This window comes from Notamacropus eugenii, chromosome 1 (assembly GCF_028372415.1).
Source record: "Notamacropus eugenii isolate mMacEug1 chromosome 1, mMacEug1.pri_v2, whole genome shotgun sequence".
Taxonomy (NCBI): Eukaryota; Metazoa; Chordata; class Mammalia; order Diprotodontia; family Macropodidae; genus Notamacropus; species Notamacropus eugenii.
Genome location: NC_092872.1, coordinates 255,533,887 through 255,605,650, shown reverse-complemented (window position 1 = coordinate 255,605,650; position 71,764 = coordinate 255,533,887). Strand labels below are relative to the sequence as shown.

Below are 71,764 nucleotides of genomic sequence, written 5' to 3'. Positions count from 1 at the left end.
TTGGAGCCTTGTTTTATGTGGTTATTAATAGTTTACAACTCTTCTTTTGAAAAATGCTTGTTTAAGGGTTATAAAAATGTGCATACCCTTTGACCCAGCAATACCACTTCTAGGGCTGCATCCCAAAGAGATCATAAAAATGGGGAAAGGACCCACATGTACACAAATATAGCAGCTCTTTTTGTGGTGGCCAAGAACTGGAAATTGAGGGGAATCAATTGGGAAATGGCTGAACAAGTTGTGGTATATGCATATAATAGAATACTATTGTGCTATAAGAAATGATGAAGAGGCAGACTTCAGAAAAACCTGGAAAGACTGAAATAAACTGATGCTGAGTGAAGTGAGCAGAACCAGGAGAACATCGTACACAGTAACAGCCACAGCGTTTGATGACTGACTTTGATAGACTTAGCTCTTCTCAGCAATCCCAGGACCTAATATAATTCCAAAAGACTCATGATGGAAAATGCCATCCACATTCAGAAAAGGAAATATGGAGTCTAAATGCAGCTTTTTTTCTTTTTTTTTTGCTTTGTTTTGTTTTATATTTTTCTTTCCTATGGCTATTTCCATTCATTCTAATTCTTCTGTACAACATGACTAATGTGAAAATATGTTAAGTAGGAATCTATGTAAAGCCTATATTGGATTGCATGCTATCTTGGGGAGGGAGAGGGAGAGGGAAAAAATTTAAAACTTATGGAAGTGAATGTTGAAAACTAAAAATAAATAAATTAACTAAAAAAGGAAAACTGCTTATTTATGTCCTGTCTATTGGGGAATGGCTTTCAGTCTTATATATTTCTATTAGCTGTCTATGTGTCTTGGATACCAAGTCCTTTTCAGAGAAATATGACACAAAAATTTTTTTTTCCCATTTGACCTCTTCTTTAATTTTTGAGCAGATAGGTGAATATAATGGAACATAATGTAGATTCCACCATGTTCAGTCATTTCCAACTCTTTGTGACCCCTTTTTGAAGTTTTCTTGGCAGAGATACTGGAGTGGTTTCACATTTCCTTCTCCAGTTCATTTTACAGATGAGGAAACTGAGTCAAACAGGATTAAGTGACTTGCCCAGGATCACACAGCTAGTAAGTGCCTGAGGCTGGATTTGAATTTAGGTCTTCCTGACTCCAGGTCCAGCACTCTCTCCACTGCACCACCTAACTGCACAAATGCACCATAAGGAATAATAAATAGGAAAGATTTAGAGAAGTATGGAACAATTAGTATAAACTGATATATAGAGAAGCAAGCAGAACTATGAAAACAATATATACAATGACTTTAGTAAATTAAAAGAACAATAAAATAGAGACAAGTACAATGTAACTAGATCTCTTAGATTTCTTGAACTGAGTGTCCAGTAGGCATCTTCAGCTCAGTATGTCCAAAAGTGAATTTATTATCTTTCCCCCTAAATTCTTCCCTATTACTATGGAAGGAAACACAATCTTCCTAGTCCCTTAGGTTCACATCCTGGGAGTCATCCTGAACTTTTCTCTATCTTTGACACCCCACACATCCAATACAGTGCCAAATCCTGTTGATTTCACTTTTGCATCATCTCTCGAGTATACCCCCTTCTTTCCTCTGACACTGCCCCTAACCTCCTACAGGTCCTCATAACCTCACCCTTGGATTATTTTAATAGATGCAGGTGGGTCTGCCTGCCTTATGTTTCTCCTCATTCCAATCTATCCTCCATTCAGTCACCCAAGTGGTTTTTCTAAGGGGCAGGTACTACCATGTCACCTCCCTCACTCAGTAAACTCCAGTGGCTCATTATTTCCACTTCACTGTGTCATTGGACCATAGAAGGTATTATAATAAATGCTCATTGAATGGTATGAAATGGAATTGGACTAGACTGTGACATCATTGAGAGCAAGGAGACTTCCTAGTTCCTCTGTACCTCATGTGCCTAGCCTAGTCAGTGCTGAGCGTGAAAGAAATGTGCAATAAACAACTTGCTAATTGATTACCAACTGTTGGGGAGACCTTGTCAGCAATCCATGGAGATGAGCACATTATAAGTGTTTAATTCATTAGTTCAGTTGGCAAGTCAGAAGATCTGAGTTCAAATCCCATCTCCTTTATCTTACTACTTCTGTGACCTTGGACACTTTTGTTTTACATTTAATTTTCATTTAATTTTATTTCTCAATTATATGGAAACAAAAAATTTTAACACTTTAAGAAATTTTTTGAATTCCACACTCTTTCCCTCCCTAAGAACTGCTTTGGATGCATCTCAAGAATGTTGGTAGGGGGGAGGAGCCAAGATGGCGGAGTAGAAAGATACACATATGCTAGTTCTGAACCCACAGCCCATAAAATACCTGTGAAGAAGAACTCCCAAAAAATTCTGGAGCAGCAGAAGCCACAGAACAACAGAGTGGAGGAGATTTCTGTTCCAGAGAGACCTGAAAAACCAATGCAAGGTCCGTCGCGCCTCGGACCTGGAGCCCAGCCCAGCCCTGCCTTGGCTGCGTGGCACCAAGAGGAGCAGATCCGAGCAGGCTTCAGGGACAGAATCTCCAGCTGTCACGCAGGTCCCTCTACCCACAGGTGGCAAAGGTCAGTGAGAGAGTCTTTTTGGCTCGCAGGGAGGGGAGTGGGGTGTCCCCATAACTCAGGCCCCCTCGGGAGGCAGCAGCAGAGGCAGCAGTGGACAGGGGCTCCCAAAGCTTGAACCCGGATGCATTGTTGAGGGTCTCCAGATAAACCCCTTGAGGGAACTGAGCCCTGAGTGGAGACCCTGCCCCCACCTGAGCACCTGAACTTAATCTCACACTGAATAGCAGCCCTGCCCCACCCAAAGCCCTGAGGCTGGGGAGCAGCATTTGAATCTCAGACCCCAATTGCTGGCTGGGCAGAACTGGAGGCAAGGTGGGTGTGGAAAGGAAACTCAGAAGTCAAGTCACTGGCTGGAAAAATGCCCAGAAAAGGGAAAAAAATAAGACCATAGAAGGTTACTTTCTTGGTGAACAGATATCTCCTCCCTTCCTTTCTGATGAGGAAGAACAATGCTTACCATCATAGAAAGACATAAAAGTCAAGGCTTCTGTATCCCAAGCATCCAAAATAAATATTCAATGGGCTCAGGCCATGGAAGAGCTCAAAAAGGATTTTGAAAATCAAGTTAGAGAGGTGGAGGAAGAACTGGGAAGAGAAATGAGAGAGATGCAAAAAAAGTATGAAAAGCAGGTCAACACCTTGCTAAAGGAGACCCAAAAAAATGCTGAAGAAAATAACACCTTTAAAAACAGGCTAACTCAATTGGCAAAAGAGGTTCAAAAAGCCAGTGAGGAGAAGAATGCTTTCAAAAGCAGAATTAGCCAAATGGAAAAGGAGGTTCAAAAGCTCACTGAAGAAAGTAGTTCTTTCAAAATTAGAATGGAACAGATGGAGGCTAATGACTTTATGAGAAACCAAGAAATCACAAAACAAAACCAAAAGAATGAAAAAATGGAAGATAATGTGAAATATCTCATTGGAAAAAGAACTGACCTGGAAAATAGATCCAGGAGAGACAATTTAAAAATTATGGGCCTACCTGAAAGCCATGATCAAAAAAGGAGCCTAGACATCATCTTTCATGAAATTATCAAGGAAAACTGCCCTGAGATTCTAGAACCAGAGGGCAAAATAAGTATTCAAGGAATCCACCAATCACTGCCTGAAAGAGATCCAAAAAGAGAAATTCCTAGGAACATTGTGGCCAAATTCCAGAGTTCCCTGGTCAAGGAGAAAATATTGCAAGCAGCTAGAAAGAAACAATTCAAGTATTGTGGAAATACAATCAGGATAACACAAGATCTAGCAGCTTCTACATTAAGGGATCGAAGGGCGTGGAATAGGATATTCCAGAAATCAAAGGAACTAGGACTAAAACCAAGAATCACATACCCAGCAAAACTGAGTATACTGCTTCAGGGGAAAAAATGGTCTTTCAATGAAATAGAGGACTTTCAAGCATTTTTGATGAAAAGACCAGAGCTGAAAAGAAAATTTGACTTTCAAACACAAGAATGAAGAGAAGCATGAAAAGGTAAAAGCAAAGAGAAGTCATAAGGGACTTACTAAAGTTGAACTGTTTACATTCCTACATGGAAAGACAATATTTTTAACTCTTGAAACTTTTCAGTATCTGGGTAGTAGGTGGGATTACACACACACACACACACACACACACACACACACAGCACAGAGTGAATTGAATAGGATGGGATCATATCTTAAAAAATGAAATTAAGGGGTGAGAGAGAAATATATTGGGAGGAGAAAGGGAGAAATGGAATGGGGCAAATTATCTCTCATAAAAGAGGCAAGCAAAAGACTTTTTAGTGGAGGGAAAAAGAGGGAAGGTGAGAGAAAAATATGAAGTTTACTCATCACATTAGACTAAAGGAAGGAATAAAATGCACCCTCATTTTGGTATGAAAACCTATCTTACAATACGGGAAAGTGGGGGAGACGGGGATAAGCAGGGTGGGGGGGGATGATGGAAGGGAGAGCAATGGGAGGAGGGAGCAATTTGAAGTCAGCACTCTTGGGGAGGGACAGCATCAAAAGAGAGAATAGAAGCAATGGGGGGCAGGATAGATGGAGGGAAATATAGTTAGTCTTACACAACATGACTATTATGGAAATCATTTGCAAAACTACACAGATATGGCCTATATTGAATTGCTTGCCTTCCCAAAGGGAATGGGTGTGGAGAGAGGGATGAAGAGAAGTTGGATCTCAAAGTTTTAGGAACAACAGTTGAATACTGTTCTTGCTACTAGGAAATAAGAAATACAGGTAATGGAGTATAGAAAGTAATCTGGCCCTATAGGACAAAAGAAAAGATGGGGACAAGGGAAGGGAGGGATGTTAGAAGAGAGGGCAGATTAGTAATAGGGGCTCTGCATTTTGGGGTGTGGGAGGGGACAAATGGGGAGAAAATTTGGAACCCAAAATTTTGTGAAAATGAATGTTAAAAGTTAAATAAATAAATTAAAAAAAAAAAGAATGTTGATATACAGATAACCTCATTGCTGTCATTCTCTTTAAGGAAATTATTTACTATTTCTGTGATTTCTTCTTTGACTCAGTAATTCTTTAGGATTATATTATTTGTTTTCTAATTAATTTTTAATCAACACTCCCACTGCCCTTTCTTGTATATAATTTTTATTGCATCATAGTCTAAAAAGGATACATCTAATATTTCTGCTATTCTGCATTTGGTTGTAAGGTTTTTATACCCTAATACATGATCAATTTTTGTGAAAGTGCCATGTACAGCTGAGAAAAATGTATGTTTCTTTCTGTTCTCGTTTAATTTTCTCTAGAGGTCAACCTTGGATAAACTGATTAACTTCTGTGTGTCCCAGGTTAAACAAGATGACTTCCAAGGTTCTTGATTTTTTTTTCCTTTTTTTGTGTGAATTTGGCAAACTTTAACAAATGGAACATTTTAATATAGAAAGAGCAAAAAAAAGGTAATGATATACAAAACAGAGAACTTCTGTTAGGGATGGTTTATTTCTAAGGCCCTTCTCACCTCTAAATCTATGATCTTAGGACCCTCTAAGCTTTTATAAAACACTCAATTAAGCAATGCCTGATGCTAGATACTGGAGATAGAAAGACAAAACAACATAGCCCCTGCTTCTCAAGGGAGCATATATTCCATTAGAATGTAGCTAAACAATAATAATAACTGACATTTATTTACATAGCACTTTATAGACAGTATCTCCTTCGGTCTTCAGAATAACCTTTCAAAATAGGTAAAGTAAATATTATCAAATTCATTTTATAGATGAAAAAGCTAGGGCTCAGAGGACTTATTTAGGATCATGTGACTGAACTCGAATCCAAGATCTAAGTCCAAATGCAGTGTTCTTTCTACTCCTAGACCTCCTCCCTGTCTCCTCCCAACCCATTATTCCATGCTGACAGTTTGTGTTCCCCAAGACATGGTTAGTTCCTGCAACAGTGTAGTCCCCCAGGGCAGTATTTGTGAGACCTGACGTTGCACGGAAGATAGAACTCCATGCTCCCCCTACTACTGTCTGGGAGCTGCTGGTGCCCCAGTGAATGTCTTCCCTGAACAATGACCCTGGGACTGACACACCCTTGACACAGGCCACCGTCTGAGCATGGAGAAGGGCCAGGCTGACCTGGGATGTATCCTCTCTCTGCCTGCCACCAGCACAGGGCAGAGAGAACAACCTCTGTACTGAGGGAGAACTCTCCATGAAAGAACTTTGCTCTGGCTAGTTGGGGGATACTAAGTCATACCGCCCCTATTTTACAGGCAGGAAAGAAGACTCAAAGGGGTCGCTCTCTCCCCACCTTGTCCTGCTTTTCCATCTGGCTACCTGATACCAATGCCTGGCTATCCCATTAATCTCTCAGATTCAACAGGCCCCAAACTGAATTTAACATCTTTCCTTTCAAGCCAATGCCTTTTCCCAAATCTACCATTTCTTTTTTTTAACTGTTTTTAACTTTGAATTTAAGTCAAAAAAGAGCATTCTATATACATAGCAGAACACAAAAAAAAATATGCACAAAACCGTGAATTTCCATTTCATACTACCTGTTTTTTTTTTAAAAAGTATACGGAGTATTCCCAACAACTTTTGAATGGTTTTAGGTCATTAAAGCTATATATACTCTATATTATAAACTTCACACACAATCTTCAAAACTACCTTTCTTTATTTGTTTTAACGTCCTTTGATTTTCTTCCTTTTTGCTACATGGCTGATATGGAAATATGCTTGCATGACTTCACCTATGTAATGAATATAATATTGCTTGCCTTCTCAATGAGCAGGAGAGGGGACAGAGGGAGGAAGAAAGTTGGGAACTGAAAATATTTTAAATGAATGTTAAAAATATATAATTATCTAAAAATTGTCTTGATTGATTTTTAATTTTTGTTGACTTTTTGGTTTTTACATCATCTACCTTTCCCACTGTATTGCTGCCCCCATAACCTTCCAAAGAGCTATTTCTTATGATGAAGGAGAAAAAAAGAGGAAGAAAAAGTTCAACAAAACTAACCAATATTTTGAAAGAGACTGCTGTGATATGCAGCATTTCATACCCATGGTCACCCACCTCTGCCTTAAAACAGAGTAGGTGTTTTCTCCTATCTTTTCTTTGGATCCAAGCTTAGTTATTATAACTGTACAATATTCAGCTTTGATGGCTATGTTGCTGGCCTTCTTTCCATTTACACTGTTGCACTTATTGCATATTTTATTGTTGTTTATAACAATTTACATTGTACTTATTGCATATTTTGTTTTCCTGGCTCTGCTTAACTTCCATTTGCATCAATTTATATAAGTCTTCTGATTTTTCTTTGAATTTATCATCTTCATTGTTCCTTAAAGAACAGCTCTTTAAAACTTTTCATTACATTTACGTATACAGTTGGTTTAGCCATTCCCCAATTAATGAATTGCCCAGTTTCTGAAGATGGCACCACCTTCCTCTAAGTCTCCCAGACTTGAAACCTTAGCAACATCTTGAAACTTCCCTCTCCTTCATTCTCTACATCCAATCATTTGCCGAGTCCCCTCAATTCTACTTCTTACATTTGTCCCTTTCCCTCCTTTCACATTGCTAGGCTCTCATTGCCTTTCATCTGGGCTATTGAGGCTAATTGGCCTCCCCACCCCTACATATTCCCTTCTACCATCCATCCTTCATAGAGAATGATAAGGTGGTCCTAGAATTGTATGCCTACAGCTAAAAGGGATCCAAATTCCACCTGCCCCAGCCCCCCAGCAATACTATTTCTCTGCTCAAAAAAAAATTAGCATTTGCTGATTGTGCAAAGCATCAACTAAAAATCCCCTAAACTTGACATTCAAGACCCAACATAATCTGAACCTAGCCTCCCTTTCCTCTCTTCAGTCTAACTAACTTTACTCACTGTTCCCTCTCTTTCTATCCTCTCTTTTATTCTTGCCTTTGTGTAGGATAGTCTCCCATGGCTGGATCAGTCTCTTCCACATCCCTACTAACTGAAATCTTTCCCTTCCTCCAAGGCTCAGCTCAGGTAATTCAATAAATCAATCAATTACTCAACCAACAAGCCTACTGTGTGCCAGATATTGGAAATATAAAGGAAAAAAAGTTCCTGCCCTTGAGAAGCCTATGTTTTACCAGGAGAGAACATGTATAAGTTTTATGATATAATAAAAACAAACATCAGATAAATACATATTTGGGGGGCACTAGCAGCTGGGAAGATCAGCAAAGGCTTTCACATGAGAAGGAGTTGCTTGAGCATAATTTTGAAGAAAAACCAAAGATTGGGGGCGGAGCCAAGATGGCGGAGTAGAAAGACGCACATACACATAGCTCCGAACCCACAACCCACAGAACGGCTAGAGGGGACCAACCCACGGTGAATTCTGCACCCAGAGGCCACGGAATATTGGAGCAAGGGAGATTTCTGTTCCGGAGAGACCTGCAAACCTCTCGCGGGGGGTCCTTCGCGCTGTGGACTGGGCGCCAGGACTGGGAGCTGAGTGCAGCCCTGCAGCGGCCACGACACCGTGAGGAAAAGATCCGAACGGGCTACAGGGACGAGATATCCTGTGGCCACGAGGGTCCCTCCACCCACAGAGGGACCTGCAAACCTCTCGTGGAGGGTCCGTCGCGCTGCAGACGCAGAGCCCAGCCCAGACCTGCGGCGGCCGCGGCTCCGAGAGGTACAGATCCGAGCAGGCTTTAGGGATGGGATTTCCAGCGGCGGCACAAGCCCCTCCACCCACAGGTGAGGGTCGGTGAGAGAGTCTCTTTGGCGGGTCGAGAGACGAGTGGGGTGCCCCCATGGCTCGTCCCCCCCCCCCGGAGATAGAAGCTGAGAGGCGGCTGCAGACAGGGGCTCCCCAAGGGGGCGGGAGCCTGGATCCATTGTGGAAGGTCTGTGCATAAACCCCCTGAGGGAACTGGGCCTGAGAGGCGGCCCTGCCCCGACCTGACCATCTGAACTTAATTCTCACACTGAATAGCAGCCCTGCCCCCGCCAAAAGCCCTAAGGCGGGAAGCAGCATTTGAATCTCAGTCCCCAAACGCTGGCTGGGAGGACCAGGAGGTGAGGTGGGTGTGAGGAGAATATTCAGAGGTCAAGCCACTGGCTGGGGAGAATGCCCAGAAAAGGGAAAAGAAATAAAACTATTGAAGGGTACTTTCTCGGAGAAAAGACACCTCCTCCCTTCCTTTCTGATGAGGAAGAACAATGCTTACCATCAGGCAAAGACACAGAAATCAAGGATTCTGTGTCCCAGCCCACCCAATGGGCTCAGGCCATGGAAGAACTCAAAAAGAATTTTGAAAATCAAGTTAGAGAGGTGGAGGAAAAACTGGGAAGAGAAATGAGAGGGATGAAAGAGAAGCATGAAAAGCAGATCAGCTCCCTACTAAAGGAGAACCAAAAAAATGCTGAAGAAATTAACACCTTGAAAACTAGCTTAACTCAATTGGCAAAAGAGGTTCAAAAGGCCAAATGAGGAGAAGAATGCTTTCAAAAGCAGAATTAGCCAAATGGAAAAGCAGATTCAAAAACTCACTGAAGAAAATAGATCTTTCAAAACTGAAACGGTACAGATGGACGCTAAGGACTTTATGAGAAAGACAGATATCACAGAACATAGCGTGCAGATTCGAAAAATGGAAGATAATGAGAAATATCTTATTGGAAAAACAACTGACCTGGAAAATAGAATCAGGAGAGACAATGTAAAAATTCTGGGACTACCTGAAAACCATGATCAAAAGAAGAGCCTAGACATCATCTTCCATGAAATTATCAAGGAAAACTGCCCTGACATTCTAGAACCAGAGGGCAAAATAAATATTCAAGGAATCCGCAGAACACTGCATGAAAGAGATCCAAAAAGAGAAACTCCTAGGAACATTGTGGCCAAATTCCAGAACTCCCAGGTGAAAGAGAAAATATTGCAAGCAGCTAGAAAGAAACAATTCAAGTATTATGGAAATACAATCAGGATAACACAAGATCTAGCACCCTCTACATTAAGGGATCGAAGGGAATGGAATAGGATATTCCAGAAGTCAAAGGAACTAGGACTAAAACCAAGAATCACCTACCCAGCAAAACTGAGTATAATACTTCAGGAGAAAAAATGGTCTTTCAATGAAATAGAGGATTTTCAAATTTTCTTGATGAAAAGACCAGAGCTGAAAAGAAAATTTGACTTTCTAACACAAGAATGAAGAGGACCATGAAAAGGTGAACAGCAAAGAGAAGTCATAAGGGACTTACTAAAGTTGAACTGTTTACATTCCTACATGGAAAGACAAAATTTGTAACTCTTGAAACATTTCAGTATCTGGGTACTGGGTGGGAGTACACACACACACACATGCACACACGCACACATACATAGAGACAGAGTGCACAGAGTGAATTGAAGAGGATGGGATCATATCTTAAAAAAAAAAAAGAAATCAAGCAGTGAGAGAGAAATATTGGGAGGAGAAAGGGTGAAATTGAATGGGGCAAATTATCTCTCATAAAAGAGGCAAGCAAAAGACTTATTAGTGGAGGGATAAAGAGGGGAGGCGAGAGAAAAACATGAGGTCTACTCTCATCACATTCCACTAAAGGAAAGAAAAAAATGCACACTCATTTTGATAGGAAAACCTATCTCATAATACAGGAGAGTGGGGGACAGGGGCACAAGCAGGGTGAGGGGGAGGATGGAGGGGAGGGCATGGGGAGGAGAATGCAATCCGAGGTCGACACTCATGGGGAGGGAAAGGATCATAAGAGAATAGAAGTAATAGGGGACAGGATAGGATGGAGGGAAATATAGTTAGTCCTATACAACACAACTAGTATGGAAATCATTTGCAAAACTACACAGATTTGGCCTGTATTGAATTGCTTGTCTTCCAAAGGGAAGGGGTGGGGAGGGAGGGAGCTAAAGAAGTTGGAACTCAAAGTGTTAGGATCAAAAGTAATGTTCTTACCACTGGGAAATAAGAAATACAGGGTAAGGGGTTAAGAAAGCTATCTGGCCCTACAGGACAAAAGAGAAGACGGAGACAAGGGCAGGGAGGAAGGATAGAGGAGAGAGCAGATTGGTCACAGGGGCAATTAGAATGCTTGGGTTCGGGGGGGGGGGAGGGGAGAAAAGGGGAGAAAAATTTGTAACCCAAAATTTTGTGAAAATAAATGTTAAAAGTTAAACTAAAAAAAAAAAAGAAAAGAAAAACCAAAGATTGTAAGAAACAGAAATGAGGAGTGGGTAATTCCAGGCATGAGAAATGGTGAGGCAAAGACATCTCATGGGAGATGGAGTGTGATGCATGAAAGATAGTAGTAACAGCTCCTCTGTGAATCCATCCTCATCACATATCTCTGCATCCATCTTCCCAGCACAATTATTGATACTTATACTTTCATATTTAGTGGAGTTATTCCTTCTCTTCTCAAAGGTCATCACAATTCATCCATGCCTCCTGCTCCTGTGTGATTCTTGTCCACATTCTCCCAAAGATTCTCCAAAGAAGGCTTTACCTGATGTGCCAGAGGTCTTCCTCTAAATTGCTTGACCTTTTGAAAGTCCTAGGGCAACAACTGGACTGTCCACGTATTATTTTTAAAAACAGCTGGCATTTATGCAGCACTTCAGGGTTTGCAAAACATTCTACAAACATTATTTCATTTGATCTTCACAACAACCCTGGGAGGTAGGTGCTATTATCCCCATTTTACAGAAGAAGAAGCTGAGAAAGATAGAGAATAGGTGACTCCTCTAGGGTCACACAGCTAGTAAATGTCTGAACCTCGATGTGAACTTAGTTCTTCTTGACTCCAGGGGCAGAACTGTATCTAATGGCCACCAATGTTGCCTCATTTTTAGGTAAGGTTGGCTCACCTCCTTTTCCAGACATCCATGTCCTGGCATGTGCCCTCCTCTCTCCCTTTCCCCTCTCCTCCTCCTCCTCCTCTTTCTTCTTCTCCTTCTTCTTCTCCTTTTCTTTCTTCTTCTTCCTCTCTTTCTGTCTCTGTCTCTCCGTCTCCCTTCTTCCCTCCCCGCATCTCTCTCTGTCTCTGTCTCACTGTCTCTCTCTGTCTCTTTCTCTCTCTGCTTATAGGTCATTGCTGGCAATACACTGCAGTCTTACATCTACAACTTTGGTTGCCAAGAAGGTAGTGGGTACTTAACAAGCCTTTCCTAAGTTGAACTGAATTTATTACTGCTTAAAGGCTTCCTTATCTGACCTCCTGTCATTCCAGTGGTTACTGGGAAGGGAGAACCAGCCTTCCCTTCCCAGGGTTACTCACACTTTGGACCCCTGGAGTCTCACTGGACAAAGAAAGTGCATGATGGTATGTTAAGAGATCCAGGCATAAAGTCAGGAGAGATCTGGGTTCAGCTCTGACACTTGCCAGCTATGTGAGCCCTCTCAGAACCTCGGTTTCTTCATTTGTAAAATGGGTATAGTAATACCTTCAATACCTATCTCTTGGGACTGTATGCACACAAAGCAAGATGATGTTTGTAAAGTGCTTTTTCCACCTTAAAGTGATACACAAATTTCAAGAGCTGTGCTAGAGACTTTACTTCTCTGGGGAAAGAATTTCTAGCATTGGGGGAAGTGTAGTATGGTGGGAAAGTCCTGGATTTGGACTTGAATTCTGCTCTTCTCTCATGTTTTGGGTGACCCTGAACAACGTGCTTAATTTCTCTGGGCCTTGGTTTCCCCATCTATAAAATGAGGCGTTTGAACCAAATGATCTCTAAGGTCCCTTCTAGCTCTGAGTCCCAGGTTTTGATAATGCTGTGGGGCAAGGGGAGGGGAGCCCAGAGTGACTGAATAGGTTCATCCTCCCATGGGAGATCCATGAGGGAGCTGCCTTGTCCTGGGGGGACAAAGTCCTTCTAACCAATCAGCACAATCTAGTGCAAAGAGGGAAGAACAAAAAAAAATCTGAGTTTGGAGACAGGGCCTGAGTCCCAGCTTTGCCACTAATTAACCATAAGACCTTGAGCAAATCATTTTAACTGAGACTCAGTTTCCCCAAGTAGAAAGTGAGTCTTGACCAAAGATTTCTAAGACCCCCAAGATCTTCTGATTCTTTCTCCTCATCCTTGAGCCACAACAGACCAGGACAACTGTCCATTCTTCCTAGTGGAAAGAACACTGGATTTGGTATCAGAGGACCTGGGTTGGAAACTCACCTCTGCTGCTGGGTCATCCGGTGAGCATAGGCAAGTCTCTAGCTTCTCAGTGCTTTCTCTTTTCAGTTGAAAGGATTGGTTCTCAAATATCCCTTCCCAGGTCTAAATTCTTTAGGTAAGGTCAGTTTTGCCCACTGGGTCAGCCACCTGCCCCATTACTCAGTTGGGGCTGGGGGAGAGTTCTAAGATGGGCATCTGGGATCCTTGGGGCCTAAGAGCTTGGGGCCTGCTGAGCCCAGTGGGCCAGGAAGGCATCAGCTCAGGCTCAGAGCCCCTAATGGCTAGGGTCTCATTCACTCTTCATCCTTGCCCCCTCTGGCCTCTTCCCCGTATCCCTACCAGTGTTGGACAAGCCCCTGGGAGACCTTTAATGGAATGAATCATCCTTGTGCCCATCCTACCCCGTGCCTCTCCTCCATACTGTCTTTCTGCTTCATTTCACACATGCTTGAGGCTCCCCTGGGCAGCTGAACATCTCCTCCGCCCCATCTTTCTAAAAGAGGGAGGGGTCAGAGCTCTCCTGCCAGCTGGGCTCTCTGCTGGCCGGCCCACTCAGCTGTGTCCTACCGCCCGCCGGCTTTGGGGGAACTGCTGATCTTATCCCTCCGAGGCTCAGGGAGAGTGTGTACCCCGTGCTTGGGTAGCCACCCCAGCTCCAGCAGCCTGTTCCAGGGAGCAGCCTCTCCTCCCCTGCTCCCCCTGCCATGAGGAAGGCACCCACGCTCTTCCTCCTCCTCACTGTGGTTTCCCTCTTCTGCAACGGTGAGTCACTTTTGGGGGAACTGGTCCCACCTGAGGGAAGGGGAACCTTAGGAAGTGGGGTACTAACTTCCAGACTCCAGGTGCCAGCTCCCTCTGGGAGCCAGGCTGAGCTGGAGTCAAGGTGAATGGCAGCTGGACAGTTTCCAGTATTCATTGGGACAGTTATCCAGAACCTAAAAGGGAGGAGGGTGGGGAGCGGGGGAGGGAGAGGAGCGGAAGGTGGGGAGGACAGTAGGTGGGGAGGAAGAGACGCTGAGTGTCCAGGAGTGCATCACCCATGAGAAGCCATGCCCACTAGACCCAGCTAGACAGAGCTTGGAAGAAAGACCAGCTCCAGAGAGCTGGGGGCACAGGCTGTCTCCAAAGGGCTCTTTCAGTCTTGAATAATAATAATAGTGAAATAACATTAATAATAACTATAATAATATAATAGTGTACAATATAATAATAGAATAAATAATAATAGCTCACATTGACATAGCACTTTACAAACATGATCTTGTTTGATATTCCCAGCCGTCCTGGGAGATAGAAGCTGTTACCATTCCCACTTTATAGATGAGGAAACTGAGGCTGAGACAGGTGGAGCAATTTGCTTAGAGTTCACACGGTTACTAAGTGCCTGAGGCAGGATTAGAATCCAGGTTTTCCTGATTTCAGGCTCAGCACTTTCTCCACTACTATGTCGCCTGATGTTGTGGGTGAGGATAACAGTAACTCACAATCTCATACCCTGATATTTATAAGTCACTTTTTTTTACACTGGCCCCATGAGATCATTTCCTTATGGGGCTGGGGTGGGGAAAAGAGAGAGAAGAAGAAAAGGGGAGAGAGAAAGGGAAGGAGAGAAGGAGTAAGAAAGGAAGGAGAGAGCAGAGGGGAGAGACAGGAGAGAAGGGAAAGAGAGAGAGGAAAGAAAGAGGGAGGGAGGAAGAGACAGGGAGAAAGAAAGAGAAAATCTGATTTATTGGTTGCTTGCTGTGCTAGATATTGTGAAACTCAGAGGTGAGAGGACTTGCCCAGGGTCACACAGCTAGTAAATCTTAGAGCTGGGCTTTGCAATTTAATAACTTCTATTTCTAAAGCATTTCAAGGTTTACAACACACAAAGTACTTCCTTCACAACTCTGTGAGGTCAATAGAAATTGTTATTTTCTCTGTAGGGCAGAAGAGGAAATGCAGGTGAATTGACTCAATCACAGTCCTTCAGTTAATAAATGTAAGATCCAGGAATGGAGCCCAGGCTTCATGGTATCCAGGACTCTCTCCTCCTTGTCCCACTGCCTCTTTGGAGGCTACAGTGGGGAGCTGAGATTCTCCCTCCCCCCCACCCCATGAGTGAGAGTGTTTTAGATATGGGGGTGGGGTGACCTTGCCAAACCTTTCTGGTCAGAGCTTGATTAGCTTAGTTTTTCTTTTTCGAGTCCTGGGTCAAGCACAGACAGCATTCTGAAGTAGGCATTGGTGAAAGGAAAGAAAAGAAAAGAAATGGAGTTGTAAAGCTCTGGTTTCCATGAACTGTCTGTCCCTAGGCGAGAAGACAAAATCACCTACTGAAAAACCTTTGGGGAAAGCACCTCCATTCCAACACTGAATCTTGGAAGTCCTCGGGTCCTCAGAACAGAGAATGTCAGAGTTGGGGGGGGGGGGGGGAGTTGTCTTCAGACAGGAGAGCTTCTCTTCCATCCTCCCCCAGGATCAGCTTAGAAGTCATTGGGAAATCTGCTAAAGTGAGGGTCGTTTGTCTGCATCTGCTTCTGGGACCCTTTGGGAGTGGGGGAATGGAAAGGGGAGGAGTAGAGACAATTCAGAATCCAATCAAGACCCAATCAAAACTTCCACAGCCTTGGTCTGAAAATGTTATTGGCTATGAGGTCACAGCCCTTTGAGTCTGCTTTCTTCTCCATCACACGAGGAGTGCAGACCAGGTAACCTCCAATATCTCTCCAGCTCTGACATTCTGCCCTGTGTTCTAAGGTTACTTCTGTCCATGACATTCTCTCTTTTAGACCGTTTAATGGCCTTCCCCTCTTTGTGGGATCTTGGAAAATTCCCTTCACCTCTCTCCCTGACTCAGTTTCCTTTCCCTGTAAAGGAGGGATTAGCACATCCTACCTCACTCTGTCAGCCTTAAAGTACTGTTATTACCATTCCAGAAGAAGTTGTTACTTTTCTTTGCAGAGAGAAATTTATGCAGAGCTAAAGCCAGGTTCCAGAATGAGACAGGTAAGCCTGGTGGGGGAGTGGGGAGAAGGTTGGTTTGCATTTAAAAATCTCCTCCTGAATGCATAGGTGGAGGAGGAAAGGGCACAGAAGCCACTGGACCTATGGCCTCTGGGACCAGAGAGGATCAAGCAGATCCAGTAAGAAGAGCTGACTTTGGAATGGAAAGGCCTGGGTTCAAATCCTGCCTCTCTGATGACCAGGGAAAAGGCACTTAACCTCCTTGGGCCTCAGTTTTCCCATCTGTAAAATGGGGTAGGGTTGTAGATGGCCTCTCTTCTAGCTCTAAATGCAGGATGGCCCTGGATCCAAGATCTTAACTGAAGAAAGCCTCTGAGGAAGCCTGATTGGCCTTGGGAGGCTATAAGGCCAAGATCATTTTGAGTAGCACAAAATGAAAGGGGAAACCAAGATTAATCAATGATTAACATCAAAGATGCCCTTCCAGGTACTTTAAACCACAACCCCCAAGTTCTTTTTAGTTACTACTGACATCTAGTGGTGTCCTTTGTATGAATCAGACCAGCAAGGGAACAGAATGAATCCTTTTTGGGGTTCAGAGATCCCCTCAACCCTTCTGAGGAGATTCAGTCTGGCTGGTTCTGTGCCAGCCCCCTGAACCTAGCAATGAAATTGTTGTGAGGATCAAAGGTGACAATGTGTGTAAAACCTGAAAGTGTATAAATGTTAGCCATTATAATCACAATAATTAAAACTGTTATTATCCAAGCCCAGAATACCTAGAAAAGAAAAAAAGAAAACCTGGGTTTAGACTCAGAGAACCTGGCTCAGACTCCAGGTCTGTTCCTGTATAGGACCTTGGATAAATCATTTCCTCTCTAAGACTCAGTTTCCTCACCTGAAAAATGAGGGAACTAGGGGTGACAGCCTCTGCCAGCTCAAGTCTCTGAGTGTTTGTTTCTTCACCTCATAAACTTGGGGTGCCACCCAATAGTAATCACTCACTTCAATTCAACAACATTTCAATTCAACATTCTTTAAGCTCCTACTATGTGTCAAGCTCTGCACTAGTGTTATAAGAACCTATGAGCTCTTCCTCCCCTTATTGAGAAGCTCTCATTTTCCAAACTTTCCTCTAGAAAACCTGGGGTGCATAGTGGGGACCTGCCTACCTCCCTTAAACTCTTGTCTCTACAAGGTTCTGCTAAGTTCTTGCAAAGATTGGGAACTGCCATACATGGAAAGATGTCTTCAGATTGGGAATTAGACCCACATGAGCTTGGGGTGTAGATAATAATAATCTCTGGCATTTACATAAAGCTTTGAGGTCTACAAAGTACTTTACGCACATTAATAAGAGCTGGCATTTATACAGAGATTTAATGTTGGCAAAATGCTTTATTATACATTTGAGTTTCGCTACAACCCAGCAAAGGAGGCATTTTATGGTTTTTATTATCTCCATTTTGCAGATGAGGAAACTGAGGCTCCAAGAGGTTAAATGAATCAGTCACAGAGCAGAGCCAGGACTCCAACCTAAGTCTCTCTTGACCCAAAGGACAGCAGTAATGCAAAAGATTTGTCTGCCCAGCCCTCTTTGGGTAATGCCTCTGCTGAGTCTCCTGGTGGGCTCTATCATCTGGGTTAGACTGGCAGAACCAACAGAAGCATTACTCAAGTCACAATGCTCACAAGAGAAATCAGTCAAAAGCTATTGGAGAGGAAAGTCACTCTTCCCTATGAGTGCCATGGAGAGGGCCAATCTATGTTGTTAGGGAGGATCCTTGATAGCAAAGCTACCTGTTCTGGTTAGGTCAGCCCAAGTCAAGTCTGCCATGAGACCTAGGCAAGGGGGGAGCCTGCCTCTGTGTCTGACAGAGAAGAAAATGTGGGACCAGGCAGCTGTGACTGAGCACTGGTCAAAGCAGACAGTCATGAGGCTGCCACGGCACAGGACCCCCGGAAACATCCTTTCACTCTCTACCACTCGACCACAGGATCACAGAATTTTGGAGGTGGAAGGGGCCACAGCAGCTATGCAGTCAAACTCATCACCTTTGGGCTGCTACTTAATAGCTACATACAGGATCCTGTTCAGGGGGCTAGAGGATCCCCGCCCTCTAGGAGTTTATGGCCCCACTCTGTGGTCCTCTCTTCTGAGGTGAGTCCTTGGCTGGGACCAACATTTCATGAAGAACTCTCACCATGCTCACTTGTTCCCTGGCCCCATTCCTCACTCTCTTGGCTTTTCCACCTCCTCCCAGAAGCCTTACTCTCCTATAGGGACCCTTGCCCCCACCTTTCCAATTTCCTTTTAGGTGTTGTCTTCCCCCATTAAAATGTAAGCTCCCTTAAGGGTAGGGTCTTTTTGTGGCTTGTATGTGTATTGCCATCACTTGGCATAGTGCCTGGCACAAAGGGATAACTTAATAAATTATCTATCTATCTATCTATCTATCTATCTATCTATCTATCTATCTATCTATCATCTATCTATCTATCTATCTATCATCTATCTATCTATCTATCATCTATCTATCTATCTATCTATCATCTATCTATCTATCTATCATCTATCTATCTATCTATCTATCTATCTATCTATCTATCTATCTATCTATCTATCTATCTATCTGTCTGTCTGATAAATACAAATGCATCTTAAAGTGCTTATTGTGTGCCCAGCATTTTGATAAGCACTGGGGATACAAGTAGTAAAAACAAGCCTCTCACAGATAATAATGTGGAGGAGGGCCCCATGCAGAGCAAATGGAAAGGCCCAGAGATCTGAGTGATTCAATAGATGGCAAGACCCAGGGGCCACCAAGGTGTTGAGTAGGTCAGAGGCAGTGCCCAAGGATCTGGAGGGCATATCGGTGGAGCTTCAAGGGCAGTGAGGGAGGCCATGGCAAGTCCTCAATCTTACAAGAAGGATTGCAGTTGGGTATGACATTTGAGCAGTGGGAAAAGTGGCCTCCAAGAATCCCAAGAAGGATTTTAGAAGTCCTAGAGCTGAAAAAGCTGTTAAAGATCTTCTAGTCCAAACTCCTGCATTTTATAGATGATAAAGCTGAGTTTCAGAGAGGTAGTGATTTACCCAAGGTCCCACAGGTAGGGCAGGGTAGACTCATGATGGGACAGGTCTTCTCATTCCAAATCCATGGTTCTTCCTACTTGGTATTGTCTGCCCACCCGAGGGCCATGCCACCCCTCCACCCCCCATCCCAAGCCAAACAGAGGCTTGGTCTTCTCAGGGCAAGCTGGGCCTGGTGCTCTGCACACAGTCAACAGAACCTCCAGGCAGTCTGGCTGACTCAAGGACTCCTCTGTTCGGGTCAGTTGATCAGGAATGGAGACATCAAGTGTAAGAAAATACTTGGAAGATTCCTTCAAGAGCTGATAAATATTATATCTGTTCTAAATAGGCAGTGAGTTGGAAAAAAGATGGGAAAGGATGAAAATATCTCCCTGCACCAGCTTGTTTTGGTCACCCCTCCAGATCTACTAATCTAGTGTCCACTTCAAGGGGTGCCCACCAAGGGATAGGGCCATAACTAGTGTAGGCCAACTTGGGGTTTGCCTCAGGGCACTGAAATATTTTAATTAATTAAATTTTAGTTTACAATATTCAGTTCCACAAGGTTTTGAGTTCCAAATTTTCTCCCCTTCTCTTTCCTCCCCCCTCCCCAAGACGGCATACAATCCAATGTCAGCTCTACAAATACATTCACCTTAAACATATTTTCACATTAGTCATGTTGCAAAGAAGAATTACAAACAATTAAATGAACCACAGGGCACTAAAATTTAAAGTGTGCTAATAGTATTGGTACCCCTTGTACTTGTACAAATGAGTTTGATTTGAGGAAACCTGCTTGGCATTTTCCCTGAAGGACAGAATTGTTAGCTAACAGTACTGAAGACAACTCTTGTTCTAAAGACCCCTCTTTGGAGGCTTTAGTATGTAGGAGCTGCCTCAGCCTCTCTACCCAACCAATTACATTGATTCAACTTCTATCGATTGTGAGCACCTCTTGGGGACTGGAGAATACAGTTTAAAAGCAGACTGTGCTTTCCAGAAGCTTACTGGGTATAGGGGAAATCCTGGACTTAACAGAAAAGGAGTTACAGCTCTACCATCGACTAGGACTCTCTGAGCCTCCATTTCCTCTTCTATAAAATGGAAATTACAACAGCACCTACCTCACAGGAACACTATGAGGATGAGATGAGAGTACAAATTTTGCAATCTTTAAAGTCCCTTGATCGCAGGCCCAATCGACATTGCCTTTGGTCATGGGATATAATTATGTACCATTTTCCAGGGAACTGCAAAATGGCTAATGCGGAAGAGAAGTTAATGGACTTTCTTCTGAACAAGACTAGGTACAATAACTTAATTCGCCCAGCCGCCAACTTTTCCCAGCTCGTGTCTATCAAGCTGCAAGTCATCCTGGCCCAGCTCATAAGTGTGGTAAGTCTCTGAAGGTTACTCAGGCCATTGTGTCTCTTGTTTGCATTTAAGGATGGCAGGCTTTTAGCAGCCAGGAGTGGAGGTGGGCAGAGGAAGGTTTTGTTAGCCCTCTACAACAGGTCATGAATCCAACCGAAGGAGGGTCTTCTTAGGAATTTTCCTAGAGCTACTAGGCCTGGGAAATGTTGAGTAGGGAGCACATACTGGGGAACCTAGTCCAAGATCTGGTACTAATTAGCTGTGTGACCTTGGGAAAATTATTCCACCTGTCTGGGCTTTGGTTTCCTTTTTATCTGCAAAATGAGAAATGACAAGATTTCCAGAGCAGTCACTGGGCACACCCTGGAGTTAAAGTAATGATCTTAGAAATGTTAACTTAGGCATGCAGCAAATTGAACCTGGGGTTCTAGTCTCTCAAAGACCAGTCTTCTGTCCTGGGACTCTTGGCAACTCTCCCATCTAGAGAAGGCATCACAAGATATCCAGGGGGCACACACAAGGCATGACTTACTAGTTACTCTGTCTAGAGGAAGGTTTTTTCAACTACTCAAAAGGGAAGGTCCCTGAGGATACAGACACCACCTTATGCATCAAATGACCTTGAGTTGCTTTATCTCACATGTACATTCTTATTCTCTGCTCAGCGCTTAGAATAGTACCTGGCACATAGTAGGTACTTCATAAATGCTCGTTGACTGTCTAGCTGACAATGAGGTTATGGTTGGTCTAATAATAACACTCATTCGTATAGTTCTTTCCCCCTTTTTAAAAATTTTCAACAGATTTTCTTGATCTCTTATGTTTTTACATTGCCTACCCATCCTCCTCCCAGAGAGCCATCTCTTGTAACTAAATTTTTGTTTAAAAAGAGAAAGAAGGAAAAATAAATTCTGCAAAACCAATCACCCCATAGAAAAAAGCTGGCATTATATACAATGTTCCATACCTCCTGACCCCCTTCCTTCTGCAAAGGAGTGAAGGAGATGTCTTATTAAAAAATTGTTATTATTTTATTTAAGTTTTTTATTTTCAGTTCTAAATTCTTTCCCTCCTTCTACCCCTCCCCTACTACAAGAAATACAATATTCATTATACATATGAAGTCATGGAAAACATTTTCATGTTAGCTGTGTTGCCAAAAAAAAGGCAAGAAAAATAAAGCGAAAAAATATGCTTTGATGGACAGTCAGAGTTCATCACTTCTCTCTCTGGAGGTAGACAGCATTTTTCATCATGAGTCCTTTGGAATTGTCATGGATTGTCATATTGATCAGAGCAGCCAAGTCTTTCACAGCTGATTCTTGTTACAATGTCGCTGTTACTAGTCCAATATTCTCTTAGAGAGGAGTCTTCTCATATCTCTTCATTCAAATCCCATCTGATCTTCATGATTTGGTTACTTTCACTTTTGATTTTGTTTACCTGGTTGTTCTTCCCATTTCCACTGTGTATATTGTTTTCTTGGCTCTGTCTTCTTCACTCTGCATCAGCTGATATAGATTTTTCCATGCTTTTCTGTATCTATCACACATATCATTTCTTACAGCACAGTAATAATACTCCATTACATCCAAGGATCATAATCTGATTAGTCATTCCCCAACTGATGACCACTACTTTGTTCCCAGTTTTTTGCTACCTCAAAAAAGTACCACTATAAATATTTTGATGTCGACGATACCTTCCTGGTCAATAACCTCCTTGGGTATGTGTCTAGTGGTGGAATCTCTGAGTCAAAGAGGATGGACATTTTAATCACTTTCTTTGCATCATCCCAAATTGCTTTCCAGAATAATTGTGCCAATTCACACAGCACCACCAACAGTGCAGCATTATTCCTGCTTTTCCCCAATCCTTTCAACATTGACTTTTCCCATTGTATAGTTCTTTAAGATCTGTTAAATATTCCCTTCATAAAAACCTTGTGAAGAAAGCATGTTATTATTATTCCCATTTACAGATGAGAGAACAGTCTCTGAAAAACTAATAGACTTGCTTTTGACTACAAAGATAATTAAATGTTTGAAGGGGAATTTGAATCTAGGTATCCAGATTTCCAGGTCAGTGTGCTATCCACTATGCTAAAATGCTTCTATCCCAAAGTTCTATCACCTTTCTCATGTCCTGGACCTCTTGGGCAGTCCAGTGCAACCTCTGGACCCTTTCCCAAAATGTGATTTTTAAATGCACAAAATACAATACATAGGATTACAAAAAGAATCCAATTTTATTGCAATAAAGTTGTGGGGTTTTTTTCCATTCAAATTCACAGACACCCCACCCCCCACCCCACCCCCCCCGCCGAAATCCATCCATGGACACCAAGTTAAGGAGCCCCGATCTAACTGGTCAAATAGCAGCAACATTCACTTATGGCTCCCTGTGATCTTAGAAATCTGATCCTAATATGCCAGAGAGAATAGAGAAGAGTGCTCAGGGACGCAGCTGTTACTGACTTGGTGACTCAGTCACCATTGCATAGGCTGGCTTTCATTGCTCTTAAGATCTTGAGCAGCTCCCAACATTTATACACCCTTGTGTGTCAAGGGAATACGTGGATGCAGAGTCACATTTTCCCTTGGAATCCTTTATTATTATATTATAATATAAATTATAAATAATTATAAACATTATAGTCTTATATTGTAATTGTGGAGATGTGTTCCCAAAGGAATCATTTTCACACAAGCAAGGGAGGTAGCCTGGGAGGGTGGAAGAGTTCAGGACCATGAGGCCATGACTTCCCAGGTTCACACACAACACAGGGGAATGATGGGATTACCGGACCCTAAATTTAGATCTGGGAGAGACTTTAGAGAGATCTCTAATCCACTCCCCTGAGAATCCAAACAGAGGTGAAGTGACTTGCCCAAGGTCACACAAGTGGACACAGCAAAGCTAGTCCACCCTCTTTCTTGTGCTATGTAGCTTTCTTTGATTTAGACTCGCTGTCTCCATGGCCCTTCCAACAACCCTGTCTAGTGGAGGTCTTACTCCAGAGGAAGTCTTCCTGGAGCAATGGGTTGCTGGAGCTGCTTTGTTTTTGTTACTGAGATCCCACTTAGCCTTCTCCCTCTGCCTCAGTTTCCCTCTCTATCTTCCCATCATGGAGCTCAGTCCCTTTAGCAGAATGGTCCACCAGTGAAAAACACTATCCCAGACATTGGAGTCTGAGCCAGGAGCCTTGGGTTTGCATCTCAGCTCTGACATCGAGTTCCCCCCCACATACACACACATGATAAGATCAGATGAGTCTTAATGTCTTCCTCTATAAAACTGACATGATAACCTTTTGGTTTCAACTCTGATACTTAGTTATATGATGAGGTGTGACCCTGGGCAAGTCACTTAACGCAAATATGTGTAAAGGGGCCAACTTTGTGCCAGGTACCTGGTAGATACTAGAGATACATAGACTAAAACAAAAGCTGGTTCTTGGCCTTGAGGAAATAGGGAGATCTGGAAGAGCTTCTTCTCTACCTGAAGCAGTTAGGTGGTACATATAATGGATAGGTTGCCCAGAAAAATTCATCAATATTGTACGTCAGTTTCATGATGGCATGTTTGCCCAGGTTCTGGATAATGGACAATGCTCTCATGCCTTCCCAGTCACTAATGGAGTGAAACAGGGCTGTGTGCTTGCTCCCATGCTTTTTAGCATGATGTTTTCAGCCATGTTGTCAAATGCTTTCAATGAGGATGAACATGGCATCAAGGTCAACTACTGTACTAATGGTAAGTTCTTCAATTTGTAAAGGCTACAAGCCAAGAGCAAAGTAAAGAGAGTGTTGGTGCATGATTTTCTGTTTGCAGAAGATTGTGCCCTCGATGCAGACTCTGAAGCTGAGATGCAACAAAGTATGGATCAATTCTCTGCTGCCTGTGCTAATTTTGGCCTAATAATTAATACCAAGAAACACAGGTGCTCCATCAGCCACCACCATACCAACTACATGTGGAACCATCAGTTACAACAAATGGAGAAATTTTGAATGCTGTGGATAAGTTCACCTACCTTGGTAGTGTACTTTTCAGGGATGTACACATTGACAATGAGGTTGATGCACACATTGCCAGAGCTAGCTCAGTGTTTGAGAGACTCTGAAGAAAAGTTTGGAAGAGAAGAGGCATCAGACTGATTACCAGACTAAAGGTCTACAGAGCCATTATGCTGCAAAACATGGACAATCTACCAGCACCATGCCAGGAAACTGAATCACTTCCATTTGAACTATCTTTGGAAGATTCTGAGGATCACCTGGAAGGATAAAGTATCAGACACTGAAGTCCTTGCTCAAGCTGAACTGCCAAGCATTCAAACTATGCTTCAAGGAGCGCAACTCCAATGGGCTGGCCACATTGTTTGAATGCAAAATATACTTGCCAAAAAGACTATTTTATGGAGAACTCACATGGGGCAAGTGATCACATGGTAATCAGGAGAGGTGATTCAAGGACACTCTCAAGGTCTCTCTCAAGAACTTTGGATTTGACTGTGCAACATGGGAGACACTGACACAGGACCACTCAGCATGGCATGCCCACATAAGAAAAGATGCTGTGCCCTATGAGCAAAGCAGAATTGAAACAGCACAAAGTAAACACAGGAGGCACAAATCTGGGATATTCACCCCAAAAATTCATACAGACTATCTGTGCCCAACCTGTGGTAGAGCATTCTGAGTTTGTATTAATCTGATCAGCCACAATCGGATACACTGAAAGTTCACTTTATCATGGTGATGTCATTTTGGTCCTCTTCAAGAAGCAAGGACAAGAATCAACCAACCACCCACAGTGGATAGAATGATGGACATGGAGTCAGGAGGATCTGTTCAAAATGGTACCTCTACCAAATGCAGCTGTGTGGTCTCAGTCTCAGTTTCTTCCTCCGTCAAATGGGAATAAACATAGCCCCTCCATCACAGGATTGTGGTGAAGACCAAATGAGATCATTATGTAAAACGCTTTGCAAAACTTAAAGTCCTGTGCAGAAGGTACTTCTTATTGTTATTGTTGAAGGGACCAAGTGAGATAATAGAGAGAAAAGTACTCTCTGCAAGCCTTAATGTTGTTGTTGTTCAGTCATTTCAATTGCATCTGACTCTTAGTGACCCCATTTGGGGTTTTCTTGGCAGAGATACTAGAGTGGTTTGCCATTTCCTTCTCCAGCTCATTTTACAAATGAGGAAACTGAGGCAAACTGGGATGTGGGGATGTGACTTGTCCAGGGTCACACAGCTACTAAGTATACAAGGCTGGATCTGAATTCAGGACTTCCCAACTCTAGACCCAAGGCTCTGTCCATTTCACCACCAAGCTAGTGTACAAACCTTAAAGGACTTTTAAAATGTTAGACACTGTTACTGAATGCTGATTTTATGCTCCTTTTGTGTTTCCCCATCAGAAAATAAAACGGATGAGCTGGATGAATTCTAAAATCCCCTCCAGCTGTGCTCCTTGCTTCACACAGTTCAGGCAGCCTCCCCCCACAGGGTTTGGAACAGGCTGGCACAGCCTGGGGCCAGCTCTGGGCAATAGCTGGAGCGAAGACTGATGGTGTCTCTGGCTTCTGCCAGTGAGTCCCAGAAAGCTCAGGATGCATCACAGATCACTAAAGGGGCAGTGAATTGAGTGAATCCTGGAGAAAAACAACAGGCAGTTGGCTTCCCTCTCAATCAATACCTAGTTTGCTGAATCAATTAAATCTTATTAGGGATGAGCTGAGGGGTTGACCAGTCAGGGCTGGTGCTTGGGCTCCCTGCATCCCTACTAAAGGCTTCAGCTTAAGGCTTGTTTGACTCGGGGGCAGAAGGCTGCAGATGCTGCCCTGATTGGCCTGATTGGCTTAAGGGAGGCACCCACAGTAGGGCCAAAGCATAGCCCAAGGCCTTTGGCCATCATCTCCAGTGAGCTACAGTCAGCTGGGTTTCTGGAAGAGTTCAAGGGCAGAAAAAGCTGCCTCCAAATTCACTTTCTCTGGCTGGACTTCCTGAATCCTCATGTGTGAAATGAGTACCTGAAGGCTGTCACATTTTCTCTTTGAGTTCTGTTATAACTTTGCAGATGTGTTCCCAAAGAAATCATTTTGATGCAAGGAAAGGAGATAGCATGGAATGGTAGAAGAGTCGAAGAGTCAGAGGACATAAGTTCAAATCCTATCTTACTACTTGGGTGACCACAGACAAGTCACTTATTAGCACTCAGTCTCAGTTTCCTTATCTGGGAAGTGAGGATATCCTACTAGATGGCCTTTAGGATCCTAAGTAATAAAGGTCACACTCAAGAATGGTAATGTTTAGAGTTTGGAGGGAAAGAACCCTGGTCTTGGGACCTTGAATGCTGGCTCTGCCCCTAGCTCTGCCCCTGTCTGTCAGTGTGACCTTGGGCAAGTCACTGATACATTCATATTTATACATCAGTTACTCATAATAGTATGCCTTTTAGACTTTAAACAGGATCATTGATACTGAACAATAAAGCTAAAGAAATAATAGTAATAATTTAAAATGATAGTATAACAAGCACTTATCTATTAAAGCAAATCCACGAATAATAAATACATCATAATTCACACATAAACCTCAGTCAAACTCTTACTGATTCACTCAAAAACTATTTTAAAGGGTAGGCTGGCAGATACACATACTCAGGAAAATTCACAATTTGGTTTCCTTTTCCTTTCTGAGGAACTGTCAATGAAAGTTCTTTAATGATGTAGCTTCTGTGGTAAATTGAGTCTTCCATATCTAACTTGAATTGGTCCAAGCTTTGCTTGACTAATACCTTACTGTGCATGATACCTCAGCCAAACTAATTTATCCCACTGAATATCTCCTTTGATTCCCTGATTCCAATCTGTTCCTCTGCTCTTCTGTATTCGTTAATAGCAACTGTAATGTCTGTCACTTCCAACTTCGAACTTAAATGATTTACTTGTGAAATCTGTCTTTTTCCTCCTTCCTACTTTCTCTCATCTTTCTAGGTTCAGACTTTTGGCCCTCTCTTTAAACGACTCCACCTTAGCTTATGGTCACTAATCAAATTCTTATCTTCTATCTATGCTCAGATAAATTATGTTTGTCTTAAAATTCTGCAATAGTCCTGGTATCCATACCTCACTAGTATATAATAGTCTGTCACATTCAAAATTCAGCAAGAGAAATTGTCTCAGAGAAGTAAAGTGACTTAAATGACAGTACCAGGATTAGAAAAATCCAGCCAGCCCTCTTCTTATTACGCCATATTGAAGGACATCCTACCCTGGTAGTTGGCTTGAAGCTAACTTCCTTTTCCCTAAGCACAAAGAAGGAGGAATCCTTTATATTCCCAAGAAGAATAGGATCATAGAATCAGACTTATAACTAGAAAAAATCTTAAGGAGATGATCTAGGCTAATCCCTACGTTTTACATGTGAAGAAACAAGCTGAAAAAGACCAAGTAATTTATCCAAGGTCACCCAAAGAGAAGCCAAGATTTCACCATAAGTCCTTTGACTCCAACCCCAGAGTTCTTGGTAGTATGCCATGCTAAATCCTAGCCAATGGACCCAATTCAAGTCTATTTAATTCAACAAACATTGATTAAAAGCATTCTATTTGCCAGCCCGTCTTCTGTGCTGGGGCCATAAAGATGGAAAAATGATGGCTTGTGGAGTTTGTGCCCTTAATAGGAAAGACATCACATGTACACAAACTTGGTACAAGGCATAATATAATGGCACAAAGCATAGATCCAGACAAAGTAGCTAAGGCAGTTTGAGCCAAGATGATCCTGACAGCACTTTTCCTTCTTTAGAATGAACGGGAGCAGATCATGACCACCAACATCTGGCTCAAACAGGTACGTGAGCCAGGGCTTTGGCATCCTTGAGCAAGCAGAGGCCATGGCCCATGGGCTGCCAGGAAGACTGTAGTCTAACAAACCCAATTTGTGCCCTCCCCCCAGCTTTGGACCTTTCTGTTCCTGACTCCCTAAGTCCCTAAGTGTCAAAGTCCAGTTTTGAACTTCAATCCAACTTTCTGTTTAGTTCTTTGGACCATGGCCTTTCTCCCTTATCCTGTTGCCTAGGCTTGTTCTCTCTCCCCAAGCCTGTTAATTACTGCTGTCTCTAGAATGACTCCATTTCCACTGTCCTACTTCCTCATGTAGGGAGCAAAGACTGGACAGGTGGGTGTTCTGCAGCTTTCTCTCTTTGAGTCTCAGGTTCCCATCTTGTAATCCAACCAGGACACTGATGGATCATGTTTTCCTCTGAGTCTGTTAAAGTTTGTTCATCTGTAAAAGAGATGAGAATGGGGCTAGCATTGCTTAAGCTGAGGTCCATAAACTTATTTTTCAAAAAGTATTCTAGTAACTGTATTTCACTATAATGGGTTTCCTGTGTCATTCTCAGTATTTTATTTGATGCATTTAAAAACATGATTCTGAGAAGGGGTCCATAGGTTTCCCCCAGAGCACCATGAAACCAAGGAATCCCTAGACTAGATGGGCTCCCTTTAAGCTCTGACATTCTATAATTCTGTGACCCAGTCTAAATATTCATTCCATCTTGCCCTCCTCCCCACACCCATCTCCAGGAGTGGACAGACTATCGCCTGGCTTGGAACTCATCACAGTACGAAGGCGTAAACATCCTCAGGATCCCCTCAAAGCGCATCTGGCTCCCAGACATTGTGCTTTACAACAAGTGAGTGAGAGAGCCAGGGCAGGGCCCCAAAGCAAGACTGGGAAGGGGAGTCACTGCTTGGCCAGAGCCCATGACAGCAGTTCTATGCCAAGGGCCTCATCTGTGCTAGAGCAGACTGGAATCACCACCTCCCAGACTGGCCGAGCCGCTTCTGGCTCAGAGAATTCTCAGTTCTAAGATCCCTCCCATCTCTGACACTCTACAGCCTAAGGTCTCTCTTAGCTGGGACATCTTCTGGCTCCAGTCTTACTTTCAAATTGTTGATATTCCCATTAAATGCATGGTCTTTATAAAGGAGTCTTGGGGATCATTAAATCTAAGTCCCTAATTTGAGAAAATTGAGGCTGGAAGGTGAATGGATTGGAGAGGGAAGAGGCTGGATGCAGGCCATTCCAACAGACCAGGCAAGAGGTGATGAGGGCCTGAATTAGGGTGGCAGCTGGGTGGGTATAAGAACAAGAGAGAATCAAGAAATGTGGTGAAATTGGTAGGACCTGGCAACTGATGTGGATGGTGGGGACTTGAAGCATGGGCACGAGTGGAGGGCTAGCTCATCTTTTATGCATAGCTATGACTTTTTTTTACAAAATCAGATAACCAGAATGGGGGTTACCTAGACAGAAGTGTTGAGATTATTAGTACATTCCTATTTCATCACACAAATAAACATGCTAATTAGTGGCAGAGACAGGACTAGAACCCAGATCTCCTGGTTCCAAATCTCATACTGAAGTTCTCTTTCCTAAAGTTCTCCTTGGTCATTAAACAAATAGCAATCAATCCACTGGCAAGGTATTGACCAGATCAGTGCCATGTATTGTGCTAGGCCCTGGGATGCAAGCATAAAGAAGGGGTGAAGGAGGGGTGGGAAATAGAATGAGTTATGTTTGGGACACGTCAAGTTCCTTGCTCTTGCTCACCCATCTTCCCTTTTCTTTTGCTCCCCTGCATTCTCCTCAGTGCCGATGGTACCTATGAAGTCTCTGTGTACGCCAATGCTGTGGTGTCCTCCAATGGCAGCATTTTCTGGTTGCCCCCAGCCATCTATAAGAGCGCCTGCAAGATTGAAGTGAAGCATTTTCCCTTTGATCAACAAAACTGTACACTCAAATTCCGATCCTGGACCTATGACCACACTGAAATTGACATGGTCCTCAAGACGCCCACTGCCAGCATGGACGACTTCACCCCTAGCGGAGAATGGGACATTATCGAACTCCCAGGACGAAGGACAGTCAACCCCTTGGACCCCAGCTATGTGGATGTGACTTATGATTTTATCATTAAGAGGAAGCCCCTTTTTTATACCATCAATCTCATCATTCCCTGTGTGCTTATCACATCCCTCGCTATTCTGGTGTTTTACCTACCCTCGGACTGTGGTGAGAAGATGACACTGTGCATCTCAGTCCTGCTAGCCCTAACTGTCTTCCTCTTACTGATTTCCAAAATCGTCCCCCCAACCTCCCTGGATGTCCCACTCATTGGCAAGTACCTCATGTTCACTATGGTGTTAGTGACATTCTCCATCGTCACCAGTGTATGTGTCCTCAATGTGCACCACCGCTCCCCCAGCACTCACACAATGGCCCCCTGGGTCAAGCTACTTTTCCTTGAGAGGTTGCCCACTTTTTTGTTCATGAAACGCCCAGAGAATAACCCCAGCAGGCCCCAGTTTGACCAACGCCGGAGGAACAGGTCCGAATCCCCCCACCATGCCAGCACAGGAAACCTCTACAGGAATTCCATGTACTTTGTGAATCCCACCTCGCCCCCAAAGATGGCAGCTGCTGCTGACAGCTCAGGGGGCCAGAAGGATTTCCGCTTCAGGTCCTCCAAGAGGTATCAGCCGGAAGTGCAGGAAGCCATTGACGGTGTGAGCTTCATAGCAGACCACATGAAAAGTGATGACAGCGACCAATGTGTAAGTCAGCTCACTCCCAGAGAAAGAAATGGAGGGTGAGGGGGTCATCACATCTCTTTCCTGGACCTTCCCAAAGTCACTGTTGGACTCAGTTGCTCACACTAGCTTATCTGGCACATAGATCCTAGAGCTAGAAGGGGCCTCAGAGGCCATGGAGTCCAACCCTCTCATTTTACAGATGAGGAAACTGAGGCAGAGAAGAGTGACCTGCACAAGGTCACACAAGTAATAGCAAAGTGGGGATTTGAAGCCAGATCCTTTGACTCTAAACTCAGTATGCTTTTCACTACGGCAGCCTGCCTCCCTAAGTAACTCTAGCTTGTGTCTTTTTCCTTCAATACTGTCCTTCTATCTGTGATCTCTACTGTATATAAATAGTGCACGCGCGCACACATACACACACACACACACACACACACACACACACACACACCACTTTGAATTCAGTGCTGTCAAACAGAAATTCATGAGAACCAAAAATAACTTAGTGTGGAGAAAGATGGGGCAGCCCCACCGAGTCTTCTGAACGGGAACTTGTTCCAGATGTCTGCAATCTAATTGGAAACTTAATTAGCCTGAGCACACACAGCAGGCTCTAATTTGCTGCCTCCTGAAAACAGGTCCATGGCATAGTAGGGTCCATCGTTTTCCACATTATAGATGCTAACCATTGTCTCTGCCAACATTCAGTCAGATCTGTTCACACGATACCATGCAGAGTTGTAAATAGGAATGCTCACACCAGGCCAGATTCAGTTGGCCATAGGGAGGATGGAGGGAGGGATGAAAGGTTAGCACATGAGACCCAGAAGAGTGGTTGGAGCAGCCTGGGGGAAGATCACTTTGGGGAGCAAGCATCTCCTTTGCTCCCTTCACATTTGACATGTTGAATCGAAGCCCCAGTCACTCAGTCCTAGTTACAACTCTGACACTGAGGGTAGTTACTGGCCTGCAGACCTGATGTCGTTTACAGCTTTACAGTCGTTTACAGTCAAGACTAGGAAGCATAAAGAGAAGAGAGGGTAAAAGTTACTAAGACAAACATTTTATTTTGGGGTAAATAAAATAGCAGCAATTGACAGATGGGAACCACGGAATGCCTGTGGAATTTTAAACTCTAGAGCACTGAGCTTGAGAGACAGAAGGTCTAGGTCCTAGTCCCTCTCTGTTACTCAGTTAACCTGTGACAAATCATTTCTAGTCTTGGGACCTCAGTATTCCAATCTATAAAGTGAGGAGATTCATAGGTTCATAATATTTCAAGTTGGATGGGACCTTCTCATGTAGTTCAGTTCTTTTATTTTATTGAGGAAACTGAGGCTCTGACATCCCCTGTTCTAAGAACCCTCCCAGCTCTGACATTCCATGTTCTAAGGCCACTCCCAGTTCTGATGTTTTATGTGGTAACATCTTTTTCAGCTGACTTTCTTTGTTCTCTGTTCTAACTTTTTTCTTACATCTGATATTCTACATTCAAAGTCCCCCTCCCTAGACCCTGACATTGTGTTCTAATGGCCTTTTCAGCCCTTACCTTCTATGTTCTGAGATCTTTCCTAGTTCTAATATTCAGTGATTAGGAAGATGGGGTTACAATGGAAATCAAGGGACCTGGAGTTGAATCCTGACTAACAACCTGGGTGTTTTGGGCAGATGGCTAGAAGTAGCTAAACTAGGCAATACAATGGATCAGGCTCTAAGCCTGAAGTCAGAACAACCCTGCTACTTACTAGCTGTGTGAGCTTCATTAAGTCATAGACCTTCTCATCTGTAAAATGGGGGAAATAATCGCCATCTACTTCCCAGAACTGTTGTGAGGATAAAATGAGATAATATTTGTAAACTTATATAAATACTAAGCCACTGCTATTATTATGAAACCCTGCCAGGCCTCAGTTTCCCTACCTGTGAAATTAGGAGGTTGGGCCATGTGACCTCTGAGGTCTCTTCTAGCTTCTAGATCTATGATTCTGTTATTCTAAGCTAACTTTTCCCCAAAGTATAGGGGGAAAGTGTTCTCAGGGAGTCCAGAGATGTTCATTAATCCCAGGAATATCTCCAAATGGGGAGACATTTAAGAAAATAATTCAGACAGAATAGTATGCATGTGTGCATTTGGGCATGTGTGCACACGTTCATGTGTGCATGCACATGCATATATGTATGTGTTCGTGTGTGCATGCACATGTGTGTATGTTTGTATAAGTATAAGAAATAGCAGCTATTCCTGTTTACAGTGTTGGCCTAGAAAATAAACTGAGCATTATAATTTCTAGGTGCCTTGCAGAAGGAATGCAGGGTTTTATGGTCCCTGTGGATACCTTTAGCTGTTCAGGTCTGAAATCTTCCTTCTGGACTTGGCTAATTCTGAGATTTCAGATGAATGGCAGAGGGAGCCAATACAGAGGGCAAAGGGCCCAAAGAAAGGAGTGCTTTCTGGATACCAGTGTGACTCATTTTTTTTAACTCAGAACATTTTTATTTTACATGGACTGACCTTTCTATCTGATAGTGACATTTTCTATCCACTGATTGATTCCTCCCTTCATTCGATAGAGATTTATTAAGCATTTACTATAATAATAACTCGAGAGGCCTCATATTACACCGTCAGAAAGACCTGCAATATCAGCCATATCCTTGCCGCAGACTGAGAAGAAATTATTGTTATATAGAAATAAGAGATTGTTTGACTCTAGACCTCTCAAACTAGAAGGGACATTGGAGATCATCTAATCTAAACCCCTCATTTTACAGTTGAGGAAACTTAGGCCCAGAGAATGGAAGTAGATTACCCACGGGCATGCAGGTAGGCATAGAAGCAGGATTCAAACCCAGGACCCCAGCTTCTAGAACTATTGCCCCCCTTATTACATTACCTCACTGACTTATCCAAATCTATGCACTAATAAAGGATCAGCGCCAAGACTCAAACCCAGACATCCTGGTTCCAAACTTAGCATTAAGATGCTCTTTCCAAAATCTCCTCATGGTCATTAAATAAATGACAATTGATCAGATGGTAAGTGTTGATTAAGTAAGTGCCTGCTATGTGCCCAGGATTGTGCTAGACACTGGGGGTACAAGTACAATGAATAAAATCATTCCTACCTGCAAGATTACACTCTAAAAGTCAACTCTGGAAAGATTTATGTTGTGGCTACTGCTAATAATTAATCATCATTATCATCATAACTGATAATTCCATACTATTTTACTGTATGCAGAGCATTTTAATATACATTAATTAGTAATATACATTTGAATGTTTTAGTAAGAAAACACTCTGATCACTATCAAATTGTTTAATCCCTCTAACAACCTTTTTTTCTCTCCCTTTCTCCCATCTCATTTCATGCTTCCTTTTCCAGGTCATCGAAGACTGGAAATACGTGGCTATGGTAGTGGACAGGCTCTTTCTCTGGATATTTATATTCGTCTGTGTCCTGGGGACTGCTGGCTTATTCCTGCCCCCTCTCTTTCAAAACTACTCTCCACCCTAGGGTTCTTGACCACCCTGATACCCCACCTCCCCCTACAGACTACATCCACCAGAAGGAGTTCTGTCCAGTAAGGGCTGGGGTCTCTTAGAAGGTGATGTCATTTCTGTCTTTTCAGAGAGTGGAGAGAAAAAGAGAAAGAGATAGAGGAGAGGCAGGGAGAGAGAGAGAGAGAGAGAGAGAGAGAGAGAGAGAGAGAGAGAGAGAGAGAGAGAGAGAGAACCCCTTTCATCTGTTAAAACAAAGTGTGCACCTTACAGAGTGTGCTGAGGGTCTCTGTGTCTGCCACATGCCCAGTGGGTCTGACATTTGCAACTGAATTCAAAAGGACAGGAAGTTGAAGATACCTCCCCCCCTTTCTACTATGTTTTCTAACCTTCCCCTCCCCCTAGATCTGTACCCCTACTGTTTCATAAGAAACAATTACTAAATATATTTCTTCCCTCTGGTTTTTACTCATTTGCTATTCAAAAGTTGCTTTGAATAGTGACAGAAACAAAGGTGTATGAAATACCTGGTCTTAAGCCTTTTTGTTGAGAGTCTTATTAGTGGAAACCAAATAAACATACCAACAGTGAATGTTTCTTTCATCTATTGTTGGATTCAATAAAATCTGGTTGCTTGGGTAGAGGGGATCTTGGGAGTTGGGCTATGGAATTAGGATGGCTGAATTGCAGGGCCAGAATGCCCCAGAGGTCAGTTCGTCCACGTTCCTTCCTACAGTCCAGGGCAACTCCTTTATAGCCTCCCTACTAGGAAGTCATCTCAATTTAGCATGAAAACCTCCCACCATGGGGAGCTCATTACTTCACCAGGCAGCCCTATGCTATTGTCAATCAACTCTTGTTATCAAAAATGTCATTGGACAGAGGCAGGTTTTGCTTCACTATGAGGAAGATCTTCCTAAAAAGAAGAGACATTGAAAACTAAAAGTCCATGCCTTGTGAAGTAGTGAATTTGCCATCATTAAAGGCCTTCCATTAAAGGCTAGGTGATCACTGCTTGGAGATTTTGTCCCAAGGATTCCAGAAGCACGGCAGGCTCAGAAGGCACCAGATGACTCTATCATACTATCTATGACACCTCCTGGGGAAGAAGCCACAGACTAATACCCCACCCCAACACCCATGCACACATGTGCCGCCCAGCAATGAGACTGGTTTCTTGTGTTCTTCGCATGTTCCTTCACTTAATATTTATTAAGCACCCACAAGGCTCAGTATTAATTGTTGGAGAATCAAATAGGTCAAATTGACTGGAACAAAGAATGCACCATGGGAGTAAGAAGAAATAAATCTGGAAAGACAGGCTAGGGGCAGACTGAGGAACTTTAAAGGGAAATAGAGTACAACAAAAGACATATCTATTAAATGTCTACTAAGCCCTGAGGATTCAAATAAAAAAAAGAAACACAGCCCCTGTCCACAAGGAGTTTTTACAATCTAATGGGGCAAAGCAGCACGCAAAAGGACGTCTGAGGAGGGAGGAGTTAGGCGGGGAGGCCACCTGGGCAGGGTGGAGGGAAGCATGATGTTCTGTGACATCCAAACCAAGCAGAGCCGCTGATGGGAAGTGGAGAGGTAGCTGGAAAGCTCTGACCCCAGTTTTCTGCAAAGGAAACCTTGGGCAGGGTTAGAGCTCCAACCTCCAGGCCTCCAATTAGAGGGGAGAGGAGGCTGAGGAGGTTGAGATAGAGTAAAGACTTTGTACTTTATTGGAGAGGCAGTAGGGAGCCATGGAAAATTCTTGGCTAGGAAACTGATGTGGTCAGATCTATACTTCAGGAAGATTACTTTGTCAGCTGTGTAGAGGATTAATCAGGGAGCAGTGAGACTGGAAGATGGGACAATAATTGGGATGCTCCCACAATGGTACTGGGGATCAATTATTCAATAAGCATCTATTAAGTGCCAACCATGTTTCAAGTAGTATAAAACAAAAATCAGGCTTACATTCTAGTGGGAGAAACAAACTTTATCCATACAAACATGCAAAATAAATAAAAATAAGCAGATTGGGGGTTGCAGGAGTGAGAAGCTTTGAAGGAGGATGAAAGAGTCCAGTGATTGGATGCAGAGTGAAGAGTCCAGGATGACTCTGCAGTCACAGACCTGGGGGATTGTCGGCATGGTGGTACCTCAATAGCCACAGGGAAGTCAGAGTCAAGGGAGGGAAGAGAGGCTTAGGAGGTCAAAGGGCAGACTCCTGCCCCTGGCTCTGCCCCTGTTGTTCCCAGCTGTCTCTCCCTTGTGATGCTGAGGCTGATAGTGTCATTTTTTATCTATACCACCCTAAAAACCCAAGGCCAGATTGGAGAAAACCCTGAATGAGAAGCTGCAAACGACAGATAAAGCAAACCAGATGGGCCTCCTCAGAGTCTCCCCCCTTCAGAGGTCCTGGCCATAAATTACCAAGGCCAGAGAAGACTGTGTGTCAGGAGGAAAACATGCTGAAGGCTTTAGAACAGCCTAGAGCTGAAATCCACCTTGTAAACACCAGGAATCTGGACCAGAAACCTGGTACAGGGGAAGAGCCCTGGGCTGGAATAATGATGATGATGGTAATGATAATAATAATAGGCTATTTATAGGGTTACAAAGCACTTTGCAAATATTATTTCATTTCCTCTTCATGATAGCCCCAGGCAATGGGTACTATTATCATATCCATTTCACCAATGAGGAAACTGAGGCTGAAAGAAGTTATAAGACTTGCCCAAGGTCACACGACTATACTGTCTCAGGCTAGATTTGAACTCAGATCTTTCTGAGTCCAAGTCCAGTGCTCCACTGCTTAGTTGCTTCTAAAAGTTAGGAGATGCTGATTGCTTTAGCTTTGGGATCTTTGGTAAGACCTTTCCATTCTTTGGGCTGCAGGGCTATCCTTTGTAAAATGATAGGGGTCAATAATCTGGTCTCTCCCTAAATTCCTTTCTAGCTCAGACATTCCCTGGGTGTCTGGCTCTATTCGCGGGATGGGGGTGGGTGACCGGCCTTTCAGAAGGGCTCTTGGCCATCTTGATTATGGTAACTGTCATTCATGGCCATCTGACAATGGAGTTCTCCCACAATGCTCCTGCTGGGGATTTTCAGATTATGAGCATCCAAGCCCTGAAGCCCTGGGGGGATGGTGTGTCTGGAGTCAGAGGGTAGGGGCTCCAAGCCTCACTCTACCAACAACCCGGTGTAGGACCTTGAGCAAGTTCTTCTCAGTCTCTCAGCTTCAACTTCTCATCTGTAAAAGGTTCTGGCTGGATTAGATGATCTCTAAGGGTCCTTTCAATTCAGATGTGTGAGTCTATGAGAAATAAGGAGAGGATGCTGGGTAATGTCTGGATGTTTCAGAGGGCTTTCTCACAACTGTCCTCAGAGATGAATAAAATAGGCATCATTGTACCCATTTTATACATACATATATATACACACATATTTATGTGTGTATACATATGTGTATGCATGTGTAGTATATGGATATGTATGTGTATACATACACACAAGTATAGTTATCCCTTCCACATCATGGGGATGAAGGATGCAGCACCCTCCATGATCTCTAAATCCCCTCTGGCCCTCCCTACCGGAGAATTAGTCTCAATTTTTTCTCTTTTATGGGTATTTACAGTACCTTATTGTAAAATCTGACTCATAGGATTTGTGTTGTCTGCTGGTCTGCACTTGTCATCTGTAGCTTCAGCAAAACTCCCCCCAAATTCTCATTTAATTTCTTATGCCAACCCACAATATACTGCAACTGCAATGGGGAAAGTCATGATGTTGAAGGGATAACTGTGTGTGTGTTTGTATGTGTGCATATGTATATGTTTATATATACAAGTTTATATATGTACATACATATGTGTTCATGGTGTTTGTGTGTGTGTCTATGTGTATTGTGTCTATACCATATGTTTATGTATATGCCTGTCTGCATTGTGTATGCATATAGGTGTGTATATACACATGTTATATTTTATGTGTGTATGCATGCATAATACATGTGTATATTGTGTTGTATGTGTGTATATATGGATAGACAGATGGACAGACAGATAGATGATAAAGTGTATATGTGTGTGTGTGTGTGTGTGTTTGCACTTGGAGGGAAAGTGAGAGTCATGCAGAATGTGCTGGGCGTGGGGGAAGGCACACCAAGCTGAAGATGAAGTCGGAGGAGCTGTGTTCCAGTGCCACCACAGCTGGTACTAACCAGGTGACTTTACCTCCCCAGCTCCATCTTTCTTTCTGAAGTCTTTTCCAGCTGATGGAAGCCATCATAAATGCCCCCTTAGGTTGACAGAATGGCTTCCCTTCAGCATACTCTGCCAATTATACGCATACTCTCTTTTATCTCCATATTATTGGCACTGTAGAGATTGCTTGGTACTTGTCAGGTACTCAGTGAAACCTAGAAGCCAATGGGTAGGATGACATTACCTCACATCAGTAATGACAGGCATTATTTCTGCCATTTCTCACTGAAAAGCCCGATGCTCTCTAAGGGGTCTTCTTGACCTTGTTCGTGTCCTGGTATATCATCTGGCAGTCTGGTAAAATCCAGGCACCTCTCCTCAGAATGATGTCTATTTCATAATTGAAGAAAGTGTTAAAATTCAGTTAGAGATGAGTGGAATTAAAGATACAATTTCTTTCTCATTCAAGCTCATAGACCCCCCAATATCTAGTTATAACCCCCTTTGGGCTTGGTCTCCAATTTTAGAGCCCCCAGGAGCTCTAAAGTTCCCCATATCTAAGCTTTTAGGGAGAAATCAATCAATCAGCAAGCATTTATTAATCACCTACCATCTGTCAGTAACTGTTCTAGGTCCTGGGATTACTGAGACAAAATAAGAAACAATTCTTGCTTTCAAAAAACTTACGTTTTATTGTACATAAATAAATATATACAGAATGAACACACACACAAATAAGGTAGTTAGGGAGAGAGACATTAGCAACTGGGTGAAGGGGTGGGGATGAGTCAGGAAAGGCAGAAGAAGGTGGCACCAGAAGCCAGAGTTTGGAGGGAAACGAGATTTGAAGAGGCCTGGGTAAGCAGGGAGGGCAGAGTGGCTCATTTTGATCCCAGAGACCTAGGGAGCCATGGGAGGGTTTGGGGTATTACTAAAGCCTGAGACTTTTTCTTTACTTTTGGAACTTTCCTCTCCTTCAGATACCTTGTAGAGTTACCCTCAGTAAACTCATCATATCTCCTCCAGTACAGATCTCCTTCACATGTACATGGTCCAATCCAGTAGTGTTTATTGTTATTTTCTTTAGCACCACATAAATGAAAAGCTTACTAAAAAGGTGGGACAGATACTAAGTTACAGACAAACCAATAATGGTGCCATGGAACAGATCATCGAACGCTGCCCTCTGATCCAATATGGGAGAGGAGGGCTATGAGGGCAGAGTATTGTATATGTAGTCAGCCCTGGTCACCTTCAGGGCAGGAACTGTCCTCTGCTTCTTTTGGCATCTTATTATGTGCCAGACATATGAATGTTTACTAGGTGTCTTTATTTGGCATTTTTCTTAGCTTTTTCTTTTTTACTTATGAGAGAGGCTTCAATAGGAAGGTGGGAGAATGGGAGGAGAGAGGGTGATATTTCCCAGACAGCCGCGATGTGAAAACAAAAGGCATTAGTAAAACTTGTTTTAATAGATAGTCATTGGGAGTGAGGTGGAGAGACGAATCACACTAAGAGTCTCGTGGGGAAGTGGAAGTGAAGACAACGTCAGAATTCTGGGCAAATTAAAGATTGTGCTTTGTCAGTCAAGTTGGTATTGTGAGTTTATTGATGAAAAAGGAAGGAAGGAAGGAAGGAAGGAAGGAAGGAAGGAAGGAAGGAAGGAAGGAAGGAAGGAAGGAAGGAAGGAAGGAAGGAAGGAAGGAAGGGAGGGAGGGAGGGAGGGAGGGAGGGAGGGAGGGAGAGAGGGAGGGAGGGAGGAAGATTTATTAAATGTTTACCATGTATCGACACTGTGCTAAGTGCTAAGGATACAAATAGAAAAGTAGGCCTGTCCCTGATCTCAGGAAGTTCACCTTCCAATGAGAGTCCACACATAAAGTTTCAACTTCCAGTCAGATGAGAAGGTCCCATGGTCCTTTGGATACAGCAGAAAAGCACATGATCTTGGCTCTTCTTTGACCATTTCCACCAATAATATCCTATCAGTCTCTGAGGCTGAGCCACTTGACAGGGCCAAGGACTTTGGTAGCAAGAGCTCTCTTCTGGGTCTTCAGTAGATGTATAACCGGGTCATGGAGTGGCTGCTTCCCAGAACAATGGTTGAGGGGAGTGGGGAATAAGCATTTATATAGTACCTACTATGTGCCAGGTACTGTGTTAAGCTCTTTATAAATAGTATCCCATTTGATCCTCACAACGCTGAGAGGTAGGTACTGTTATTATCACCATTTTCGAGTTGAGGAAACAGAGGCAGAAATGAAGTGACTTGGCAAGGGTCACACAGCGTGAGGACAGCAGGATTTTAACTCCAGTCCTTCTGACTCCAGGCCCAACCCTCTATTCACTTCACCCTCTGGCTGCCTCAGGGCTAGAAGCATTGCTATTCTCAAGGCTCTTGGGCTCCGGGTTCTAGGTTGCCTTCATTGTGGTCTGGAGGGAGACGGTGGTCAACGTGGTGGTCAAGGTTTGACTTGCTCACTACATGCTCCTTTCTGTCTCTCCCCCAAGGTGCCTTGCTGCTTCTGCTAGTCTGACTTGCCTGCCTGGTGAGCGGCAGTTTGCTAGTCCTTTCTCCACAGGAAACGTTTTCTGGAATGATGACTTAGGGCTGCCCTAGATGTGTATGACTCGAGTCAGATCTTGGGTTAAAGGGCTTCCTTCTCTTTCCACTTCAAAGCTGAAGTCAAGCCCCAAATCAGCACAAGACCCGAGGTGTGAAGGAAGGTTGCTCAGGCTCCGGGTTTTTGAGCCTAGTGAGTGAGTGGCACTCAGACCCGGAGGCAGGCCCCGCCTCTGTATCCACTTCCCTTTCCCTTCAGTACCCCATGAGATTCCCTAGGCAGGTGGGGGACCTGGGGGCTGCACCTGCACCAAGTTGGGAGGTGGAGCAGTTCTGGGCATGCCGAGGATGGCTTGGTCCAGAGTCTCCTTGGTGCTGCCTCCCTCCTCCTCCTCTGCCAAGGGGCTGAGAATGTTAGACCTAGCAGACACCTCTCCTGCCCACACTGCCTTCTGCAGTTCCTCTCCTCTTTCTTCGCTTCTCCCCTACTCTCCTCATCCCTTATCTCCCGAGCTGTCACTCACCTCTCTCCTTTCCCCTCCTTCCCTTACCCTTCCCTTCTCTTCCCCGGCCTCCATCCACTACTCTCATCTCTTTCCCCCACGCCTCTTCCTTTTCTCCCCTCCTGTCTTCTCCCCCTTCCCTCGTCTCCTTCCCCCTTTTCTCTTTTCTCTCGTCTTTCCTCCCTTCCTCCCGCTGGATTTTCCTTTTCCTTCTTCTCTTCCCTTTTCCCCTCCCCCTCCTCCTCCCTTTCCTCTTTCTCCTCCTCTTGCCTTGGCCCTCTTCTTATCCTCCCATTATCAGGCTTTAACCCTTACGGCGCCGCGTGCGGGGGGCACTGTGGGCTGCGTGGGCCTCTAGAGACCCAACCCGGGAGGGCCAGGCTGGGGCGGGGCTGGGCGGAGCGCGCAGGGCTGCACGTTTCGGAGGAGGCTGCGGGAGCTGAGCGCTGCCCGGGAGGACAGCAGGTGCAGACAAACGGACTGACGAATGGACGGGGCCATGGACACGGGCGGCGCGGGGCTCGGCTGCCTTCTGGCCGGCCTGGCCTTCCTGCTCACAGGTGGGTGAGTCTCGGACCCCGGGGAAGTTCCCCGGCCTCCCCCGCCCAGCCGCTCGGACCCAGGGCTTAGCGGGCAGGAGTGGGGGGAGGGGGAGGGGAGCCTGGGGGGAGAACCTGGGGACAGTACTAAGGAAAGGTCCGAAGGAACCCAACCCCTGCCGCCCAGAGAGAAGGCAGGACTTTTAGTTAGGTAGGGGGACCTGGGCTGCTTTGATCCATCAGAGCTTCAGCCAGCTCTGGTTGCTGGTGCTCTTTATGGATGTCGAGCCGCCCAGGAGCCCAAGGCGGCTAGGGAACTTCCAAGCCCACCCCTCTGCTACCTAGCTGGCCACTTCAGCGTTCAAGCCGGATCTTCCCCAGACAGTCGCTTCTACTCCACAGGGTGCTGAACAGCTAGCAAGTTTTCCCCCTACCAGAACCTGCATCCGCTCCTCCGGCTTCTCCTCCCCATCTTGTTCCCATTTCGGCCCTTAGGGGCCTCAAAAAAAAGAAAACAGACCCCTCTTTATTGGGACATCCCTTCCAATACTTGACGATCAGTCAAAACTTATCGATACATTGGAAGACCCTGCTGCCTCCCACCCACCTGTCAGGCCGAGCTACCCCTTGCAGGAGGGTCGTCCTCGGCCCTTTCCTTCCTCCCCCAGCAGCCAGCGCCTTCCTCTCCGAGATTACCTTCTATTTACTCTGTCTGTGGCTGGTAGATACAGACTTACTTCACGTTGTTTCCCCCATTAAAATACCAGATACTCGACGGCAGGGACTCCGTGTTGCCTTTCTTTCTACTCTCAGTGCTCAGTATAACGCCTAGGACAGAGTAAATGCATAGTGGTGCTTGGTGACTGACTTTGTGTCCCGACAGCCCCCGAAAGGACCTGAATTGTTCAATCGAAATATTGGTGGATACTAGTCTGCACGAGGGGGTGGCCGGCGGAGAGAAAGAGAGACACGGACAAAGACACACAGAGACAGAGACAGGGAGATGACCAAATGCCTCTTTTTCTTCCTGCCCCTTTGGTGACTGGTGGAGGAGACAGTCTTCTATCCCGTCCAACTTGTCTGCATACTCTACTCCAGGCCCTGATCTTTTGTATGATCAGTACCAGGGACAGATCATCAGTAAACCCTCCTTGAGGGAATCCAGTGGAAAATAGGTGCCCTTCAAGGGTCTATCTTGGGCCATCTTCTTTTTTGTTGTTCCCTCCCTAAGTGATCTCATTCACTCCCTTAGTCACAGTTTCCACTTCTGTATAGATACCTCCCAAATCATCATCCTCACACCCCCCCCCCTCCCCCCCCAGTCTTCTGGCCTGTATTTCCACCCGGTCACCAGATATTTCAGCTTGAATGTCCTGCTGGTAGCTCAAATCCAATATACAGCAAGTGCACCTGAACTCATCTTCTCTCTAACACCTTCTACTCCCCTCTGTTCTCTATTTTTTTTCTATTTCTGTTTCTCCATCCTTTCTGTAACCTAGGCTCAGAATATTGGAGTCCTTTTTGATTCTTTGCCATCACATTCAATCTGTGCTCATTTCTGTTGAATCTCCCTCCATGTTCTTTCCACTTCCATGCATTACCATCCTAGCTCAGGCACCATTACCATTTGCCTGGGCTATTGTAGCCTCCTCGCTGGTCTTCCTGCATCCAGTTTCTTACCCCTCTAATCTATTTTTCACACGGCTGCCAAAGTAATCTTCCTAATGTATAAGTCTAACCAAATCAAAGTCTACCATGCCTTCTCACTGTCTCATGAATAAACATAAACTCATAGTTCTGGCATTGAAAGTCACCCACAGTCTTTCCCATGCCCACCTCAGGACTTTATATTGCTTAGCTTGATTATTCTTTATTCTCTTGCCGCACTTTCCCTATCGTTGTGCCTTTTCTCACACAGTTCCCCAGGTGTGGAATGGACTCCCTTACCAGGATCATGTGTCTCCATTTGCTGAAGCCTTCCCCTTCTTTTGAAGTCAGCTTGGGCTGACTTTCTCCATCCTTAAAATTTCCCCTGCCTGACATCTTAAAGCTGTATGGAAACTTAAGTTGTAGCTAGATCATTATCACCGTCCCCAGTCCCCAAACCCATCCCCATCCCCAGTGAAGCTATATTCCCAGTCCCAAACCCATGGTTATGCATAAATATATCAAGATCCTGTGATCCCATGAATGTAGGAACTTCCTTCAGCATCATACAGTGAAAAGCATGTGGACTCTGTAATCAGAAGCCCTGGGTTCAAATTCTGGCTCCACCCCTTCTTTCTGTGTGACTTTAGGCAAATTGCTTGACTTCTCTAACCCTCAGTTTTGTCTTCTGCAAAATGAGAGGGTGTAGACCAGATCTTGAAGGTACAGTCAATGATCCCTCCACCAAGACAGATTGCAACTCATCTCTAACATAGTCTTCCTGAATTGCCTTCCAAAGGGCTTCCAAAGAGGTAAGTCCAGGGTCACATATATAAGAAATCCAGATGCAGAATTGGAATCCAGGTCTTTTTGACTCAAACTCCAGAACTCTATCCACACTGCCTCTCTTACTCATAGATCACATTTAATAAGTATTCATTCAATGGAATGCAATGTTATTAATAAATATCCTAAAAAATTTAGATACCTTATTAAAATTTTTAGAACTGGAAGGGACATTCAGAGACTATCCAGCCCAATCTTCTCATTTTACAGATAAGGAAAGTGAGATTTAGACAGATTTAAGGACTTTTCTGGGTCACACAGAATATTAGTGGCAGAATTAAAACTCAGTACCCAGATCTCTTGAATCCTAACCCTATATCTTTTACCTATTTAACCACTAGGATAGTTTATGAATAACAATTACTATTATCATTTTTATTAGGGAATCACTTTATACCTTTCCAAGAACCCTTGCCTCTAATGTCCTTTCCAGTTCTATCTGTGCTTTTTATGAGATTCATAAAAAAAGATCATGAATCTCTTTGACTACCTAAAGAAAAGATAAATGGGTAAGTGGCCAATAACTATTGCAAAAGAGAAAACTACAAGGATATCTTCATGGAACTTCAGAGCCCACTGAGAACTGTAGAGATCAGCTGATCCAACCCTTGACTGAACAGGAAGTCTCTTTACCACTTCCCTGAAAAATGGTCATCTACACTCTACTGGAAGACCTTCAATGAGGTGGGAACTTGCTCCCTTCCAAGGCAGCCAATTCCACTTTGGGATAACTCTTGTTATTAGGAAGTCTTTCCTTACATCAAATTCATACTAATATAGTAATTGTAATAATGTCCTCTTTGTAATAATCCCTCTTCTATCTGGCAATCCTTCAAATACTTGAAGAAAGTACCACTCCCCTACTAAGTAAGTTCTTGCCAAGGTAAACAGTTCTTTAAACTGTTCTTTATGTGCCATGGTTTCCACGCCTTTACCACCCCAGCTTGGTCCTCTTTGAGAATGAAGGTCAAACAACAACCACCCCAGCTGCCCTCCTTGGGGGACATCTTCCAACCTTTCTAAAAAGTTGTGTCCAGAACCGAACATAGGTATTTCAGGTGTTGTCTGACTATGGCAGAGCATGATGGAGGACCATTATGGACACTACCTCTTGTAGTAAATCCCATTAGCCTTCACATGGCTGTATGTGCTGTGCCATCGACTCATACTGAGCTTTTTTTGTTATTGTTCAGTCACGTTCTGTCATATCTAACTCTTCCTTGACCTCAATTGGTGTTTTCTTGGCAAAGATATGGAAGTGGTTTGCTATTTCCTTCTCCAACTCATTTTACAGATGAGGGAATTGAGGCAAGCAAGGTGGAGTGATTTGTCTAGGGTCACCCAGCTTTTAAGTGCCTGAGGCTGGATTTGAACTTAGGAAGATGAGACTTCCTGACTCCAGGCCAGGAACTCTACCATATTTGAGCTTGAGGTTCACTAAAAACTCCCAGATCCTTTTCATGTAAACTACTGGTTATTTCTGTCTCCCCTCTTCAGTACTTGAGCAGCTGATGCTCTTGAACCCAAATGGGAAAATGTCATGTCCAGAATGCTCTTCTCCACAGGGGCTGGCGGCTCTGAAGCAGAGCATCGCCTGTTTGACTGGCTGTTTGAAGGCTATAACGAGATTATCCGGCCAGTAGCCAATGCATCTGACCCAGTCATCATCCATTTTGAGGTCTCCATGTCCCAACTGGTAAAAGTGGTGAGTCTTAGGGAGTGACTTGATTTCTAAAAGGGAGGGACAAGGTTAAGAGTCTTCCATGGTCAGTACAAATCCAAGATTTTTCTTCTTTTTTTTTAATCACTTGACTAGGATGAAGTTAACCAGATTATGGAGACCAACCTCTGGCTGAAACACGTGAGTTACCAATTGGTTGGTGCATGAACTTTACTGGACACCTTCTACATGTCCAGCCCTATCCTAGGTGACATCATGGGAGAGAAAAAGAGAGAGCTGCCCTTAAGAGTCTCATCTGAAGGGAAAAGATAAGAGACACAGTGAAATAAGGTGCTAAATAAACTATGGGTGATTGAACCAAAATAGTCCCTAATTTCAAGGAACTCACACTTTAATGGGGGAAATGACACACACATGACTTGATACAAACAATATATGTAGAAGATAAATTGGAGATCATCCGTTGAGAGAAGACACTAACATTAAGGGGGATGGGTTCTATTTGAATACCTTCAGTAAGTGAGGAGAACCAACTATTCCACTTCGAGACTGATCTCAGGGTTAGGGAGCTCTTCCTTAGACTCAGCCAAAATCCACTTGTTTGGAATATTAATCTATTTGGTTAGAAAAGAGAGGGATTGGTGTGGGTCAGAGTAATTATGGACAATTAGGAACTAGAGTGAGTTCTAAAGGGTTGGCCAGACATAAAGAAGATGAGGAGGTAAGCTTCCAGGGAATGTGACCAGAATTAACAAAGTTATGCAAAAGCAGGGAATGAGTGGTAGGTAGGCCAGACATGGTAGGGGGAAATAAGAATAATGAGGGGATAAGTGTTTCTTTGTGGCTTAGGAATCAAAAGCAATTATTCAAGAAACATTTTTAAAACATCTACTAGGTGCTAGGCACTTAGATGACTTTTGGTTTGTGAATCAAGATCAGTTGCTCAATATGTGTATATTAAAACTCCACTATGTGCATATAGCTAGGTCCAGGTCAGTGCTTACTGGGGTATATATGTTGGTGTCCATCTCTGGGGCTCTTAATGATCTCTTGCCCCTGTAATCCAGCAGAGGTTACCTGCCTTCAGCTTACTTCAACAATGGCAGAGGAAAGGAAAGGAAATGGTGTAATCTAAATGACCAGGAGAATCCATAGGCAGTGGTTCAACTTGGTGTATATTCAATAAAATTTAAATATCTAATACCTTGATGACCTTGTGGAGGTGATACGAATGAATAAGACACAGTCCTGCAACCTTCTTGGAGTCTGTAGTGGGGTGAAGGTGGGGAGATTCTGTAGGTTGTATTGCTGCTTAAATCTGTCTGAGACAATTTATGAACAGAAAAGATCCCTGTGTCAAGAGAGGTCCAGATGGACAGTTTCCCCAGCTAACTGGAATTATCTCTGACCCTAGTAATTTCTGCTTACATTTTATAGCCATCCAGGGCTTTGCACAGTGCCTGGTCCACAGTAGGCATTTAATAAAACCTTGTTGGCTTTACTTGACTAATCCAAAAACAAAAGAAAAAATTCTCCAGCAAAGTCGGACAAAGGAGTGTAGTTTAAGTTCACCTGTTTCTGAGTGATGCTAATATTAGCATGCACTGGGAGAAAATAGCTCCCTCTTAACCACACTCCACAGGGTCCAAGATGCACAAAGAGAGATTTTTCTTAATTGAATTAAACAAATATTTCCATTCTTAGTCAACCATGACCTCATAAGGCCCTTAGTTTCAAGATCAGGCTCCATTCCCATAATTGATTAAAAGTCTTCTATTGAAGGAAGACAAATTGGATCTTTGATTCAAGTGAGTCCAAGGACTTCAGACTAGAGCATCATCATAATGTTATCTCAATATTTTACAACCAGATGAGGTCTCAGTACTCTGTGCATCCATACAACCTGGCCAGGGGTAATAGACATGACAAAAATAGGTATAAGATGATGCAGAATGTGACGGATGTCCTAAGAGAGGTGCCAGTTAGCATTCTGTGAAGAGAGAAAACATTTCCAAATGGGCAGATCAGGAAAGGCTTCCTGGAGAAAGAGACATTTGAGCTAAGTCTTTGAGAGGAGGTAGGTGTTCAACAAGTTGGGGTGGGGGGTGGGGGCAAAAGGCTATTCCAGGTGGAGGGAATAACAAAAGATGAGAACTATGACTATAAGTAAGAAGGTCCAAAGGAGAACACTTGGATTTATTTCAATTTTTATTAATTATTTATTATTGTTAAATAATAATTAAACTAATTAATGATAAAAATATTTTATAAATAACTTTTCATTTATTACTTATAAATAAAAATATATAATAAATGAAATAAATTAATTGCTTAATTTAATTTAATAAATATTTAAAGGCATTTGCTTTGTTCTTTCCTATCTCAGTGCCTTTGTCTATGCAGTTGCTGGGCTTGGAATGCCCTCTCTTCTTTTGCCTGTTAAAAATTACCCCCTTCCCCTCCTTTAAAACCCAGCACAAAAGTCACCTCCTCCAGGAAGCTTTCCCTGATCCTTTCCACTTGAACCTCCAGCCATAAGTAGTAGTCTGTACTACCCTTCTCAAATGTATATATCTTACTCATTTCCTAGATCAGCTCCTGAGGGCAGGGATTTTGTCTTATATAAACGTCATATCTCTCTCAGCACTGAATGCACTGTAGTGTACACAGGATAAGGAGAGGAACTATACCTATGATTTCAATGTCCAGGGATCCCCTCCCCCTCCAGCTAAGAAAACTCCGTTCACCAATGTAGGTCAGCCAACACCTTTCAGTCTTAGGCTGTTGCCTAGAGCACTGAGAAGTTGAGACTCCCTCCGGGTCTTCTTAGCTCTATCCACTACCCCACCCTATGTTGCAAGGCACACTGTACACAGGGAGTATTTACTAAATCATCAGCCAACCACAATTCATTAAGTGCTTACTGTGTGCTAGGCAGGCGTTGGGCTAAGGAAATTCTGGAGATACAAAGAAAGGGGAAGACCCAATCCCTGCCCTCAGGGAGCTTCCATTCAAAAGAACATTGACTTTGAACTTCCTTTGACTATGAGAGAAGGAGAAGTGATGGCAATTTACACTCAGGTGCTTCGTACACTTCAGCTACACAGATGTTCAAAAATATTTTGTTTTTACCCAGAAATAAGACATATTTTGACATCATGGGCTGGGCATTCATCTTTCCCTTGGTCAATGCTGACATCTAGTGGTGACATTTTGATTTGCTTCAGGGGTACAAATTCTACAAATCTTAACTTTACAGGTTCAGGGGTGCCTCAATTTACACAGTCGATGTGATCCTATAAAAGTTCATGGGGACATGGACTTCAGTTGTTAGGAAACTGAATCATGGCCTCTTAAATTCTGTTTTTTAAAAAGGTTTCATTGATGTTCTTTTTATAATTTTCACTCTCTTCTCTCCTCCCCTACCCTCTCCTGCTTTCCGCTAATCATCAATGGAACTTGTTTCTTTTATAAAAGAGAAAAAGTGCAGTATTGTACGTATCAGTTCACAGTACTAGTCAGCCCATTGGCTCTGTCCGATGATGTACATTTCACTGAGCACCTCTAGTCCTGGGGCCATGCTGGGGTACGTGGGGTGTGTTCACTATGGATTCACTGAAGTCCTCAGTCCCTCCACTGATAAGAGTTCTGAGGTCTTTCCAGGTTGTTTTCCTTCACTTTTCCATTTCCATCACATATGCAGATTATGTCATCAAGCAAATTCTTAGAGCCGGAAGAGACTTCAGAGGCCACTGGGTCTAAATCCCTTATTTTACTGATGAAGAAACTGAGTTCCCAAGAAAAAACATAACTTGTTTCAGGTGGCATAGGTCACAATCATCCCAGGAAGGTATGAGCCTGGTCTTCCAGATTCTTCCTATTTACTTAACTGTGTCAGTTTAGAAAAGTCTCCCCAAGTCTCTCTGAATTCTTCTTTTCAACTCTCCTTTCCCACTAACTCGTATCACGCTACAGGTGTTGCTTTGCATCCCCACCCAGCATGGTGTCACAAGAAGGCCAGAGGAAGATGAAGAGATCAGGGTTCCACCCTGGCCTAGCCCCTCAGCAGCTCCACCACCTTGGGCAAACCACTTCCTTCTTTGGGAAGTTTACTCTTCTGAAAAATGAGTAGATTATACCAAATGATCCCTGCGGCTCCTTCCAGCTCTGATATCCTTTGACTAAATTTCTGTGCATCCGTTCTTTCCAATATTTCTGGCTTATAAGCCAATACAGCAGTATGCCAGGAAGGCCTGATGTTTTAAAGACAGGCTGAGAAATTCTTTCTATAATGTGATGAGGTGCCCTGACTTCTCTTTTCTGTAAATTCAGCTTTCATCCCTTTGGGGATGAGGGACTTGGAGGCTTTTAGGCTACACCCCTCACTTTACAGTGACAGGGGAAGTGACCTATCCACATAGGGTAGTAAGCATCAGATGTGGGTTTTGAGCCCGGGGCCTCAAGTTCCAAAAGCTAAAGTTCTTTTCTCTCCACCACCTGGGACTTGGAAAGGAGGCCCCGGAGGGATCACCTCCTGCCTAAATTCTTGCAGTAGCTTGCCTCAAGTCTTTGTCCCTCCTCTCAAGTTGAAAACTTCATCTTCCTAAAGTGCAGATCTGACCATATCCACCCCACCCCATCCTTGTTACAATAAACTCCAATGGCTCCCTATCACCTCTTAGTGCCCAATACCATAACCTCACCTTCCCCCCTTCCAGTCTTCTTACACTATCCCCCATGCCTGGAATGCTCTCTCTCCTCATCTCTGCCTCCCGACTTCTCTGGCTGCTTTCAGGTTCCAGCTAAAATTCCATCTTCTCCAGGAAGTCTTTGCCAACCCCTCCCACCATCATTTCCTATTTATCCTGTACAGACTTTAGACGCATGTGTTTGCACATTGTCTCTCCCATTGCATTGTGAGCTCCTTGAGGGTAGGTAGGGACTGTCTTTCACTTTTCTTTGTATCCCCAGTGCTTAGAAGAGTGTCAGACACATAGTAGGTGTTTAAGAAATGCTTGTTGACTGATCAATGGCTCAACATAAGCCATTTTATCAAAAGCTGTTTGGGAGAAGAGGCAGCAATGGTGTGATATGGAGGAGAAAATGTTCAGTGAGATGGAGGAGAAGAGAGAATGCAGTCCAGGCATGGCAGCACCCAATACAAAGGCATTAAGTTGGGAGACCTGAGTTCTAGTGATGGCGCTGTCATAACTCAGTGTGCAATGGATTATGGAAGGCTCCCTCCCCTTTTCAGAGCCTCTGTTTCCTCATCTGTCATTTGAAGGAATTAGACTTGATGCTCTCCAAGACTCCTTCTACCTGCATCGTTCTGGGTTCCATGTTGGAAGGCCCCTTCTACCTCTGACCTTCTCAGCCTTTCCACTACTGCCATTCTGCTTTCATTGTTATCAGAGCCTTTCCAACATGTACATTCTCTGTTCTACCTTCTAAAAGCCTTTCCAGGCAGGACATTCTGTGTTCTAAGGACCCCTCCAACCAGGACTTTCTGTGTTCCAAGAGCCCTTCTAGGCAGAACATTCTGTGTTCTAAGAGTACCTTCTATGTTCTATAATCAGGATTAGGGATCCTTTGGCCTCCTTGCTTATTAACCATGGAAGGGACAGTTCTAGAATGGATCATTACAGAGATGCCTAGATGACATCTAACAAAGGAAACAGTGTTTACCAAAAATCAACAGGGCTTCATCAAGTCAAACCTTATTTCCTTTTTGATAGGTTTCCCAATCTGGTAGATGATGGATATAGTGTAGAAAATATTTACTCAGATTTTAGAAAAAAACAAAAACCCTTGATAAAGCCTGGCCTGTCATGTTGTAGAGAAAGTAGAGAGATGAGGATTAGATGGCAGTCCATCTAGGATTCAGAGTTGATCAAATAGCCAGATACAAAAGAGAAGTGGTTAATGGTTCAATGTAAACATGGCAGGAAGTCTCCAGTGGAGTGCCCCAGGGATCAGTGCTTGGCCTGTGATAGCTCACATTTTTATCAGTGATTTGGACAAAGGTCTAGGTGACATGCTGATCAGATGAGCAGGTGACCCAAAGTTGGGAAAGATCACTAGCCTGCTGGACAGTGGAATCAGGATGCCAAAAGATCTTGCCAGTCTAGAGCATTAGACGGAATCCAATAAGATGAAGTTCAATAGAGATAAATGTCATCTTATATTTGGGTACAAAAACACCAACCACACAAGTAGGAGATGGGGGAAGCAGACTTAGACAAAGTTATTCCAAAAAGATTTAGGGGTTTCAGTAGACTATGCTCGATGGGAATTAGCAGTGTAGTGGGGCAGCCTCCCCCACAAAAGCTCATGCAACCTTGGACTTCTTCCAAAGGGAACTCCCTATTGAGGAAAGTTGTCCCAAAGGAGAATGGGCCACCCCCAAGGGTGGGGCATTCTCCCCCCTTGGAGGTCTTCCAGCAGAGGTTGCATGACCACTTGTCAGGGATGTTATGGGCCAGATCTTTTTTCATGTATGGATTTAACTAAGTGGTCCCTTTAATCTCACAAATTCTGTGATTCCTTGAAAGGCACCCAGTAGGACTCTTAATTCCAGGTACTTTCTCACATTGGGTATCAGTGAGTGAAAAGTCTCAGTGTGGAGCCTCTATCTGTTTGAGGGGAGACCTATCTCCTTCCTCTTTCCACAAAGAGATTTTTTTAAAATAATGGCCACACAGCCAAGAGATGGGGTGATTTATCCTTGTTAGATTAAGGCGGGTGACATCAGAGACCATAGATACTCCCTCCAGGGAGGACACTGCCCGGAGCTGCTGTCAGACAAGAAATATTGGCCTGACCTCCCAGTGACTTCTCTGTGCCAGGCCAGGGCCCAGCTGTCACTGCATTCTCCTAGACATTTTAGATCACAAGGATTCTCTGCCCTCAGAAGCTTGGAAAACCACAGGGCAGAGGTGCCCTTTATCACCCTGACCCACTCAGAGTCCAGAGTCCAGGGAGGCTGCTTTAGGCAGCTGTTCTCTTGAGATGTCTCAGGCTCAACAGGGCCATCATAGGCCCCTCTTCTCAAATAAGAAGAATCCATCATCAAGCATTTATTAAGCACCTACTGTTTGCCAAGCATTCTGCTAGGTGCTTAACAAATACAAAGAATGAAACTGTTCCTATCCTCCAAGAGCTGACATTTTAATGGGGGAACAACAAGAAACAAATATATAAGTGCATGCAAAACAAGTATGATGAGTATACAAATATATGCAAATTAGTTAAATCCCAGGATATTTGGGAGAGAGGGCACTAGTAGCAGGAATCAGGAAAGGCTTCATGAAGATGGTGTTTGAGCTGAGGAAAGGAAGAGTGCATGCATTCCAAGCAGGCAAAGTCACAGAGGTAGGAGATGGGATAGAAGCTGACCAAAGACAGCCATATGGGATAGCAGCAGTAGCACACACGTGATGTTTGTCAGGGAGGGGAGAGGCCGGGATTCCAAATGAGCTCAAAGCCAGGAAAATCCCCATGGTTTAGGAAGACCCTGAAGGAGCGTGGTTACTTTCACTGCCATCTCTCTCCCTTGTCTCAGATCTGGAATGACTACAGGCTGAAGTGGAATCCGGCTGACTACGATGGGGCTGAGTTCATGCGTGTGCCCCCTCAGAAAATCTGGAAGCCTGACATCGTGCTATATAATAAGTAAGGGAGCATAGCTTTAGAGTGGGGGGCAGGCCTCAAAGGTCACCTAGGACCACCCACATTTTACAGTGATTTGTTAAGGGCAAGTTTTGAATCCAGGTCCTCTGGAATTCATTGTTTCCACGGATCATCAATAGAAATCTGGGGGAAGCCAATGACTCACCATAGTCTTTGAATCAATCAGGCGACACATCTCTATGCAGTGCCTTCTGAAGGGTCTGGCCTAATGAGCAGACAGTAATGAGCAGGCCCCCACCTAGGGATCTTGGGCTCCTTCAGCTCCCAAAGGGGCACATCACAGTTACCCTGACTCCCCTGGAAGGTAGTCCCTCAGCTGTGTATATGTATGCATGTGTGTGCATATACCAATATATACAGATACACACATATATACACAGCAATAGATATCTCACACACACACACACACACACACACACACACACACACACAGGATGTCCCAAAAGTCTTAGTGCAAGTTTAAGCTTGAGGTTAACCACACAGTGTGTCTGTGTGTTTGTGTATGTAACTAGCTTCAAAGTTTACAAAGTGGTTTATACACTTGATCTCATTGGAGGGTCACAACAACCCCAGGATGGAAGGAACTGGTTGGATTAGGTGACCTCTGAAGTCCTTACCAGTTCTATATGTGTGTATGTATGTGTGTATTTGGGTATGTATATATCTCTATGTGTGTGTGCGTGCACACACATATACATACACAAGTATTTTATCTGTGATTATATGAATGTGCATACATAAGTTTAAATGGTCCTGGGATTCTACTGGTTTAGGGAATGACAAACAAGGTTGGTACCCGCTCCCCATTTTGTCATCTGGGACAGTGAGAGGTTCTGTGACTTGCCAGGGTCATACAGCCAGTGCACATGAGAGATTGAAGCCATCTTCCTGATTCCAAAGCCAGCTCTACTCACTATATCACACTCTTAAACCTTAGCACATCATATAAATGTCACTTAATATTAAATGTTAAATGACCACCACACGTCCACCATTCTGCCTCCATGAATTCCTCCTAACCTGCAATGGGTGAACGAACTCCTTTGTGGTCCCTGGAAGCTGAGAGAGAAATTGTGGATTCTAAGAGGTAACAAGATTTAGTTGGAAAGAGAGTCTTCTGAGAATCAGAGAAGCTGGGTTCCAGCTCAGACTCTGCACTGACTGCATTGCTTTGGATAAGTCATATCCCTCCCTTTCTCAGGGTCTCAGTTTCCTCATCTGTAAAATGAAGAGGCTGAAAGACCAGCTCTGACATAGACTATCCTGAGATTAGAAAGGGAAATCCTGAGCATGTTCCTGCTCTAGCTCAGAGGACATAGATGTCCAATGAGGAGCTGGACTCTGTGGCTTACCAAGGCCTCCCTGGCTCTGACCCATAAGGTCACATCTGGCATTTAAAGGGACCATAGAGGCCATCTCACACAACCTCCCACTTTACAGATGAGGAAACTGAAGCTAGAGAGGCTAAGTCATTTGCCCATGGCCACATAGCTACTGTTAGAGACAATATTCAAACCTGAGTCTTTCTAAAACTCTGATATTGACTAGCTGTGTGATCCTGAGACAATCACTTAATCTTTCTGAGCTCTAAGATTCTGAGCAGTTGACCCTATGTCTCTTCTTAGCATCAAAGCCTGATTGATCATCAGAAAGAATGGTTATCGGGTGACAATTGTTCTTTGACCAGAACAAACTGTGAAACCACCTACTAGGGCCTAGAAGCACCTGATTTGCATCAGGGGAGGAAACACCTTTGTCCAGGAAATCCCAGACCATTTGGTGCAGCCAAATCAATAGGGGCTGCCCAGCCAGGCTCTGTCCATGGTTCCCAGCAGAAAGCTTGGTCTAGGACAGTCTGGATTATTTTCTCCCAGAAAAAAGTCCTGACTGTGCATCCTGACCTTTTTGAGATCTTGCCAGAGGCTCCAGTCTGGCTCTTTTCACCAGAAGAGGGTCGGACTCCTGGTGCAAAGAGGATGTGGTTCTCCAGGACTGGTTGCCTTCCATCTGGGCCAGAACAGCCTAAATGGGCCAGCCACAGGCCAAACAGACCTGACCCAAGGTGAGTCTGGGAATGTGGGTCATAGGATCCTAGACTGACAAGAAGAAGGAAACTGACCGACCATCTAGTCTAACCCCTCATTTTACATAGGAGGAAACTGAGGCACAGAAAGGTTCAGTGACTTACTCAATGTCACATAAGTAGTAATCATCAGACACTGGATTTGAACTCAAGTCCTATGATCCCAGACTTTCCTAAATCACTCCTGGGTTTAAAGCAAAATTTTGGAACAGAATCAGTTAGCCTGTTTTCATACCAAAAAATTGTTACCTGTGATATATATTTTAATAATTTCATACTTCATATTTTAGAGAGGGAAATAGTAGTTTCTTACAAAGTACTCGCTCAGATCACTTGGAAGACCAGGGACGCAGAGAACAGACTTTTGGGAGAGATGCTCTAATCTAACCCCCTTCTTTTTCAAAAGAAGAAACTAAGACCCAGAGAGGAGCCAGTGAGTCAGTGGCAAAGTGGGAACATAGACCCTGAATGTCCTAATTCCCAATGGGAGGCAAGTACTATAAAGAACTCCCCCCGACATCTAGTTAGCCACAGCAACAGTAACTATTGTCTGATAGTAACAACATTATCAGACACCACCTCACATTTCTACAATCTTATTAAGGTTTGCAAAACACTTTATCTACATTTTCTCATTTCAGCCTCAGAAGAGTCCTAGGATGTAGGTTTTACAAGTATCATTCCCATTTTACAGATAGGAAAACTGAGGCCTAAAGAAGTTAAGTGACTTGGGCAAGGTCACACAACTAGGAAGTATCAGAAGTAGGATTCGAACCCAGGTCTCTTCCAACACTAAGCCCAGATAGCCTTTTATTCACTAAAGGATACTACCTCTTTGCAAAAAGAACAAACTTCGTCTGTGAGCACACACTTGAGACAGTTAAATCTGAATTTAATATTCATCAAGTATTGTTATCAGGAGCATTATTATTTCCGAGGGATGTGGGGGCCCAAAGTCATCCCTGAGCTGGCAGAGAGGTCAACCCTAGAACAAATCACATTGTGTGTGTATGTAAGTGTGTGTATGTGTGTGTATGTGTGTGTGTGTGTATGTGAACATATGCTTTCCCCTCACCCCATACATTCTCTATGCCTATGCCTTTCTTCCATGAAGGACTCCATAAGTAAAATCCCAAAACCAAATATTGATCTGTTTGAATGAATTTAATAATAATTTCCATTATTATAATATATTATATTAATATATTATATTAATATATTATAATACAATAAAATAAATTTTCATTTGAGAGTTTTATGATGCTTTAAGATTCGCAAAACACTCAGCTCACCCAACAAGCATCAGAGATAGGCAACATTTAGAAACTCTCAAAGATGTTGGTATCCTGTGTTTGGACCAATCAAAATCATTCTATATATACCCAAGTTCTCTGATTCACAGAACTTCACAGATGGAGTGCTGGTATATGTTTAACAACCAGCTCTTGGCAGGGGGATGGGAGGAACAGGGCAGGGAGAGTAATGTATTCAGGTCACACTTTTTATTATTACCATTTTTTCCATCACTTTGTTAAGTCTAGACAATCCAAAGAACAATAGATCAAGTTCTGATTTGTAGTGTGTGCTAATTTCTGAGGTATAAGTACCCAGACTGAAATTTAATAATTGACTCTAGCAAGCCAGAATGAATTAGTTTTAGCACACTCTTGATCAAAAATGACTTCAACATCCATCCAGTCCAACAAATGACCCCAAAAGAATTGTCATTCTACCACATCCCACAAGTGACCATCTCTAGTCTCTGCTCAAAATGCATTTCAGGCATTTCCAATTCTTGCATCATTGTTTCTAGCCTTCTCTGCCTGCCCCAAAGTCTCTTTCTCTGTGTCTGTGCACCCTTGTTGGCAGCTAGGTGGTGCAGAGGATAGAGCACCAGTGCAGGAGTCAGGAGAACCTGAGTTCAAATCTCACCTCAGACACTTGACACTCACTAGCTGTGTGACTTTGGGCAAGTCACTTGCCTCATCCTGGGTCTTCTCCAGTCATCCTGATGAATACCTTGTCACTGGATTCAGATGGCTCTGGAGGAGAAGTGAGGTTGGTGACCTGCACAGCTCTCCCTCACTCAAAACAAAGTCAAGTGCAAGTCATGGCATTATTTCTCTGATGGCATGGTCTTCTTTGGCAATGAAGGACAAACACACGATGGCCTCTAGAAACCTTTACCATTATTACAGTCAACTCCAAATTACCCAGAACTCTTGGGCAAAATATTGCTCTGGATAATGGGGGTTCCCCAGTAGCTATGAGTTTACCTCTTTGATCAACAAAACATGAATTTATTTAAGTCTCTATTGTGTGCCAGGCACTGGGTTGGGCTCTGAGGACAGGGAAAAAAAGGAAATAGTTCTGTCCCTTGGAGACCTTATATTCTATTTGAGTGAAGCAACATACAAATAAAAACAAAACATATCTGAAGTAAATAGAATCCCCTGAATTCTTAAGAAGACACTGGACATAGTTTAACGTTTTTTTCCAATGATATAAGGTATCATTATGGATATCAGTTTGTTGTTGAATCATTTCCATCATGTCTGACTCTTCGTCACCCCATCTGGGGTTTTCTTGGCAGAGATACTGGAGTGGTTTGCCATTTCCTTCTGCAGCTCATGCTGACAGATGAGGAAACTGAGGTAAACAGAATTAAGTAACTTGCCCAGAACTACATGGCTAGTAAGAGTCTGAGGCCAGATCTGGATTCAAGAAGATGATTCTTTGTGATTTCAGGCTGGGCACTCATTCCACTGCACCACCTGACTGCCCCTATTTTTTCTAAAAGCATTCAATAAAATATTTGTTCAAAATTAAAAATAAATAAAAGGTGATTGAGAGGCTGAGCCGCATTATGATTCCTTCCTGTGCCCCTTTTGTCCTTACAGTGCAGTTGGGGATTTCCAGGTTGATGACAAGACCAAGGCCCTGTTGAAATACACAGGAGAAGTTACCTGGATGCCTCCGGCCATCTTTAAGAGTTCGTGCAAAATAGACGTGACTTATTTCCCATTTGACTACCAAAACTGCACCATGAAGTTTGGTTCCTGGTCCTATGATAAAGCTAAGATCGACTTGGTCCTGATTGGCTCCTCTATGAACCTCAAAGACTACTGGGAAAGTGGGGAATGGTCCATTATCAATGCTCCTGGGTACAAGCATGACATCAAATACAACTGCTGTGAAGAGATTTATCCCGACATCACTTACTCTCTCTACATTAGACGCCTGCCTTTGTTTTACACCATCAACCTGATCATTCCCTGCCTGCTCATTTCTTTTCTAACAGTGCTGGTGTTCTATCTGCCTTCTGACTGTGGAGAGAAAGTGACCCTCTGCATCTCTGTCCTCTTGTCCTTGACCGTGTTCCTTTTGGTGATCACTGAAACCATCCCTTCCACGTCTCTGGTCATCCCCCTGATTGGAGAGTACCTCTTGTTCACCATGATTTTTGTTACCCTCTCTATTGTCATCACTGTCTTTGTTCTCAATGTGCACTACCGCACGCCCAAGACTCATACGATGCCCCAGTGGGTGAAGACCATATTCCTGAACTGGCTGCCCAAAATCATGTTCATGGCCAGACCCGCGAGCAATGAGGAGGCTTGCCAGAAGTCTAGGCTGTTCTCCAGTGCCGAGCTCTCCAATCTCAATTGCTTCAGGGGTGCAGAGGCAAAATGCTGCAAGGGGGGTTCGACTTGCCAAGATAGGACATGTGGTGTCTGCCGTCACCAGAGGGTTAAGCTCTCCAACCTGAGCTCCAACCTTCCAAGGAGTTCCAGCTCAGAATCTGTAGATGCTGTGCTCTCCTTCTCAGTTCTGTCCCCAGAAATGAAAGATGCAATTGAGAGCGTCAAATACATTGCGGAAAATATGAAGGCACAGAATGAGGCCAAGGAGGTAAGAGTGGCCTTCAGGGCTTCTTCTCCATCAGCAAAGTCCATTAGCATTTTGTAGAATGTAGGTGCCATGAGAGCAAGGGATGCTCTTATATAAACTTTTGCCTCTCTTCCCTACCCTGACCCCCCCCCTCCCAGCTCTGAGAATGTGTTAGGCATTTAATGTGTGAATGAATGAATGAAAAAACATTTATTAAGTGCTTATTGTATACCAAGCAGTGCTGAGTGCTGAGGAGATAAACAGGAAAAGGAGAAAGCTTCATTCTCAATATGCTCACACTTTAATTGGGGGAGACAACACAGCTAGGTGAATTGAGCCTCAGGGTAGAGGGAAAGGCCCCCAAGTCCTAAGGATGCATCCAGAAGGAGATGTCTGTCACCATCGGGAAGAGGGAGGACTAACATTGAATATAAAGCACTTCAAGGTTGTAAGAGGTACAAAATCCTTTCATCTCATTTGATCTTCACAACAACTCTATGAGGGAGGTGTTATTATGCCCATTATACAAATGAGGAGACTGAGGTTCAGAACAGTAGAGTGACTTGCCCAGTGTCACTCAGCTGGTAAGTGATGGTGGTGGGATAGAACCCAGATCCACTGTTGTAGACCATGATGCCCAAGGAAAAAAGACTCTAAACTTCCCACAGAAACTATAACAATCACACTGACATCAAGAAGGCAGAAAAACTCAGTTTTTATTTTGCTTCTTTTTGTTCTACCAGGGAGAATGGTCTTCCTACTAGGAAGGAGAGAGCAACCATGTGTAACAGGGAGTTGAAACCTCAAATAAGTGAGGATGTAATAAGGTAGATGATAGTGACACAGTCCACAAAGTTGTTGACACATACTATTTCTCGTGATCCTCACAACACTAGGAAGTAACCCTACTTTTCCACTCAGGAGAATATACAACACACCACTTTGAATTCTCATTCTGTAGGTTATCACACAGTCATAGAGAGAGAAGCCATCAGAGAGAGGAGATAGTGAGATTCTTAGTTGGTTTCTGACAAAATTCAATTGTTAACCAGTTGGTCCTTCTTCCACAAGTAACAAATAGAAGGAAGGTTAGATTTGTTTGAACCTCCTATAAGTTCCTTATTACCTGTGTGACCTTGGGAGGAAAATCAGCTCATCTGATCCCAAGTTTTTTTCATCTATAATATGATCTCCATTATATAGTCAGCCACTAAGCATTTATTAAGTGCTTACTATGTAGCAGATGCTGTGACAAGTGCCAAGGACATAAGGAAAGGCAAAAACATAGTCATTTCCCTCAAAGAGCTGCCATTCTAATGGCAAAGCTAACATGTAAACAATTGTGTGAAGATATCTGCAAGTAGATGGGTGACATTAGCAGTCTATGGGAGACTGGAAATAGTCTCCTGGCATAGGTGATGGTGGAGATGAGTCTCCAGGGAAGCCTGGGAATCCAGGAGGTAAAGGGAAAAGGGGAGAAAATTCCAGGTGTGGAGAAGAGCCAGTAAGATGAACACGGACATGGACATTGACATGGAGAGGTGGGTACAAAGAACAGCAAACTAGACAGTGCTGAGAGATCACAGAGCGGGGGTTAGAGCAGAGGTCAAAGTAGGGAGAAGTTAGCTTTGGCAGGGTTTTGAAAGTGAAACAGAGCCTAGAGTAGAAAAAAGCCATCAGAACTCAATGAAAGGGGGGAAGGGGCAGGAATAGGGAAGAAACTTGCAAACTAATTGATTTAACATCTGGCTCCTGCATTCATTCTCCCCCCAGGTTACCCAAGTTATTTCTGGTAATCTTACAAGATGTTTTTGGCTCCCAAATTAATTAGATCAGCCTTAGGATGCTTAATAACAAGGAGCTGATTACTAGGCTAATCTCTTTTCCTAGCGTCAATGTTCAAATGCATATTTGTTTGAAAAAAAAGGTTTTCTGCATGTTCTTTGGTTGAGTCTCAAAGTCAGGGAAATCTATTAGAAATGAGGAGATAAGAAGCTAATTAGGACTCTTGGTTTTTCTGAAAAATTAGCCATGAGTACTATTCAATTAGGGGGTGTTTTGTCCCATCAAACCAACCCCAGCTGATTCAGTCAATTTGTAGATTCACATGGGCATTAGGGCTAATCCCTCGACCAATGCAGGTGGGCTCCTTCCCTGCAACTTCTGACTGAGTGGTATGGAGGGTCACACAGTCAACATGTGTCATAGGCGGCACTTGAGCCCAGAACTTCCTGGTTTCAAGGCCAACTCTCTAACCATTGCCCCACACTGTCTTTCATAAACCACAGCTAAAAAAGTCCTTGTGGAATTGGACTGAAGGAATCTCAGCTAGTGACATTGCTTCATGTTCTGCATCAAAGGGAAATCTCTTCAGTACTGATAGAAGAGATCTCCAGTCCCCTCTTGTGAGGAGGGACAGATCTTTGGCAGGAGAGTTTTGAAGACCAGTCACAGAGCTCACCAGCTCACAAGTAGCTCACACTTGTCATGTTTTTATGGTCACAGAGAGTCACCACCACCATATGAGAAAAAGAATACTTTATTCCCATTTTACAGATGAGGAAACAAATTTCAAGATAGCAGTGATGACCACTATACTTGAGATACTTTAGTAGGCTCAAACCCTATCTCTGACCCTTAGGAGCAATGGGATGTCAATACTTCTGGGACCTACCTTACAGGATCATTGGGAGGCTCAAATACGATAAAGAGCTTCGCATACTTCAACAGTGTTAAGTGGTTATCAGTCATTACTCTTACTCCATGGGTCTAGGTCTCTAGGACATCTACACACAGGCACAGGTCAATGCGTTTTCCTATGGAACCATAATCCTCCTCCCACCCACCAGAGCTAGAAGCAGCCTTTAAATAGAGTCCAGCACTGATCACTTTCCTAACTGAGCCCCATGTTGGTTAGCTGGTTTGCCCACATCTCGCTGCTCACCAGTGGTGCAGCTGAGATACAAACCCAGGCTTCCTAACTCTCTATCCAAGGTTCTTTTTTACACTACCAGCTGGTTTCCAGAGCTTTCTGTAACTGGCTATTTGTCAAGTTTTGGTCTTGAAAAGTTACTTGTAAATTTATGGGTAGAATTCCTTTGCAACTATCTCATTTGCAGTTCCATTTGTATCCATGTATTAGAAACAATTTTCTTTTTGATCAAATTATCTAATGGTTCGTCTGTTTTATTAGGTTATATTAGAGGCAGCTGGTAGAAAAGTGGGTAGAGTGCTGGGTCTGGAGTCAGGAAGACCTGAGTTCAAATTTGACCTCAGATACTTACCAGCTGTGTGACCCTGAGCAAGTCACTTAACCTCTGTTTGCCTCAGATTCCTCAACTGTAAAACAGAGATAATAATTGTACCTACCTCTTAGGGTTGTTGTGAGGATCAAATGAAGTAATATTCATAGAAAGCACTTAGCACAGTATCTGGCGTGTAGTAGGCTCTACATAAATAATTATTCCTATTGTCCCCTCCCTTTTCAAAAAAATCAATTCCTAATTTTATTAATTTAGGATTTTTGTTTTTAATATTGGTTATCTCTCTTTTGGTTGTCAGAATGTCTATTTTTGTATAGGTTTGTAGTTTTATTTTAATTTGTTGCTTTTCTGGATATTTTTTCTTTTCAGTGCTTTGTCCAATCCATTGATCTCATTTCTCTCTCTTTTTTTTTGTTGGGTATTTAGAGTTATAAATTTTTTCCTAATATTTCTTGACTTTCCTCACATTTCTTAAACTAGATTAACTGGGTAGAGTATTCCTGTTGACTTCAATAGGAACTCTCTGCTTGTTAGAATTTTGTGGGGCTTGGGAAGAGATAAGAAACAGACAGGCCAATTGTTCATTTGAAGGATAATGAGAAATGATGCTATTTGACAAGCATTTATGGAAGCACCTACTGTGTGTCAGAAAGCAAAGACAAAAAAATTCGATGACAAATAGAAATTTAGAAAACTACAAATTAATGTTATCTATGTTGGCATCATATTTTTATTTTCATTTTTTTTGTTTGTTCGTTTATTTGTTTGTTTGTTTGAAATGTTTTCCCATTGCATTTTAAATGGTTCTGGCAGCACACAGGAATTTAATATCTCTGGTTTGGAGAACTCTGAACCGGGAAATTCCTACCTGCGCAGATCAATACTTCCTCTAAATTTAGTTTTAGAGTGGCCTAGGCCAATGAGAGGTTAAGTGACTTGCCCACAGTCACACAACTAGGCTGGGCTGGGACAGAATTTGAACAGATCTCTCTGTGTATAATTCCTTATTGCCTTACCAAAATACAAGATTCAGTGTTAGTTGTTTCCGGTAGTGTCCCACTTTTTTCATGGCCCTATTTGAGGTTTTCCTGGAAGAGATGCTAGAGTGGTTTGTTATTACCTTCTCCAGCTCATTTTGCAGATGAGGAAACTGAGGCAAACAGGGTTAAGTGACTTGTTTAAGGTCACACAGCTAATAAGTGTCTGAGGTCAGATTTGAACTAAGGAAGATGAACCAAGCATTCTATCTATGAAGCCACCTACCTACCCCAAATATAAGGTATATACAAAATAATGGGGGGAGTGGTGGACTGGGAGAGTCAGGATTTGAATTCAGGGTCTCGACTGCACATCCTTCACCATTTAAGATCAAAAATAGCTTTCACGCAAAAAACTTAGGCCCTATCTATAAATTACCTTGCAGTCACTAAAGCAGATAATTAGACCTTTACCAATACTGAGCCTGATGCCCAGAGGGTGCAAAAGGAATCATTGTCAAATAACTAGAAGACCCTTTCCGTTGTACACCTAACTGAATCCCTCTGTGACATGTTCCTCCTGTTGTGATGTGGTGACTTCTTTAAATTCACTTGATCCCAAGCTTGATCATCTTTCATCCCATGTCTTTTCCTTCTGCTTTGTCTAGGAGGGTAATTAAAGTGCCATTGACTTCCTCCTCTGATTTCCAGGGTTGAGTCAATGCTGGATCTGGCCCAATTAGCTGAGCTTTCTCTGCGTTTCCACTTGACTCATTGATTCCTATTTGTAGTTCAGTATCTGAGCAGCACCGCCCTGACTTTTCACATTCCTGCTGTCCCTTTGAATGTGAAGGTGACTGGATGGGAGGGCCATGGGGGGAGGTCTTTAGGATGGTGGTAAACTTGCTGTGGTCTGGTTCTACCATTGAAGGAGGAAGTGACAGAATCAGTTTCCAGTTTTTGTCTATTGGGACCTGTTATTTCACTGGTAATCTCGATGAGGAAACTCTTTAACCCAGGGGATCTTAACCTGGGCTCTGCAGACCTCCTAAGGGATCCACATACAGATTTTAAGAGGATCTCTAAATTTGTTTTTAAAGGATATTCTGATTATTTCAACATAATTGGCTTACTTTGTAATACTATGTATTTTACTTTATTCATTTAAAAAGATGATTCTGAGAAGGGGGCCAGAAGAGTCCCAGACTAACAAAGGAAACCAAGATATCAAAAAAAGGTTAAGAACCTCAGGTCTGACCAATGTAAGTCAGTACATGTTCTGTAACTTAGAGACTTAGACCCTGAGAAGCTAAAGACTTGCCCAGGGTGATGCAGTCCTGTATCAGAGGTGGTCCTTGAACCCAGGTGTCTCGACTCTGAAGTGGACTCTCTCTCCCCTGTGGCTTCTGGGGGCTCCCTGTTAGCATCTAACCCTCCTGCCTTTTCATTCTCCTTAGACCTTCCTGCCCATGTGATCCAGGATCCAGGGAGACAGGGTAGATGCTTCTTCCCTGAGCTTGACCTCTGACCATCAGGGGCCTGGAATGCTCTCCCTTCCAGCTCCTCTGGCTTCCTTCTAGTCCCAGCAAAATCCCACCTTCCCCAAGAGGCCTTTCCCAATCCCCCTTAACAAGCCTGCCTTGCCTCTGTTGAGGATCTCTAATTCAGCCTGTCTGCATCTAGTTGTTTGTGTGTTCTCTCCCCCATTAGACTGGGAGCTCCTTGTGGACAGGGACTAGGTTTTACCTTTCATTTTATCCTCAGTCCTTAGCACCGTGCCTGGCATATAATCTATAAATGCTAATTGTTTGAAAAAATGGTAACCTCTACAAGATTTCAACTGAATGACATACAAGAGTTCCAGAGTCCACATTCATGGTGCAATTGAAAAAAGAACTAGATTTGGAGTCAAGGGATATGGGTTCGAATCCTGGTTCAGGTGAGAATACTGAGGCTCAGAGAATTAGGAAGTAGCAGCGCTGGGCCTCAAATCTGGATCTGGAGACAGTATTCTCACCTGAGATATGGGGGTGATAATAACACTTATGCACCTATCTCACCAAGTCTTTTCAAGGAAAGCACTTTGTATAATGGACTTGTCATAAAACCTGGGTTTGATGTTTTATTTTTTTATTCTAGAAGATGAACCATAAAGCCACAAGTATCTGAGACTTAGAATTAAAAGAGTCTTTACAGGCCTTTTTTAAAATAATTCCGACATTCAGTTGAGAAGAAAACAATTCCGAGTTTATCTAACTCATTTTTGTTTCAGACCAGAGGTGAAATGTCTAGTCTAGCCAAGTCTAGACCCTTTTATCTGTGTTATGAAGGCTCTACGTGAAAAGCTTTGGAGACCAGTTAAATCCTACAAGATAGATGAGAGGGAGAGGATATGTCCACAATATAGACACTATCCTCAATTCCTTACTCTCCCTCACCCCACACATCCTCTCTATTGCCAAATCTCGTTGCTTCTCCCTTTCCAGCATCTCTAAGATGCTGCTCCTTCTCTCTGCTAACACAGCTGCCACCTTGGTTCAGACCCTCAACACCTCTCACTTGGACTGGTGCAATTCCCTAGTTGATGTTTACCCCATTCAGGTGCCAAAGTCATTTTCCTAAAGCACAGGTCAGCAGGTTCCAGTCGCTCCCTGTTCCCCCTAGGATCAAACATAAAATGCTTCACTTTACATTTAAAACCCTCCACAGCTGGGCCTCCACCTACCCTTACAGTCTGTGTACCTTACTCCCCTCCCCACACACTATGATCCAGGGAGCACTCACTGCTGCTCACACCACTGCCCCATCTCCCATCTCCGAGCCTTTGTCCTCCTCGTAGTTTTCCTGGCTCCCTTCAAGGCTAAGCTCCAACGTCACTTCCTCCAGGAGGCCTTTTCTGGTCCCTCTCCTCTAAGATCACTTTTGATTCTGTCTCTTCTAGTCATTTATTTGCTGCCTCCCATTACCCCTCCTTGAGGGTAAGCCTTGCTTAGCACGGTACGTTGAACACAGTAAGTGTTTAATAAATACTTGTTGACTATGTGAAAGTATTACTAAAAAGAAACATTTCTTCTTTTAAAAAATATCTTCTTATGGATCACTTTGGGGGCTTTTTCTGTCACCTTCATTTCTGAATGTGCTTCAGACCTCCCCTGTCCAAGCAAGCCATTCCACAGAACAAGGTTTAAAAAGAAAAAGAAAAACAATTTCACAAACCCAGCAAACACATTAACCATGGCTGACCATGGATGCCGTGTTCCCCATCTCTAGTCTCTCATCCCTGAAAATGTGAAAAGGAGGTTGATTTTCTTAACTCTTCTCCAGGACCAAACTCAGTCATTAAAATTACCTATCTGTTTCCAAACATTTTCTCTTAATAAATCTTCTGCTGTCTACGTATCCCTACATTCAGCATTGGGGGATACATATAGTTTAGCTAAGCCATAAATATTGCTTTCAGGAAGCTTACAGCATAGTGAGGGACATGACAAATACCTAAATATCACAATATAAAATGATTAACACATGCCAGCTACATAGGGGTGTCTGTGGTAGGAGCAATGTCCTAACCCCTACCCCCAGGCAAGTTAGGTTGGTTTTTCTTTAAAAGGCACTGACATTTCCTTGAGACTTGGTTGGCTCAGGTAACTAAAGGCTTAGACTGCTGACATCACCTCCTTATCCCCTGAGTACAAAGCAACCAGGAGGGCACTCTGGCGCTTGGCTGGTGGATCAGTATGGGTATTTCATGCAAGGGAACTGCTCAGTTGAATCAGCTTAAGGTGTCTTCAATGCCTTTCCTTGTTCCTGCTATAAAACCTCTTTCTTTCTTAACTGCTAGATGACCTATGAGTATCACATTTTGTAGCAGATAGAGAGCTGAACTTGGAATTAGAAAGACCTGAGTTCAAATCCATCCTCAGACACTTACTATGACCCTGGGTTAACTCTATCTGCCTCAGTTTCCTCATCTGTAAAATGGGTATAATAATATCTCCCACCCAGAGATGTTTTGAGGACTGAATGAGCATTGGTAAAGCATTGGCAAGCCTTAAGTTGCTATATAAGTGCTAATTATTATGTTGAACCTATATGACGAGGACCTGGACTGAGTCAGGTCCAGACCAGAAGAGGGCACAAAGTGTTATGTAAGGCCCAAAGGGTGAAAGTCATGACTGGTTGTGGAAGGAAAGAAGAGATCAGGGAAGGCTCACAGGAAGAGGAGAACATTTTGTGTCTTAAATTTTGAGGCTAAACTGAGTTTCTTTTGGCCTTCATGTTTGCACTTGTGTTTTTCAGATTCAAGATGACTGGAAATACGTTGCCATGGTCATCGACCGCATTTTCCTGTGGGTTTTCATTTTGGTTTGTATTTTAGGAACAGCAGGGCTGTTCTTGCAACCTCTGATGACTGGGGATGAAGTATAGCCACAGAGTGATGCAGAGCAGGAAAGCTGTCCTGATTCTCCCCACCAAAACTTGACCTGCTGTTGTTCCATTGTCCAAGAGCTCATCTGTCCTCCATCTTTCTTCAAGGGAATAGACATCTCTCTGGGTGCCATTGGAATCCACCCACCTCCTTTGTTTTCAACTAGTAAATTTTTCCTTTTTAACTTACCTACTTACACTTTAACTGCCTTCACTTCACTAACCAGGAACACCTTAACTTCACTGATGCCTAGGTTTGCATCATGCAAAAAGATAATGTGTTAACTCTATCCCTTATAACAGTCTAGATGATGAGATTTTATAAATAATGCAACAGGGAGAAAACAAATAAAAATTGTAAAACCTAATTCTTCTATGTGGGAAACATGCATACTTAGCATAATTCAGTTCAGCAAAATTTTATTAAGTGCAAAACACTAGGGGTACAAGGATGAAAAAACAGTTTCCATCTTCAGAGAGTTTACCTTTTAGTAGGGGCCAAGCTATATGCACAAATAAGCAAAGGATCAGAGATCCTAGGCAATCATCCAATAACATATTTCAAGCTGGAAGGGACCTTAGAGTTCAGCCCTCTTGATTTACAGATGAGGAAACCGAGGCCCCAAAAGATTAAGCAACTCACGCAAGGTGACCCAGCAGAGCCAGGATTTGAATCCAAGTCTTTTGACTCCAAATACATTGTGAATAGAACAGAAAGAAGAAAAACCTAGACAGAGTGCTAAGAGAAATTTATGAAAGGATAGTTCACTGTCTGCTGGCAGGAGGAGGCCAGGGAAGGTTTCCTGGAGGAGGTGAGGGACCCTCTTCAGAATACTTTAATGATTAAGAGAGGACCCCTAGAGAGGAAACTCTGATAGAGTTTGGAGGCATTTGTCAGGGACTAGACTTGTGATTTCATTGGTACAGCTTGACAGCAAGGTAGCATAGTATAAGAAGGCTAGATTTGGAGTCAGGAAGGCTTGGGTTCAAATCCACCCTCAGACACATACTAGCAAGCCACTTTACTCTGCCTCAGTTTCCTCATCTATAAAATGGGGATAAGAAAGCATCTACTTCCAAGATTGCTGTGAGGATCAAATGAAATAACCAAAATGGGGTTTTACAAAACTTAAAGCACTGTATAATTAAATAATGATAATTAAGAACTTCTGGTGAGGAAACTTCTCTCCCTAAAGAGATAAATCCTTCTTATTAGTATTTACTACAAGTAACTTACAGTCTTATAAAAATTTGTTTCTTTTCACAAACTTTTGTTATCTGTCCCCACCCCCAATTGAACAATAAACAAACAAACAAAAATCCTCAGAGTAAGTGTTATTTTAGCCTTACAAATTTGCGGGCACACAAAGCTTGAGTGACTAGCCCAGAGTCACCCAGGCATCCAGTGAGGTCACCTGGAAAGAGGCTTAGATCTAAGTGGCACAGCCTGCCACTTAATACATCAATTTCCTTCTCTGAAAAACATGGGATTTCGACAAGATGTCTCTGTGGTCCTTTCAGCTCTAAGGCTCTAATTTAAAACAAGGAACAGAAAGGAATATTTGGGTGGAGCCAAGATGACAGAGTAGAAAGACACACATATTCTAGCTCTTCCCCCACAGCCCATAAAATACGTGTAAAGAATGACTCTCAATGAATTCTAGAGCAGTAGAAGCCACAGAATGATGGAGTGGAGGAGACTTCCAGCCCAGGGTGACCTGGAAGGCCAACAGGAAAGATCTATCGCATGGGACATGGAGCAGAGCACAACCCAGCCTTGGCTGCAGTGCCGGGAAAACAAGGGCCAGACTAGACCTTGGGGGCACAATCCCCAGTGGCAGTGCAGATCCCTCAACCCACAGGCACCAAAGATCAGTAAGAGGGTTTTTTCAACTGGCTGAGAAGGGAACAGGGTCCCCCCACAGCTCTGGCCCCAGGCAGCAGCAGCAGCAGAGGCCACAGTGGGCAGCGACTCCCACAGAAAGCAGCAGCCAGCATCCGTTGTATGAGGCCTCATTGTAAAGCTCTTGGGGGAAATGAGCAGCTGACCTTAATCTCACACTGAGTGTGGTGGAACTGGAGGTGAGGTGGTTGTGGAGAGAAAATTCTACTACTGGCAGATTCTGGGAACAAAATATTGCAAGCAGCTAGAAAGAAACAATTTGAGTATTCTGGAAATACAATCAGGATAACACAAGATCTAGCATTTTCTATATTAAGGGACTGAAGGGCATGAAATATGATATTCCAAAAGTCAAAAGAACTAGGACTAAAACCAAGAATCACCTACTCAGAAAAACTGAGTATAATACTTCAGGGGAAAAAATGGTCTTTCAATGAAATAGAGGACTTCCAAGCATTCTTGATGAAAAGATCAGAGCTGAAAAGAAAATGTGACTTTCAAACACAAGAATCAAGAGAAGCATGAAAAGGTAAAGAGGAAAGAGAAATCATAAGAGACTTACAAAAGTTGAACTGTTTACATTCCTACATGGAAAAACAATATCTGTAACTCTTGAAACTTTTCTCAGCATCTGGGTAGTTGGAGTGAGTATACACACACAGAGACAGAGACAGAGAGAAACAGAGAGAGACAGAGACAGAGAGACACAGAGAGAGACAGAGAGAGAGAATGCAGAGTGAGTTGAATAGGAAAGGATCATATCTAAAAAAATAAAATTAAGGGGTG

The 71,764-nt window shown here is 43.4% G+C and overlaps 2 protein-coding genes across 3 annotated transcripts; both read left to right on the top strand.

Moving 5' to 3' along the window:
- Nucleotides 1-13,805: 13,805 nt before the first annotated feature.
- On the top strand, nucleotides 13,806-35,355 carry CHRNB4 (cholinergic receptor nicotinic beta 4 subunit). 2 transcript variants are annotated; one of them, XM_072628623.1, is made up of 7 exons: nucleotides 13,806-14,007; nucleotides 16,189-16,233; nucleotides 20,517-20,665; nucleotides 28,464-28,508; nucleotides 29,246-29,355; nucleotides 30,316-31,279; nucleotides 34,648-35,355. In XM_072628623.1, exons 1-7 carry the CDS (start codon nucleotides 13,950-13,952, stop codon nucleotides 34,777-34,779), a joined length of 1,503 nt encoding a protein of 500 aa, XP_072484724.1. In that variant the 5' UTR covers nucleotides 13,806-13,949; the 3' UTR covers nucleotides 34,780-35,355. The 2 variants fall into 2 exon arrangements, with proteins under 2 accessions (XP_072484724.1, XP_072484726.1); XM_072628625.1 differs by lacking the exon at nucleotides 16,189-16,233 and having other exon boundaries at nucleotides 13,814-14,007.
- A 7,128-nt stretch (nucleotides 35,356-42,483) lies between these two features.
- CHRNA3 (cholinergic receptor nicotinic alpha 3 subunit) lies at nucleotides 42,484-70,395 on the top strand. The gene is made up of 6 exons (XM_072628622.1): nucleotides 42,484-42,591; nucleotides 46,629-46,768; nucleotides 46,880-46,924; nucleotides 54,306-54,415; nucleotides 59,417-60,428; nucleotides 68,947-70,395. The coding sequence occupies exons 1-6, from the start codon at nucleotides 42,519-42,521 to the stop codon at nucleotides 69,073-69,075; spliced, it is 1,509 nt and encodes a 502-aa protein (XP_072484723.1). The 5' UTR covers nucleotides 42,484-42,518; the 3' UTR covers nucleotides 69,076-70,395.
- Nucleotides 70,396-71,764: the final 1,369 nt, after the last annotated feature.

Bases quoted from the DNA above. Each gene is read 5' to 3' on its own strand.
- CHRNB4 (XM_072628623.1), top strand. From the start codon at position 13,950: ATGAGGAAGGCACCCACGCTCTTCCTCCTCCTCACTGTGGTTTCCCTC. The intron at 14,008-16,188 runs GTGAGTCACTTT...TTTTCTTTGCAG, and splicing joins GGTTTCCCTCTTCTGCAACG to AGAGAAATTTATGCAGAGCT. The intron at 28,509-29,245 runs GTACGTGAGCCA...ACCCATCTCCAG, and splicing joins CCAACATCTGGCTCAAACAG to GAGTGGACAGACTATCGCCT.
- CHRNA3 (XM_072628622.1), top strand. From the start codon at position 42,519: ATGGACGGGGCCATGGACACGGGCGGCGCGGGGCTCGGCTGCCTTCTG. The intron at 42,592-46,628 runs GTGGGTGAGTCT...TCTTCTCCACAG, and splicing joins CCTGGCCTTCCTGCTCACAG to GGGCTGGCGGCTCTGAAGCA. The intron at 46,925-54,305 runs GTGAGTTACCAA...CCCTTGTCTCAG, and splicing joins CCAACCTCTGGCTGAAACAC to ATCTGGAATGACTACAGGCT.